The 72,089-nt window shown below is 34.9% G+C and overlaps 1 protein-coding gene and 1 long non-coding RNA gene across 2 annotated transcripts; one reads left to right on the top strand and one right to left on the bottom strand.

The window, feature by feature from the left end:
* Positions 1 to 35,725: 35,725 nt before the first annotated feature.
* On the bottom strand, positions 35,726 to 41,954 carry LOC108476806 (cytochrome b-c1 complex subunit 7-2, mitochondrial-like). Its single transcript, XM_017779144.2, has 4 exons — positions 41,668 to 41,954; positions 41,427 to 41,584; positions 40,737 to 40,784; positions 35,726 to 36,048 (listed from the first exon to the last, which is right to left on the bottom strand). The coding sequence occupies exons 1-4, from the start codon at positions 41,759 to 41,761 to the stop codon at positions 35,980 to 35,982; spliced, it is 369 nt and encodes a 122-aa protein (XP_017634633.1). The 5' UTR covers positions 41,762 to 41,954; the 3' UTR covers positions 35,726 to 35,979.
* A 16,102-nt stretch (positions 41,955 to 58,056) lies between these two features.
* Positions 58,057 to 64,928, top strand: LOC128283554 (uncharacterized). Its single transcript, XR_008273925.1, has 4 exons — positions 58,057 to 58,233; positions 59,150 to 59,191; positions 60,063 to 60,097; positions 64,912 to 64,928. It is a non-coding gene; the product is annotated as an uncharacterized LOC128283554 (long non-coding RNA).
* Positions 64,929 to 72,089: the final 7,161 nt, after the last annotated feature.

Below are 72,089 nucleotides of genomic sequence, written 5' to 3'. Positions count from 1 at the left end.
AATGCCTCAAATATCTTATTGTATAAATATGAAATGTGGATGTATGGCTTGGTATGAGATTGAACCGAAAGGTCCGAGGAATTATGGTATAGTTCCGATATGGATGAAGTACCTAGCCTTGTTTCATTGTTTAACTTTGTGATGAATTTAGCTAATGGATAATTGTAAAGTGCTTATGACTTACTGAGTTATAAACTCACTCGGTGTTTTCTTGTCACCCATTTTAGGTCTCGTGGACTCGTATTGTTGCGTGCTCGGAACCGTCGTTGAAGTCATCACACCGGCTGAAATATTTTGGTATTGTCTTCGTTGTTGAAGAACATTTGGCATGTATAGGCTATTATATTTTGTTGAACTGTGGGTTGTAAACTTTAAGCCATGTGAAAATGGCCTATGTGGTCGTTTAGTGGGATGCTAGAACCTATAGCCACGAGTCTTAGAAACTTTAATTTTGATAAGGTGGCCATAATTTGTGTCATGTTTGATGGATGATTAAGGCCAAGGAAAGATTCATGAAATTGGCATAGTCTACTGCAGTAACTGTTGCAGACAGCAGCAGTGAGGTGAGATTGAAAAATCACTAAAAATAGTAGAAGTAGAATTAAATAGTGAATAAATTATTCAATTGAACCCTGATGAATCTAGTTTAATATGGATGGAACAAAACGACCATATGAGCAGTATATTGAGAGATATTAAAGTTCTCGTGAGACAGGGCCAGAACGGTTTCTGGGTCCCCTGTTGTGACTTTGAAAATTTACTATAAATTATCCAGAAAGAATTAGAAGTCATGCCTTATATGTGCAGATTCCATTTTGAGTCTAGTTTCATTAGAAACAAACGGCACCAGTATTAAATCCCTGTACAGAGAGATATTCAAGTTTTAACGCGCGAAGGTCAGTGTAGTCGACTCCTGTAACATTGGTGACTTTAACTAATAAACTGTACCAATTGGCCCAACCAAAAATTCTAGAAATAAATCCATGGATAGATATATGAGTCTAAATTCAGGAAAAATTTACAGAATCAGTTTCCGAGTTTTGAAACTCGAGATATGATTTTTATGGCGACAGTGACGCAGTTTCCCAGCCTGTCTGGAAATGCCAAATTGGTTGGTACCTTGAGAAGATTTGGCCCATTAACCCCTCGTGTCCGACACCGGCGACGGTCACGGGTTCGGGGTGTTACAAGAAAAGGTGTCATCTTTTTCTCACCTTCTTCATCACTGAAAATACCTGAAAAAATAAGGGTTTAGAAGCTTGAAAAATTGCAGCCACTCTTTACCTTCACAAGTAAGTGATTTTGATAGTTTTTCTTGATGATTTTTGTATTTTTGGACCCTTGTAGCATGAGCTTTCAAATGAGGAGACTATTTTGCTAAATGGTTGAAAGTTTAGGGTTTTTCCGTGATAGTAAACATGTTTTTTTCTGAAATTTTATGGAACAATATGAGTTATGGTTGTGTAATAAACAAGTTTTGTAAAGTAGTTTTCAAGGAAACCTTAACTAGGGATCATTTTGCATAAGTTGAAAATGAGATGATAGATGTGAGAAATAATGGAAATTTTGGGTTGCTATAAGAGTAAAAAGGGTTCGAATAGGCTTAATATATGAAGAAATTTGATACAAATCGATTTTCGGACCTAGGGGTAAAATGGTCATTTTGCAAAAGTATAGGGGCAAAATGGCCATTTTGCCCAATTATAAATTGTTGAGTACCTAGATCATTAAAATGATTAAATTTGTGAATTTTTATCATTATAAAGCAAGAATTGCAAAATTTGAGCCTAGACCGGTGAAAAGCAAAGCAAGTAGACTAAGCCAAACGAGTTGCCTACATTTTGTATATCCAGGTAAGTTGTATGTAATTAATACAATTACATTGTTATTATATGTATTTTAATTGATATAGCATAAATTTTTTGTTTGTGGAAATGATCATGTATGATGAATCTTGGGATAGTAGAACTTCCGAGTGAACCTTAGGAACAAATCAGATATTCATGCCATGACATTCGGGTTAATTCTGTGCTAGTGTAAGACATGTCTAGGACATGCATTGGCCACATTACGAGAGCCAGTGTAAGACCATGTCTGGGACATGGCATCGACATTGAAACGAGAGCTAGTGTAAGACATGTCTGGGACATGCATTGGCTACAAGATGTGTCAGTGTAAGACCATGTCTGGGACATGGCATCAGCACGGATATGTTAAAGTCAGTGTAAGACCATGTCTGGGACATGGCATCGACTTGACGTGTGAGCTAATGTAAGACCATGTTTGGGACATGGCATCAGCATTATACCCTATGTTTAAGGCTTAATGAATATCCGATAGCATTCTGAATAGTTCAACGGGGAGAGTCATAGGTTAAGTTAAACAAGGAAAGTATAACCATGTTGTGAGTTGTACAGGTACCTATTTGCAAATGTATCAGATGTGAGCTCAATATATGCTATTTGAAATGTATTGGCTAGTGATGAGTAAGTTGTGCTTATGCCTACTTAAGTACTATGAGTATGATGATGGATGGTAAAGTTGTCGTTATATTTATTACATGCAACTTACTAAGCTTTATGCTTACCCTATTCCTTTCCATTTTCTTATAGTGTCGCCTAAATAGCTCGAGGACCAACGGACGTCGGAGCCAACAATTACACTATCAGCCAAAGCACTCGGTATAGTTAGATTACTTGTTTTGAGTATGGCATGTATAGGGCTTAGGCTTTAATGTTTTGTGTCATTGGGAATTGGCCAAATGTTTTGGCTTGGGCTAAAACCCTTTATTTTGTATAAAGCCTTGAATGAGGGCTAATATTCATTTTGTTATATATAGATAAAAGATGTTATTTTCATGGATGAGTATATTGCATATGTGAAATCTTGTCTATTGTGGCTGTCTTAGTTATGTGGATCATTCTTGTATTGGTATTGATTGAATTTGTGTAAGTTATGTGAGTAAGGGTGACAAAGAGGCTTGGTAGATAGCCTTATTTTTGCCCACACAGGTAGACACACGAGCGTGTGTCTAGGCTGTGTGTGACACACGGTATGCCCCACTGGCGTGCAATCAAGTTGTGTGTCCCCTGCACGTAAAATTTTCAAGTCAGTATGCATGGTAGTAAACACACGGGCAAAAACACGGCCGTGTGTCTCAGCCGTGTGAAGGACACGGCCTAGCACACGGGCGTGTGCCTTGGCCATGTGACCCTTAAGAATTGCTGACGTCAGAAACAGAATGTCCAGGTTTTTGCACATGGACTAAGACACGGGTGTGTCATGGCTACGGGCGTGTGCCAGGCCGTGTGAAAATCCCTATAGGTTCGAAATTGAAATTAATTCCACACGGGTAAAGGACACGAGCGTATCCCTGTATGCTTAAGCCATGTGAGCCACACGGGCCAACAGCACGACCATGTCGAATTGGTTACACGGACGTGTTGCCTCTCCCACACAGGCATGTGCCCCTATGTCTAGTGTTATTTTTCAGAGTTCGTTAAAGGACCCGAATTGGTCCTGATTGGTTTTTAAATGAACGTTTCGAGTCTCATAGGCCATATTGAAGAAGTTTAGACAAAGTTTTAAATTTGAACAGGTCTTGATGGTTCAGAAACGTAAGAATCCATGTGTTCAAAGTAGGTAATGCCTCGTTTTCCGTCTTGGCGTAGGGTATGGGTGTGGGGTGTTACAAAGATAGTCCGCTAGGATAGTAAACACAGATAGAGTTCGTTGGGATAGTAAACACGAGGTGAGTTTGATAGGACGTGAAAATAAAGAAACCACCAAGATGGTAAGTGCGAAGTACGATACACAGGATAGCAAGTGGAAACTCGAGAAGTCCACAAAAAAGGGGTTAGCAAAATAAGAAAAGGAAGGGTTTATCAAAGGATAGACATGAATGCTGATAAGGAAGGTAGACAAGGACCTAATAAGAATCCAAGAAATAATTGGGGACTTGGGGTCGGCCTGTACGTGGGCAGAGCTAATGAGAAGCCTCCAAAGATTACATTCAAGAGACACCAGGTGGTGAGCAATGAAGTTGTACATTAGAAAAAAGACAAATCCCGTTGGAAGGATAGGAGTTCCACTCCCAAGATAAGGATTCTGTCCAACGGACAGTATACCTGTCAAGACTAATTCTCTTTGAAAAAAGATTATCGCGGGTCCATCACCACGATGTTAGCACCTAGGGAGGAAACAAGCAAGTGAGTTGGTAGGCTCGTATAGTTTCATGGATGATAACCTATTAGTTCAGTGAGTTAGACTGGCCTTCAATTATGGGGCTGGTGATTTCTTAGGAAAGGTCCAGGTTATGGGTTGGTTAATGGAATTAAACCCACCATTGCGAATAGTAAGGTGGAATGAGAATGGGTTCGCCAGAGTGACAAGGCTTGTTGGGAGTTAGCGCAATACGAAAATTTCAACAAGTCCTTCAAGACTAGTGTATGGGAAGAGGGAGTCCACCAAGGGCTGGTCCAACTATGGAAGTCCCTAGGGAAGGTATGTCCTATGAACCCTTAGGTGGAAAGATGACAAAGCTAATACAGAGGTACTATATGGGAAAACAGATGTACAACCAATTAAGCTAGAAGTCAGCAAACACCCTGTATATAGGGTGTATGAACCGAAGGAAAGACTAAAAGTAAGGATAAGACCCATTAATATGGCGAGGTATCTAGATTATGGTTAAGTGGAGAGTTCGATCAATGGAAGGTTTTATAATGAGCTGAGTAGCTCAGAGGATCTAGTGGAGTTCATCACCCTAATAAAGAACAATTGCATTGAACGAGCAGGGAGTTAATTTATGTTTAGTTTACTTTACGTTTGTTACCCTCATGTGATTGGATTTAATTATAGTGCAGTAAAAGGACTCACTAAGTTCATTAAACTTACAAGAGATGACTAATGTTTACAGAACTTGCGAGGATGATCGAGGACTCATAGTAGGGAACTAGTCAGTCGATGGTGAGATTGGGGATTGTAGGCAGTTATAGTTATGCACATAGGAAACGGGTACCATTGGAGGCTTCACCTCAGAATCAGTTATGTAGTAGCTAGATAACATCACAAAAATCTAGATTTTCAAGATCGTTAGCCCTTGTTTAATTTTAAGAGTTATATTGTAAACAAATAGCCTGATAAGGGACAGAAACTGTAAGGATCTACACATTTAGTGGCTTAAGGTCTTTGTTGTAAGAATTATTATTAGTTTTATTTTAGTTTATTTTAACGCAATTAATTCGGCCAAAAATTAAGGATAGGTGAACCTGATCCATTGTGACACTCCTTACTCAAATCCCGTGAGTGGGTCAGGTTAAGGGTGTTACAGAACCCGTATTTGACTATGGAACATTGTATATGCATCCATTTGAGTTCGATTTTCACCAATAATGATATATAAATATTCAATGTATAGGTTAGCATGTTTTAACTTTAAAATTTGTGATATATGAATGTATGATCATTTGTTTGTGTTGCTTTGACAACGAATGTCGCGCTTTACATCTAATCATCTTCAAAATTGGATGTATGGTATTGCAATCAATAATATTCTTTTACGGAAAAAACCACATCAGTGGTTGCTTCTTGTTTCCATAATTTTCTTTTCGATGCAACGTAGTAACCCTCTAAGAAATCTAATTTGTTTCTGGACACTTCTTATCTTTTTTTTTCTTCAGTTTGGTTTCCATGAAGAGATAATCATAAACTTATTAATTAAATTTAGTTCTTTTAATGTTTCCATAAGGAAGATAATCATAGATTTATGAATTTGATTTAGTTCTTTAAAGGCATTAACCATGGACGGTTAATCTAAACTAGTTCCAATACAATAAAATTGTATTAAAGAAAGAACAAAAAGAGAAACAATAACTTGGTTGTAAGGGTGTATTCGATTCTGTTCGATTTGATTCAATTTTTGGACAAATTGAATAAAACCACTCCATTCGTTTTTTCACATTTGAAATCGAAGTTGTATAGAATAAAAATTGAAATATCCAAAACAAATAATTACGGTTCGGTTCAACGGTTTTTATCAAATTTGGGCTTTGTCAAAAAACAATATCACCTTGTTTTGGGCCCAAAAAATCTAATAGAGCAATTAATTTTTTTTTACAACCATAATACATGCTTTAGATTCATTTATTCATATTTACAAAGTGAATTAAATAATTAAATTAATATCGCAATAATCACTAAGAATATTTTAAAAATACTTTTAGTTAAGTTATTAAGTTGATAAATCATTCAAAGTTGTTAAAAGAAAAGCTAATACATAAATCATAAGTATACCTAATGTTTTTCTATGTCATTTTCTAATTAGTTTAATTAGTTATAATGGTGATTATAATATGTCATATAATAGATAAATTCATAATTACCAAACATATATAATTGTGAAAAGTTGTTTTCTTTTATAAATAAAATATTAGAAATTTTAATAAACTATTTTCTTAAAATTAGAATTATACTTATAATTATAATTAGTATTAAGAAATGATTCATTACTTTAATATAAAACTACACTTTTATAACCTTCTTTACTAAATATTTTCATAACTTTATATTTTTGTATGATCATATCTAGTTGTTAATAATAATAATAATAATAATAACAATAATAATAATAATAATAATAATAATAATAATAATAGGGTTAAATGAATTAATCTATCTATCTATCTATATATATATATATATATATATATATTAAAATGGTCATTTATTATTCTATTAGGACTATTCCTTTAAACACAGATTTTTTTTTTCATTCGATTTGATTTATATAAAAACAAGTTTAATGTGAAAAAACCAAACCTGAATCAAATTGTGCAATTTGGATGATAACATAAACCCAAAATCTAACCAAATAATACAAAACCCGGACCGAATATATCGGTTCAAATAGGTTTTTCAATTTCTTTACTCAGTCTTCGGAGGAAAGGAGCTTTGCATTCAAAAGGTCTCCCATACCCTCTAGCAAGAAAGGGAAAAGTCATCAAACCAGTAGAAACGTACCTTTTGGGTTAACACAAGGAATGGCGTTGACAAGGGGATTAAAATCCTAAGAAGATGAGCCAATCAAAGCTCGAGAAACCTTAATCACGAAGTGTGGCTTTTTCATGTCTCAAACTCCGTAATAAGATTTGGCCTAATTCAACAAGATTATTACACGTTTCAAGTTACTTTTGGTATTAACTTTGAATTAGCAAACTCTTCTAGGACACTTCCTCTCAGAATAGACTTTATTTTGTATTTAATTGCGGGGAAAAAGCTGGAGCAGAAATTTAAAAACCATGGGAAACATCAGAATTATATTCGTGGGACAATGGTGTTATAAGATTGTGAAACTTAAGCAGCCCAAAAGATTTTAACATCAACTTGAAGTAGGGAAAACGATTAGGAGACAGTAGATTTTCTCCAACAATGAAAGTTAAATGGCCAACACCAACGGAAGTTAGAAGAAAGCCCTTTTGAAAAATTAGAGTTCATTGAAGAATTGCTCGCATTCCAGCATTGTAAGGCCCAATTTTAACCCGGGGCCCAATAAACAATAGTCCAAAATAATTAAACCAGTCCAAAATTACAGCCCAAATTACTAAACCTAAATAGGCCCAAAATAAAAAAACCCTAACCCAATACTCAAGCCCACAATCTAAACATTTTTCAGCAAAAGAGGAATGAAACCCTAGCAACCAACACCTTTGTGCCGCCAGCAGCCACCACCATCGAGCCACGTCAACCTCCGAACCCTCCGCGCCAGCTCCACGTCGCCATACCTGCGAGAAAAGCGCAACAATAGCAAAAATGGATTTAGTTGTTTTTTTTAGTATAAAAACCCAAACAACTATTGTATAAAGGATCCTTTTTTTTTTACGAATATACGAATAGATACAACAGAGAATCAAGAGCAAATTTTGAAAAGGTCTCTTTTATCTTGCATCTCTTATTATTTCGTCCATTTTTTTTATTGTACTTTTTTCCAAAAAATAAAAAAAAAAGAAAATGAAACAAAAACACAAAAAAAAAGAGTTGGAACCTTACTTTTGTTGTGCATATGCCGCCGTGGGGGGCTGAAGACCGTCGTTTTCGATGAAAAACGACATTTTTCGGGCTCGAGAAGTTGAAAAAATCAAAAAATGGGTTTTTTTAGTTTCCGGCCACCGCGGACGACGCCGTCGCCGGCAACCGGCAGCCGTCGCTGTGGTCCGGTGCCAAAGCTTAAAGACCGGCCATGGGAGCTTTGAGAGCAAAAGAGGATGTTCTCTTCTTTTTTTTTTTCTTTTTTTTGAAAGAGGTTTAAAATGATTTTATTGAAGTCCTTTTTGTCTTAAATAGCTAATCAAAACGGCGTAATTTTGATCAACCCCCAAAATGCCCAAAACGACGTCGTTTTGAGCCTTGCCTGTTCGACCGACCCGACTAGCTAGGAGATCCGCGTGTTTTTTAAGTGATGGTCCAATTGCCAGTTTGGTCCCTCCACTTTTTTATGATTTTACAATTAAAATTATTTTTATTTCTAAATTTGCCCCATGGATTTATTGCAATTACAAATTGGACCCCCTGGCAACAGCGCATTTAGGGGAAAGGGATATTTGCCTTTTTGGACCCTCCCTGTTTTACGCATGTTTTAATTTGGTCCTTCCCCTATCTTTAATTTCTAATTTAGCCCCAAAACTTCTATTTCCAATTCAATTTAATCCCTTTTCAATTATTTTGGCTATTTTATTGTTAAATTAATTAATTTGAGTTTTATATTTATTATTCATTTATTAATATTTTTAGTATTATTATTTCCATTATTACTATTATTGTTATTTCAATTTGTTATTAATATTATTAGTATTATTACCACTATTACTATTATTACCATATTATTAAATTAATTAGCTAAATACTTGGTATTTATTCGTTTGTTTATTTACCTATTATTTTTATATATAAATTCTGTAATATCTCGATTTTGGGCCTAGTCGGAACAGTGGTTTTGGGGCCACAAATTCGATGAAGAAAATTTTATTTTTATTATATTTTTATGGTCTACGATTTTACGGAATAATTTTGCAAAAACGTCGTTCAAAAATTTTGACGTTCGGGCACTCAATTTAGTCAAAAGGACTAAATTGTAAAAGTTGCAAAATGTGTATTCTGGTTTACAAAGGTACTAAGTACTTGTGAGTAATGGTTTTTGAAAATGGGGGTCCTTAAATGGTAAATAGCCTATTTTGTAATTAGTGGACAAAGATGGACATGGCATGGTATGTTTTTATTTATTTTTCATTAAGGGTATTTTAGTAAATTGGTAAATAAAGCTAAAATAATTAAGAAAAAGATGCCATCTTCTTCATTTTTCTCATGCCATAACCGTATATGGAGATGGAAGACATGGCTAGGGTTTTTAAAACTTCCAAGCTTGATTGTAAGTCCATCTTTTCCCCATTTTTAAAGTTCTTTACATTTCTGAAATCCCGGTAAATTGTTCTACTTATTTCTACCATTAATTTGAGCTAAGGTCCATGTCTAAAAATTTACCCATGAATAATATGCATGTATTTTGATGTCTAATGATAGAAAATGAAGGTTGGGTGTTAGATAAACGACTTTTGCTAAGCGATTTTACGTGAAAACGAGTAAAATGACATAATCGGTAATAATACCTAATGTTCATAAATACATGTTAGAGTGAGAATTGGATGTTGCTATAGAAGAGAAAAATGATCAGCATGTCATAAAACATAAGAAAATAGGGTGAAGTTTAATTTACAAGATTTGGGGCAAAAGTGTAAATATGTGAAAGTTTAGGGGCAAATTGTAATTTTTCAAAAATATGATTTTGGGTTTATTTGAATAATATGAGTCCTAATTAGGCTATATTTGAAATGATAGAGCAAGGAAAATCGAAATTCGGGCTAAAATCGGCAAAATACCAAGTTGTGGACAAAATGGTAAAAATGACCATTTTCGCATACGAGGTAAGTTCATATGATTTTAATAATGCAATGTGTATTTTAATGTTAATGTTATGATATTATATGAATTGTAAGTATACATATATGTGAATAATTTGATATTATGTAAATGATGTAACATTACTATATGTTGTTGATGTCTTTATAATGGTATGATGATTATTATTTACGAATTGTTGCATGCTATGATTATTTTTGAATTATTATACAAATTATGTGAAATACTTAAAAAATATGAGTTGCCACCGGAGTACCAATATTGACATCATGAGAAAGATGGCAAAGGCGTATGATCGAGGAAAGAGCCCGTTTGAACCTTAGGAATAGGTTAGGATACAAGTGACATGTCACTAGGAAATTGAGATCCGAACTCGTTGAGTTGTGGTCCTAGTTCGTGAGAATTATGAGGCATCTGAACTCGTTGAGTTGCGTTCCAAGATTATTATGGGTGAGATTATGGTAGCTTTGCTACATAAACCGCAGGCTATTGAGTTTGTCTAGCTGCGGGCTTCCGTGTATCTGATTATATTCCGAGTGTTCAACGGGTAATTTGACGGAGTATTCAATAATGGTCCGAATGAGACAAGTCATTAGTGAGTATGTTCTTAAGTTAAATTACAAGTTGTACAAATAAGTACACTAAGCTTATGTGTGATGCCTTGATATATGATGTATATAGTATTGGTGAATACTATGAAAATGACATGATGAGGAATAAGTCTTGATACTTGATGACTGTGACAGCCTTAAAACGACCCTAGTCGGAATGTGGTTTCGGGACCACAAAAACCGAGGCATAAAAATAATTTGATATTTATTTTGATGCCTATAATATGTGTTAACTCATGTGTGACATTTTTGATGCTTTAATTTAGAGTTATAAATGTGAATTTCACTAGAAAGGACCTAGTAGAAAACTTTGAAAGTATGATGGGGGAATGTGTGATGACTAATTAAAGCATGCATGCAAAACAATGGCCTTGCATGTCAAATACCCTCTTTTACAAGTGATGGCCGCCATGACAAAGAAATATGGGCAAAACATGTCATAGACATGTTTTGTTGGTGAATCATGGGTGAAAAAAATAAATTAATGAGCATGGGTAATAAAGAAATGGAAAAAGAAAAAAATGGTCTCATGCATGCCCCATTGTCGTGTATTGAGGAAGAGAAAAGAAAAAAATTTGTTCATCCATTTTTCATTCTCTTTTGACCGAAAATACTAGAGGGGAAGGGAGGAATTTTGCTTCATGCTTGGTTTGGAAGAGGACTAGGAAGAGGTTTGGCTATACTTGCATCAAGATTGAGGTATGTTTGAGGTTGTGCCATGAGATTCATGCATGTTTTTAGTTGATAGCTTGATGCTCTTGTTAGCCCATGGTTCAAACCTTTGTTATATCATGGGGATTGTAACACCCCGAACCCGAGACCATCGTCGGTGTCGGACACGAGGGGTTAGCAAGCCAAGTTCACTTGTTTTGCCCATCCATTGGACATTTCCAGTCAGGCTGGAAAAACTACGTCACTGTCGCCTTAAAAATCATATCTCGAGTTTCAAAACTCGGAAACTGGTTTCGTAAATTTTCCCTGAATTTAGACTCATATATCCATCCATGGATTTATTTCTAGAATTTTTGGTCGGGCCAATTGGTACAGTTTATTAGTTAAAGTCACCCATGTTACAGGGATCGACTGCTCTGACCTTCGCGCGGTATAACTTGAATATCTCTCTGTACAGGGCTTTAATGCTGGTGCCTTTTGTTTCTAATGAAACTAGACTCAAAATGGAATCTGCACATATAAGGTATGTCTCCTAATTATTTCTGGATAATTTATAGTAAATTTTTAAAGTTGCGACAGGGAACCCAGAAACCGTTCTGGCCCTGTCTTACAATAGCTTTAATATCTCTTAACATGTAACTCCTATGACCATTTCGTTTCTTCCATATGAAAATAGACTCATCAATGTTCATTTACATAGCTGATTCACTATTTAATACCATTCCTACAAATTTTGGTGATTTTCACATTCACGTTACTGCAGCTGGCAGCATCTGTTTTTAAGGTAGGTCTTACCTATTTTGTAGTCTCCATGAACCAACTAGTCTTGCCTCACATAGGTCCACATATGATCATTTTAACCATGCCAATGGCTGATCATGTGACCAACATTCCCATTTCCAATTCATAGTCACATCATGACACCATATATATATATATACAAACCGCAAATAGTTTAAGTTGATACTTCACTATTACGAGCCATTTTCGCATGGCCGTACATATATACATCATAACATATTTAAACCAACAAGGGTAGTCCTATACATGCCATTTCAAGTTCAACCAAGAATTTATACCAAAATGGGGGCTTGATAGTGTGGATGACTTCGACTTCAACGATCCCGAATCCGATTGCTATCGAGCGAAATCTAGAAAACGAGAGCCAAAGTAGCGGAGTAAGCATTTTTATGCTTAGTAAGTCTCAAGGAATATAATCAACTCTAATTACAGCAATACATTCACATAGTTAAATGCATCATTTCATTAATGCACATTCACATAATCATACTTACTTCACCATCCCAACTCTTATGTTCATACACAAATAACGGCTTCATTAAGGCCGATAACTCGTTCCATCATAGGAGCGGATATTCACACGCTCTTACTCCTAGCGCATAAAGCACACACCGCACTTACCTTGTCATTGGGAAATTTCACAAGTGCATTAGCTGAAATTTTCCAGCAAGCTTATAATTTTCAAATCACATACCTTGAGTTTAACCGGATGTCGCTACTCGATCAATCGCCTTGGGACATAGCCCGGTTATGGTAACCCGCACCAAGGCCTACGGACTTAACCCGGATATCACGATTTGCACAAATGCCTTGGGTCTTAGCCCGGATAGAATGACTTCATACGAATGCCTTGGTCTTAGCCGGATGTAGCCACTAGCACAATTGCCTTCGGTCTTAACCCGGTTATAATTTCCAGCATAATTGTCTTGGGCTTAGCCCGGATATCATTCAATTTCTCATGCACACATACATCAATAATCATTGGACATACATATTTATTTTCGTTACTAAGGCTCAAACACAATTATAATCACTAACATAATCGCCTTCGGGACTTAGCCCGGTATCATTCAATACTCATACACACATAAATCAATAATCAATACATCCATATTTCATTCCACATAATTCAAGTAAGGTCACTTCTTGAGGACTTACCTCGGATGTTGTCGAACGGCTTTTACGGCTATTCGATTACTTTTTCCTTCCCCTTGTCCAATTGTGGCCCTCTTAGCTCTTGAGCTAATTCAAACAAATTCAATTTATCAAAACCTCATTGTGCTAGCTTATGGCGAATATGACAAGGAATTTAAATGGTCATATGGCCACCCTTTAGCTTGAATACACAATGGTCATGCACATTTTATACTACATCAAGCAATTCAATACAATTTATTCGAGCATCAAGGAAAAGCTAAGGCCTTCAATAGGCTACCCAAGGCCGAATATACTTGTCCATGTTGAGGCCAATTATGCACTTAATACCACACAAAAACAGCATGCATTTTACTAGTTAATGCTTTGCATATTGTAGCTCAAAACTTACAATATAGCATCAAGCACTCATATGTGTGCTAGGCCGAATGTGCTTACAATTTCACAATTATTCTTCAACATCTTCTTCTTTAAACAAACTTATTCATCACTTCCTTCATAACCAAAACATCATGTGCAAACATATATATACATATATGAGCATGGCGAATTTCAAGGTGTCCATAGCCATCCAAAACACAAATTTTAACTAACATGCAAGAAGCATGAACCATGCTCATGAATGCATCATGGCGAATATGACAATCATGCTCCTTTTCAACTTCAATCATGATAAAACAAAAGAAAGCTCAAAATCTTACTCAAGAGTAGACAATCCATCATTGCATGCATCATCATCAAGCTTCACACTTAGCATGCAATGGCTTTATCACCATAACAACTTTGGCCAAATACCATTTCCATGGCTTAACAAAGATTTGAGCCATGGCTAACATGCACATCAAGTTAGCAACCAAAACATGCATGAAACTCCTAACACAACCTCATACATACCTTAATCTTGATGCAAACTTAGCCAAATCTCCTTCTAGATCTCTTCCAAACCAAGCATGAAGCAAAAATCCTCCTTCTTCCTTAGTTTTGGCTCAAAGAAAGGATGAACAAAATTTTTTCTTTCCTTCTCTACAACTCACGGCAATGGGGGATTACCACACTCACACACATTTTTTTTTCATTTTTTATCACCCATACACCTTTGTTTATTATTTCACCCTAATGCACCAACAAAACATGTTTCATGACATGTTTAGCCCATCCTCCTTGTCATGGCCGGCCACCACCTATAAAGGGGGAATTTGACATGCAAGTCCATTATTTTGCATGCATGCTTTAATTAGTCATCACACATTTCCTATCATACTTTCAAAGTTCATTACTAAGTCCTTTCTTGTGGAATTCACCCTTATAACACTAAATCAATCATCATAAAATGTCATACATGAGCACACACATATTATAGGCATCAAAATAAATTTTTAATTATTTTTATGCCTCGGTTTTGTGGTCCCGAGACCACCTTCCGACTAGGGTCAATTTTGGGTGTCACAACTCTCCCCACTTAAGAAATTTTCGTCCCAAAATCTTACCGTAAATAGGTTTGGATATCGCTCTTTCATAGAGTTCTCGGTCTCCCAAGTAGCTTCTTCTATCCCGTGCTTGAGCCATAACACTTTTACTAGCGGAACCCGCTTGTTTCACAACTCTTTCACTTCTCGTGATAGGATACGAATCGGTTCTTCCTCATAACTCATATTAGCTTGAATTTCAATTTCTGATGGACTAATCACGTGCGATGGATCGGATCTATAGCGTCAAAGCATCAAAACGTGAAAGACATCGTGAACCTTTTCGAGTTCAGGGGGCAAAATCAAACGATATGCCACCGGATCGACTCGCTTTCGGATATCTCATATGGCCCAACGAACCTCGGGCTCAACTTGCCCTTACGGTAGAATCGAGTATCTTTTTCCAAGGCGATACCTTGAGAAACACTTTATCACCCACCGATACTCGATATCCTTACGCTTCAGTCCACGTCGACTTCTAACGATCGGAGGCTATCTTCAGACTTTCACGGATTACTTTCACTTTCTGCTCAGATCCCTAATCAAATCCACCGAAAATCTTGCTTTCACCGAGATCAGTCCAAAACGATGGTGTACGGCATTTACTGACCGTACAAGGCCTCGTAGGGTGCCATCTTAATACTTGATTGAAAGTCGTTGTTGTAAGCGAATTCAATCAACGGCAAATACCGCTTCCCATAAACCACTAAACTCGAGGACGCAACATCTTAACATATCCTCAAGTATCTCAATTATCCGCCGGATTGACCATCGGTTTGCGGGTGAAAGGCGGTCTGAAATGCAACTTGGTACCCAAAGCTTCTTGCAACTTTTTCCAAAATCGCGAGGTAAATCTTGGATCTCTATCCGACACGATGGAAATAGGCACCCGTGTAATCTCACAATCGAGAAACGTACAATTCAAATAATTTGTCAATTGAAAAATCCGTGCGTCACGGGGACAAAGTGGGCCGACTTAGTCAATCGATCTACCACGACCCAAACCGCATCCTTCTTACTTGCGACAATGGCGGTCCGGATACAAAGTCCATTGTGACTCGATCCCATTTCCACTCGGGTATCGTGATTGGTGAAGTAATCTGAAGGCACCGATGTTCCGCTTTCACTTGTTGACATATTAAACATCTCAAACAAAGTCGGAGATGTCTCGCTTCATACCATGCCACCAAAACCGACGTTTCAAATCATTGTACATCTTCGTACTCCCGGGTGGATTGCCATTCGGCTACAATGGGCTTCATTCAGAATTATCGAAATGAGTTCAATTCTTTGGAACACACGACGACTTTTGAACCTCAAACAATCGTTATCATCGATTTGAAACTCAATCCTTGTTTGGAACACACTCGGCCCTTTTGCGACCAACTCGTCGTCGACTTTCGTGCTTCTCGAATTTGATGTATCAATAGTGGTTTGGCTTTCAATTCAGCTACTAACACACTATCGGATCGAATGCACAAGTGCACGTTCATCGCTCGTAAGCGAATAATGATTTACGACTCAAGGCATCCGCAACCACATTCGCCTTTCCGGGTGATAGTCAATGACCAGCTCGTAATCTTTTAACAGCTCGAGCCAACGTCTTTGTCGCAGATTTAAGTCTCTTTGGATCATCAAATATTTGAGACTTTTGTGATCCGAGTATACATGGCACCTTTCACCAAATAAGTAATGTCACCAAATCTTTAAGGCGAATACGATGGCGGCCAATTCGAGATCATGAGTCGGATAATTTTTCTCATGTGGCTTTAATTGCCTCGACGCATAGGCCACAACTCGACCTTCTTGCATTAATACGCAACCTAACCCAAGTAGAGAGGCGTCGCTATAGATGACAAGCTTTTGCGGACTCGGGTTGCACTAGAATTGGGGCTTCATCAAATAAGTTTTCATTGATCGAAACTTTTTGGCATTTCTCGTCCATTCAAACTTAACATCCTTTTGGAGTAAGCCGTCATCGGCGTGGCTATCGTTGAGAAGCCTTTACAAATTGTCGGTAATAACCAAAGAAGCCCCAAAAGCTTGAACCTCGAATATTTCTGAGGCTTCCAATTAAGTATGGCTGAAATTTTATTCGGGTTGACTCGAATACTCGATGCAGATACCACATGACCCAAGAAGCTAACCTCTCTAACCGAACTCACACTTGTGAACTTAGCATATAATTGCTTATCCCGTAAAATTTGCAAAGACTAACCGCAGGTGTTCAAAGATGTTCGGTCTCATTTCTTGAATAGACCAAGATGTCATCAATGAACACGACTACGAATCGATCCAAATATGGTCTAAAGATCCGATTCATTAAATCCATAAATACCGCAGGGCATTAGTGAGCCCAAACGGCATCACTAGGAACTCATAGTGACCATATCTCGCTCAAGGCGGTCTTGGGTACGTCCGAATCTCGGATTCGCAATTGATAATAGCCCGATCTCAAATCTATTTTCGAGAACACCGAGGCTCCCTTTAGTTGATCGAACAAGTCATCGATACGTGTAACGGATATTTGTTCTTTATTATCGCTTTATTAAGTCGACGATAATCGATGCACACCGCATGGTTCCATCCTTCTTTTCACGAACAACACCGTGCACCCAAGGCGAAAAACTCGGGCGAGCAAAACCTCTATCCACCAATTCTTGCAATCGAGCTTCCAACTCCTTTAATTCCGTTGGTGCCATACGATACGGAGCTATCGAAATTGGAGTGGTACCAGGTACCAATTCGATGCCAAATTCTATTTCCCGAACAGGTGGTAAACCCGGCAATTCTTCAGGGAAAACATCCGGGTATTCACAAACCACGGGCACAGATTCGGGTTTTTTTTTCTGATTCCTTGTCATCGAGCACGTACGCAAGGTACGCTTCGCACTCTTTTCTTACATATTTTCGGGCCAACATTGCTGATATTACGGTGGCAACCCCTTTAAGTCTGAGACTTAACCCGAATTATCTCGTTATTCGCACCTCAAATCGATAGTCTTGCTTTTACAATTTACGACCGCATCGTGCATGGTCAACCCATTCAAACCAAGAATAACGTCAATTCATCGAACGGCAAAAGCATCAAGTCCGCCGGAAACAAGAACCTCGAACACTAAGGGACTTTTCTTGCACACTTTGTTGACAAGCACGTAATGACCCAAGGGTTTGACACCGAATTACAAACTCGAGAGACTCAATAGGCAAAGTCTTCTTGGATGCTAAGGTTTCACATATATAAGATTGAGTAGAACCAGGGTCAATCAAAGCAATCACATTAGTATTGAAAAGAGTGAAAGCACCGTAATGACATCCGGAGAGGCAAGATCCTCGGCGTGCGCGTATGGCATAAGTCCTTGCAGAGCACGAGCCTCGGATCTGATGGTAGCATCTCTAGATCCTCTCGACCGCCATCGACATTGCCCATATTTCTAGGTGGCCTACCTCGGCGGTGGTAGCACCCGAGTTTCCACTCGACTCACATTCTGCTCAAGCATCCTCGGGCAATCCTTCCTAAAGTGGTCGGCCGATCCACACTTATAGCAGGAGCGATCACGAAACCAACAGCTCCCAATGCCATTTGCCACAATGTTGACACTCCGCCCTCTCTCGGCGATCATTTCCACCATCAGCGATCAAGTGACTCGTGTGGTCACAGGGGTCGATCGCGTCCTCGCCTAGAAAAGCCCAAAGCGCTCTAGACCGGTTCACATCATCTCGAAATCTCTTGATTGCTGTTGAAGAGACTTTCCGAGGACCTCTTCGAATTCTCCAATTCCCACATCAGCTTTTTGTTTCTCCTTTCTAAGATCTTCGACTTTACAAGCTCGCTCAACAAGTACTACGATCTCTCGATTTCGAGAATGCCAACGAACATCCTTATATCATCATTCAGCCCATCCTCGGCGTTTACACATAATAGCTTCGGACGAAATGCATTCTCGTGTATCGGCTAAGCCTCACAAATTTTCGTTCATAGTCGGTAACCGACATAGAACCTTGCTTAAGATCAAGAAATTCCTTCGCTTTTGGTCGATGACTCTCTGATGATATACTTTCACTTTTTTTTTTTTTTTTTTTTTCTAACTTGGTTTGAAAGAATTCCCAAGTCACTTGCTCTCTAGGTACCACGAAGTCGAGTACTCCACCAATAGTAGGTGGAATCACGTAGCAAGGAGATGGTACACTTTAAGCACTCATCGGTGTACAAGATAGCTCATCGAGCACCGGATAGTGTTGTCCAACCAAAATTCAGCTCGTTCGGCATCATCATCATCCGTAGCTTTAAATTCAGTGGCCCCATGTTTTCGAATCCTATCGACTGGGGGCTTAATTGACCTTATTTGGTCAGTTACCGGAGGTATTGTAGGTGCGGGGGTTGCATTTGTCGGGAATGGAGGTTGTGGGACAGTAGTGTTAGTTCGAATGTATTGATTAAACCATTCGTTCATCACACTATAAAAGGCTTGCCTAGCCTCATCATTCGGATTGCTGGCCATAGGTTTGAGAGTCCGCCGGCGCTGTCCCTTGTCGGGAGCAGCGCGCACACTCTCCACATCATCAGCTATTTCTCGGTTGGGATCGGGATCCATTGCTATAAACAAACTCAAAGTCAAATTGTCAGAAATCACCACACTATCGATTCATCATTTAATGGCATGTATAGCTAGACCCCAAACACCTCACGGTAGTCCTAGAATCGACTAAACCGTGGCTCTGATACCAATAAAATTGTAACACCCCGAACCCGAGACCATCGTCGGTGTCGGACACGAGGGGTTAGCAAGCCAAGTTCACTTGTTTTGCCCATCCATTGGACATTTCCAGTCAGGCTGGAAAAACTGCGTCACTGTCGCCTTAAAATCATATCTCGAGTTTCAAAACTCGGAAACTGGTTTCGTAAATTTTCCCTGAATTTAGACTCATATATCCATCCATGGATTTATTTCTAGAATTTTTGGTCGGGCCAATTGGTACAGTTTATTAGTTAAAGTCACCCATGTTACAGGGATCGACTGCTCTGACCTTCGCGCGGTATAACTTGAATATCTCTCTGTACAGGGCTTTAATGCTGGTGCCGTTTGTTTCTAATGAAACTAGACTCAAAATGGAATCTGCACATATAAGGTATGTCTCCTAATTATTTCTGGATAATTTATAGTAAATTTTAAAGTTGCAACAGGGAACCCAGAAACCGTTCTGGCCCTGTCTTACAATAGCTTTAATATCTCTTAACATGTAACTCCTATGACCATTTCGTTTCTTCCATATGAAAATAGACTCATCAATGTTCATTTACATAGCTGATTCACTATTTAATACCATTCCTACAAATTTTGGTGATTTTTCACATTCACGTTACTGCAGCTGGCAGCATCTGTTTTTAAGGTAGGTCTTACCTATTTTGTAGTCTCCATGAACCAACTAGTCTTGCCTTACATAGGTCCACATATGATCATTTTAACCATGCCAATGGCTGATCATGTGACCAACATTCCCATTTCCAATTCATAGTCACATCATGACACCATATATATATATATACAAACCGCAAATAGTTTAAGTTGATACTTCACTATTACGAGCCATTTTCGCATGGCCGTACATATACATCATAACATATTTAAACCAACAAGGGTAGTCCTATACATGCCATTTCAAGTTCAACCAAGAATTTATACCAAAATGGGGGCTTGATAGTGTGGATGACTTCGACTTCAACGATCCCGAATCCGATTGCTATCGAGCGAAATCTAGAAAACGAGAGCCAAAGTAGCGGAGTAAGCATTTTTATGCTTAGTAAGTCTCAAGGAATATAATCAACTCTAATTACAGCAATACATTCACATAGTTAAATGCATCATTTCATTAATGCACATTCACATAATCATACTTACTTCACCATCCCAACTCTTATGTTCATACACAAATAACGGCTTCATTAAGGCCGATAACTCGTTCCATCATAGGAGCGGATATTCACACGCTCTTACTCCTAGCGCAAAGCACACACACGCACTTACCTTGTCATTGGGAAATTTCACAAGTGCATTAGCTGAAATTTTCCAGCAAGCTTATAATTTTCAAATCACATACCTTCGAGTTTAACCGGATGTCGCTACTCGATCAATCGCCTTCGGGACATAGCCGGTTATGGTAACCCGCACCAAGGCCTCACGGACTTAACCCGGATATCACGATTTGCACAAATGCCTTCGGTCTTAGCCCGGATAGAATGACTCGCACGAATGCCTTGGTCTTAGCCGGATGTAGCCACTAGCACAATTGCCTTGGGTCTTAACCCGGTTATAATTTCCAGCATAATTGTCTTGGGCTTAGCCGGATATCATTCAATTTCTCATGCACACATACATCAATAATCATTGGACATACATATTTATTTTCGTTACTAAGGCTCAAACACAATTATAATCACTAACATAATCGCCTTCGGGACTTAGCCCGGTATCATTCAATACTCATACACACATAAATCAATAATCAATACATCCATATTTCATTCCACATAATTCAAGTAAGGTCACTTCTTGAGGACTTACCTCGGATGTTGTCGAACGGCTTTTACGGCTATTCGATTACTTTTTCCTTCCCTTGTCCAATTGTGGCCCTCTTAGCTCTTGAGCTAATTCAAACAAATTCAATTTATCAAAACCTCATTGTGCTAGCTTATGGCGAATATGACAAGGAATTTAAATGGTCATATGGCCACCCTTTAGCTTGAATACACAATGGTCATGCACATTTTATACTACATCAAGCAATTCAATACAATTTATTCGAGCATCAAGGAAAAGCTAAGGCCTTCAATAGGCTACCCAAGGCCGAATATACTTGTCCATGTTGAGGCCAATTATGCACTTAATACCACACAAAAACAGCATGCATTTTACTAGTTAATGCTTTGCATATTGTAGCTCAAAACTTACAATATAGCATCAAGCACTCATATGTGTGCTAGGCCAATGTGCTTACAATTTCACAATTATTCTTCAACATCTTCTTCTTTAAACAAACTTATTCATCACTTCCTTCATAACCAAAACATCATGTGCAAACATATATATACATATATGAGCATGGCCAATTTCAAGGTGTCCATAGCCATCCAAAACACAAATTTTAACTAACATGCAAGAAGCATGAACCATGCTCATGAATGCATCATGGCGAATATGACAATCATGCTCCTTTTCAACTTCAATCATGATAAAACAAAAGAAAGCTCAAAATCTTACTCAAGAGTAGACAATCCATCATTGCATGCATCATCATCAAGCTTCACACTTAGCATGCAATGGCTTTATCACCATAACAACTTTGGCCAAATACCATTTCCATGGCTTAACAAAGATTTGAGCCATGGCTAACATGCACATCAAGTTAGCAACCAAAACATGCATGAAACTCCTAACACAACCTCATACATACCTTAATCTTGATGCAAACTTAGCCAAATCTCCTTCTAGATCTCTTCCAAACCAAGCATGAAGCAAAAATCCTCCTTCTTCCTTAGTTTTGGCTCAAAGAAAGGATGAACAAAATTTTTTCTTTCCTTCTCTACAACTCACGGCAATGGGGGATTACCACACTCACACACATTTTTTTTCATTTTTATCACCCATACACCTTTGTTTATTATTTCACCCTAATGCACCAACAAAACATGTTTCATGACATGTTTAGCCCATCCTCCCTTGTCATGGCCGGCCACCACCTATAAAGGGGAATTTGACATGCAAGTCCATTATTTTGCATGCATGCTTTAATTAGTCATCACACATTTCCCTATCATACTTTCAAAGTTCATTACTAAGTCCTTTCTTGTGGAATTCACCCTTATAACACTAAATCAATCATCATAAAATGTCATACATGAGCACACACATATTATAGGCATCAAAATAAATTTTTAATTATTTTTATGCCTCGGTTTTGTGGTCCCGAGACCACCTTCCGACTAGGGTCAATTTTGGGCTGTCACAGGGATGGTATTTGGCCAAGGTGGATTTTGTGTTAATGCCATTGCATGTTAAATATGAAGCTTGCTAATGATATATGTGATGGTGGATTGATGGCTCTTGGACTTTCTTTTTAGTATTTTTGAGTAAGACATTAAGTTCTTTGTTTAATCATGACCAAAATTATGGTGTTGTGATGTATTCGGCCATGGTACATCCAAAAGTGTGATTTATGCTCATCGCATGGAAAGTAAGATTTGTGTTTTGAAATTATGTTCATGTTTAGTTACAATCAACTTGAGATTCGGCTCTAGCATATATATATGTATATATGTTGTACATGATGTATTGGTATGACATATATACTATTTCAAAGTGTATATTTGCTTGTGATGATGTTTCGGTTATGAAGTAAATGAGAGATGTGTATTGAGCTACGATATGTAATGCGTTAGTTAGTAAAATGTATGTTGTTTTGTGTGGTATTAAGTGTATAATTGGCATCAACATGGACATGCATATTCGCCACATGAGGGAAATTGGTGTGCATGCATTCGGTTAGAGGCAAGCATATTGATGCCTATTCTTGGCTTAGAAAATTGACTAAGAGGAATATTAACTAATGTGTTGAGTTCGATTCATGATTTCGTACACATGCGACTTTGATGCCTAATGAGTATATATATTGGCTAAGTACCTTGTATTCCTCTTTCGATGCTCAAATGATTAAATCGATTTATTTGTTAAATTAAGCTCAAAAGCAAAGGGGAACTAGATCCGACAAAGGGAAGGAAAAAGTGGTCGAATAGCCATTGAAATCGTTCGACAACATCCAAGGTAAGTCTTCGAGTAATGACCCTACTTGAATTATATTGAAATCATGCTCCTTGTGTGTGGCTATTGAGCCGAAATTGTAAAGGTTTGATAAATATTTTGTGTTTGAGCCTTAGTAACGAAAATGAAATATGGATGTGTCGTGATTATTGATATATGTGTACATGAGCATTTGAATGATACCGGCTAAGTCCCAAGGCATTTATGCTAGTGATTATATCCGGCTAAGACCAAGGCATTCGTATGAAGTTGTTATATCCGGGCTAAGACCCGAAGGCAATTGTGCAAGTTACCAAATCCGGGTTAAGACCCGAAGGCAATTGTGCTTGTGGTTATATCCGGTTGAATCCCGAAGGTACGTGACTCGGAAATGAGCAATCTTGCTGTAAAAATTTCAGTTTATACACTTGTGAAAATTCCAGCAATGAGGTATGTTCAGATGTGCTTGAATTAGTTGAGCCCTTACAAGTAAGTACTCGCTCAGGTTGATAAACGAGCTACCGCCTTTGGCTAAGTTGTTCTTTTGTGTATAAACATAAGGGTCAGTAATGTGAAGTAAGTATGATTATGAGAATGTGTATTAATAAAGTGATTCATTTAGTTATGTAAATGTAATACTGTAGTCAAAGCTGATTTCATTATTTGAGACTTACTAAGCATTAAAATGCTTACCCGCTGCTTTGGCTCTCTGTTTTATAGATTTTGCTCGTTAGCTATCGGATTCGGGATCATCGAAGTCGAAGTCATCCTCACTATCAAAGCCCCCATTTTGGTACAATTTTGGTTGAACTTTGAAATGGCATGTATAGGACTACCCTTTTGTTGAAGGTCATGTACCTTTCGGTTTTGTGTAAACTTGGATAGCCATGCGAAAATGGCTTATATACGTTTTTAGCATAGTACCATAATCGTTTGTATGTTGATCATTATGAGGTATGGAATTGTTTTGAAACGATTAGCCATTGGAATGGTTAATCATGATCACACTTTGTGCTAAGTATACAAAAAGGGCCAATTGAATCATGGAAATCATGAAATAGGTAAAGCCTACCTTAAAGGCAGATGCTGACAGCAGCAGTGATGTGGATGTGAAAAATCACTAAAAATAGTATAAATGGTATTAAATAGTTAATAAATTATGTAAATGAACTTTGATGAATTTACTTTCATATGGAAGAAACGAAACGGTCATATGAGTTATATGTTAAGAGATATTAAAGTTCTCGTGAAACAGGGCCAGAACGGTTTCTGGATCCCCTGTTCCGACTTTGGAAATTCATTTTAAATTAACCAGAGATAATTAGGAGTCATGCCATATATGTATAGATTCCTCTCTGAGTCTAGTTTCTATAGAAATAAACGACATCAGTATTAAAGCCCTGTACCAGGAGATATTTAATTCGTAACGCACGAAGGTCAGTGTAGTCGAACCCTGGAATAGGGGAGACTTTAACTAATAAACTGTACTAATTGGCTCGACCAAAAATTCTAGAAAAAAATATGTAGATGGACATATGAGTATAGTTTCAGGGAAAAATTATGAAACAAATTTTTGAGCTTTGAAACTCAAGATATGATTTTTAAGGCGACAGTGACACAGTGACCAGCTAGTCTGGAAATTTCTAAATGGACTGTGAAAATAGTTAAGTCTGTGTGCACCTTGTGTCCAATTCCGGTAACGGACTCGGGTACGGGGTGTTACAATGACATTGGTATCAGAGCTACGGTTTAGTCGATTCTAGGACTACCGTAATACGTTTGGGTCTAGCTATACATGCCATTATGTGATTAATTGATAGTGTGGTGATTTACATTTGAATTTGTGTGTTTATAGTAATGGACCGATCCCAACCGAAAGCGATAGCTGATGATGTGGAGAGTGTGGCGCTGCTCTCCCAAGACAAGGGACAGCGGCGGACTCTCAACCTGTTGCTAGCAATCCGAATGATGAGGCTAGGCAAGCTTTATAGCGTGATGAATGATTGGTTCAACCAATACATTCGAACTAACACTACTGTTCCACAACCTCCATTCCCGACTAATACGACCCCGCACCTACAATGCCTCCGTAATCGACCAAATAAGGTCGAATAAGCCCCAGCTTGATGTAATCCGAAAATATGGGGCTACTGAATTTAAAGCTACGGATAGCGACGATGCCGAGCAAGCTGAATTTTGGTTGGACAACACTATCCGGCACTCGATGAGCTATCTTGTACACCCGATGAATGCCTAAAGTGTACTATCTCCTTGCTACGTGATTCGCCTACTATTGGTGGTGTACTCGACTTCACAGCCCCGAGAGCAAGTAACTGGGAGTTTTTCCAAACCGAGTTTCGGAAAAGTATATCATCGAGATTTATGGATCAAAACGGAAGGAATTTCGAACTTAAACAAGGTTCCATGTCGGTTATCGACTATGAACGAAAATTTGTGAGGCTTAGCCAGACGCAGCGAAATGCATTTCTTCGTAAGTCGTGATGTGTAAACGCTCAAGATGGACTGAATGATGATATAAAGTCGTATGTTGGCATTTTGGAAATCCGAGAGTTTGTGGCTCTTGTCGAGCGAAGCGCAAAGCCGAGGAGCTCAAGATGGAGAAAAGAAAAGTGAAGTGGGAGCAAGGGAGTTTCAGAAGAGGTCTTCGGGAAGCCCTTCCCACATCATCAAAGAAATTTAGAGATGGCTTAGGCCGGTCTAGAGACATTTCGGCTTTTCTAGACGAGATCGCGATCGACCCCCTGTGACCACACGAGTCACTTCGATCGCCAGTGGTGGAAATGATCGTCGAGAGAGAACGGAGTGCCGGTATTGTGGCAAATGGCATTCTGGAAGTTGTAGATTCCGTGACCGCCTCTCGTTATAAGTGCGGATCAGTTGACCACTTCATTAAAGATTGCCCAAGGTTGTCTCGAATGTAATGTAGATCGAGTGGGAAACCGGCGCTACCACCGCCGAGGTAGACCATCTAGAAATACGGGCAATGCTAGTGGTGGTCGAGAGGATCTAGAGATGCTACGACCAGATCCGAGGCTCGCGCTCTGCTAGGGCTTATGCTATACGCCGCACGCCGAGGATGCTTCCTCGCCGATGTTATTACGGTACTTTCACTCTCTTTGATACTAATGTGGTTGCTTTGATTGACCCCGGTTCTACTCATTCTTATATATGCGAAACGTTAGCATCCAAAGAAGACTTTACCTATTGGGTCTCATCGAGTTCGTAATTCGGTGTCAAATCCTTGGGTCGTTACGTGCTTGTCGACAAAGTGTGTAAGAAATGTCCCTAATAATTCGAGGTTCTGCTTTCCAATGGACTTGATGCTTTTGCCGCTCGATGAATTTGATGTTATTCTTGGGTTGGATTGGTTGACCGTGCATGATGCGGTTGTGAATTGCAAAAGCAAGACTATTGATTTGAGGTGCGCAAAATAACGAGATGATCCAAGTTGAATCTACGGACTTGAAGGGGTTGCCAGCTGTAATATCATCAATGTTGGCCTAGAAGTATGTAAGAAAGGGTACGAAGCATACCTTGCGTATGTACTTGATGATAAGGAGTTAGAAATAAAACCCTAATCATGCTTGGTGGTTTGTGAATACCCGGATGTTTTTCCCAAGAATTACCGGGTTTGCCACTGTTCGGAGATAGAGTTTGGTATTGAGCTTGTACCGGACCACACCGATTTCGATAGCTCCGTATCGTATGGCACCAACGAATTAAAGGAGTTGAAAGCTCGATTGCAAGAGTTGGTGGATAGAGGTTTTGCTCGCCTGAAGTTTTTCACCTTGGGGTGCACCAAGTGTTGTTTGTGAAAAGAAAGACGGAACCAAGAGGTTGTGCATCGACTATCGTCACCTTAATAAGGTGACAATAAAGAACAAATATCCATTACCGCAGATCAATGATTTGTTCGATCAACTCAAGGAGCCTCGGTGTTCTCAAAATAGATTTGAGATCGGGCTATTATCGCCATGAATCCGAGATTCGGATATACCCAAAACGCCTTCGAACAAGATATGGTCACTACGAGTTCTTAGTGATGCCGCTTGGGCTCACTAATGCCCTCGCGGTATTTATGGATTTGATGAATCGGATCTTCGAACCGTATTTGCATCGGTTCGTAGTTGTGTTCATTGACGACATCTTGGTCTATTTAAGAGATGAGACCGAACATGCGAGCACCGAGATTAGTGTTGCAAATTTTACGGATAAGCAACTATATGCTAAGTTCAAGAAGTGTGAGTTCGTTAAGCGAGATTAGCTTCTTGGGCCATGTGGTATCTGCGACGGGTATTCAAGTCGAACCGAGTAAAATTTCAGCCATACTTAACTGGAAGCCTCCGAGAAATATTATCGAGGTTCGAGTTTTTGGGACTTGCTTACTACTTACCGACAGCTTTGTAAAAGGATTCTCGATGATAGCCACACCCATGATGAAACCGCTTGAAAGATGTCAAGTTTGAATGGACGGAAAAGTGTCGAAAAGTTTCGATCAATTGAAAACTCATTTGATGAAGCTCCAGATTAGTGCAGCCGAATCGCAAAGAGTTTGTCATCTATAGTGACGCCCCTACTTGGGTTAGGTTGCATATTAATGCAAGAAGGTCGAGTTGTGGCCTATGCGTCGAGACAATTAAAGCCACATGAGAAAAATTATCCCACCCATGATCTCGAATTGGTCGCCATCGTATTCGCTTTAAAGATATGGCGACATTACTTATTTGGTGAGAAGTGCCATGTGTATTCGGATCACAAAAGTCTCAAATATTTGATGACTCAAAGAGACTTAAATCTGCGACAAAGACGTTGGCTCGAGTTGTTAAAGGATTATGAGCTGGTCATTGACTATCACCCGAAAGGCGAATGTGGTTGCGACGCCTTAAGCCGAAAATCACCGCTTGCTTTACGAGCGATGAATGTACACTTGTCTATTCTACCCGACAATGTGTTAGTAGCCAATTAAAGGCCAAACCATTATTGACTCATCAAATTCGTGAAGCTCGTAAAGTCGACGATGAGTTAGTTGCAAAACGGCCGAGTGTGTTCGAACAAGGAATCGAGTTTCAAATTGATGATGACGATTGTTTGAGGTTCGAAGCCGTCTGTGTTCCAAAGAATTGAACTTATTTCGATAATTCGAATGAAGCCCATTGTAGCCGAATGGTAATCCACCCGGGAGTACGAAGATGTACAACGATTTGAAACGCCGGTTTTGGTGGCATGGTATGAAACGAGACATCTCCGACTTTGTTTCGAGATGTTTAATATGTCAACAAGTGAAAGCGAACATCAAGTGCCTTCGGATTACTTCACCGATTACGATACCCGAGTGGAAATGGGATCAAGTCACAATGGACTTTGTGTCCGGACCGCCATTGTCGCAAGTAAGAAGGATGCGATTTGGGTTGTTGTTGATAGACTAACTAAGTCACTCACTTTATCCCCGTATGCACGGATTTTTCATTGATAAACTAGCTGAATTGTACGCTTCTCGATTGTGAGATTACACGGGTACCGATTGCCAGGTCGGATAGAGATCCGAGGTTCACCTCACGATTTTGGAAGAAATTGCAAGAAGCTTTGGGTACCAAGTTGCATTTCAAGACCGCCTTTCACCCTCAAACCGATGGTCAATCCGAGCGGATAATTCAGATACTTGAGGATATGTTGAGATGTTGCATCCTCGAATTCAGTGGTTCATGGGAACGGTATCTACCTTTGATTGAATTCACTTACAACAATAGTTTTCAATCAAGTATTAAGATGGCGCCTTACGAGGCTTTGTACAGCGTAAATGCCGTACACCATTGTTTTGGACCAAGCTCGGTGAAAACAAAATTTTCGAGTGGATTTGATTAAAGATGTTGAATGAAGGTAAAGGTAATCCGTGAAAGTCTGAAGGCGCCCACGATCGTCGAAATCGTGACGCGATTTGAAACGAAAGGACATTCAAGATCGTGGGAGATAAAGTGTTTCTTAAAGTTTCGCCTTGGAAAAGATACTCGATTCTACCGTAAGGGCAAGTTGAGCCCGAGATTCATTGGACCGCATTGAAATCTCCGAACGAGTTGGCCCGATTATGTATCGCTTGATTTTGCCCCTAAACTCGAAAAGATTCACAACGCCTTCCATGTTTCAATGCTTCGACGCTATAGATCCGATCCATCGCACGTAATTAGTCCATCGAGGTTGAAATTCAAGCCGATATGAGTTATGAAGAAGAACCGATTAGTATCCTAGCTCGTGAAGTAAAAGAGTTATGAAACAAAAGGGTTCCGCTAGTGAAAGTATTATGGCTCAAACACGGAATAGAAGAAGCTACTTGGGAACCCGAGAACTCTATGAAAGAGCGATACCCAAATCTATTTACCGGTAAGATTTTCGGGGACGAAAATTTCTTAAGTGGGGGAAAGTTGTGACAGCCTTAAAACGACCCTAGTCGGAATGTGGTTTCGGGACCACAAAAATCGAGGCATAAAAATAATTTGATATTTATTTTGATGCCTATAATATGTGTTAACTCATGTGTGACATTTTTGATGCTTTAATTTAGAGTTATAAATGTGAATTTCACTAGAAAGGACCTAGTAGAAAACTTTGAAAGTGTGATGGGGGAATGTGTGATGACTAATTAAAGCATGCATGCAAAACAATGGCCTTGCATGTCAAATACCCTCTTTTTACAAGTGATGGCCGCCATGACAAAGAATATGGGCAAAACATGTCATAGACATGTTTTGTTGGTGAATCATGGGTGAAAAAATAAATTAATGAGCATGGGTAATAAAGAAATGGAAAAAGAAAAAAATGGTCTCATGCATGGCCCATTGCCGTGTATTGAGGAAGAGAAAAGAAAAAAATTTGTTCATCCATTTTTCATTCCATCTTGACCGAAAATACTAGAGGGGAAGGGAGGAATTTTGCTTCATGCTTGGTTTGGAAGAGGATTAAGAAGAGGTTTGGCTATACTTGCATCAAGATTGAGGTATGTTTGAGGTTGTGCCATGAGATTCATGCATGTTTTTAGTTGATAGCTTGATGCTCTTGTTAGCCCATGGTTCAAACCTTTGTTATATCATGGGGATGGTATTTGGCCAAGGTGGATTTTGTGTTAATGCCATTGCATGTTAAATATGAAGCTTGCTAATGATATATGTGATGATGGATTGATGGCTCTTGGACTTTCTTTTTTAGTATTTTTGAGTAAGACATTAAGTTCTTTGTTTAATCATGACCAAAATTATGGTGTTGTGATGTATTCGGCCATGGTACATCCAAAAGTGTGATTTATGCTCATTGCATGGAAAGTAAGATTTGTGTTTTGAAATTATGTTCATGTTTAGTTACAATTAACTTGAGATTCGGCTCTAGCATATATATATATGTATATATGTTGTACATGATGTATTGGTATGACATATATACTATTTCAAGGTGTATATTTGCTTGTGATGATGTTTCGGTTATGAAGTAAATGAGAGATGTGTATTGAGCTACGATATGTAATGCGTTAGTTAGTAAAATGTATGCTGTTTTTGTGTGGTATTAAGTGTATAATTGGCCTCAACATGGACATGCATATTCGCCACATGAGGGAAATTGGTGTGCATGCATTTGGTTAGAGGCAAGCATATTGATGCCTATTCTTGGCTTAGAAAATTCGCTAAGAGGAATATTAACTAATGTGTTGAGTTCGATTCATGATTTCGTACACATGCGACTGATGCCTAATGAGTATATATATTGGCTAAGTACCTTGTATTCCTCTTCGATGCTCAAATGATTAAATCGATTTATTTGTTAAATTAAGCTCAAGAGCAAAGGGAACTAGATCCGACAAAGGGAAGGAAAAACGGTCGAATAGCCATTGAAATCGCTCGACAACATCCAAGGTAAGTCTTGAGTAATGACCCTACTTGAATTATATTGAAATCATGCTCCTTGTGTGTGGCTATTGAGCCGAAATTGTAAAGGTTTGATAAATATTTTGTGTTTGAGCCTTAGTAATGAAAATGAAATATGGATGTGTCGTGATTATTGATATATGTGTACATGAGCATTTGAATGATACCCGGGCTAAGTCCCGAAGGCATTTATGCTAGTGATTATATCCGGGCTAAGACCCGAAGGCATTCGTGCAGTTGTTATATCCGGGCTAAGACCCGAAGGCAATTGTGCAAGTTACCAAATCCGGGTTAAGACCCGAAGGCAATTGTGCTTGTGGTTATATCCGGTTGAATCCCGAATTACGTGACTCGGAAATGAGCAATCTTGCTGTAAAAATTTCAGTTTATACACTTGTGAAAATTCCAGCAATGAGATATGTTCGTATGTGCTTGAATTAGTTGAGCCCTTACAAGTAAGTACTCGCTCAGTTGATAAACGAGCTACCGGCCTTTGGCTAAGTTGTTCTTTTGTGTATAAACATAAGGGTCGGTAATGTGAAGTAAGTATGATTATGAGAATGTGTATTAATAAAGTGATTCATTTAGTTATGTAAATGTAATACTTTAGTCAAAGCTGATTTCATTATTTGAGACTTACTAAGCATTAAAATGCTTACCCCATTGCTTTGGCTCTCTGTTTTATAGATTTTGCTCGTTAGCTATCGGATTCGGGATCATCGAAATCGAAGTCATGCACACTATCAAAGCCCCCATTTTGGTACAATTTTGGTTGAACTTTGAAATGGCATGTATAGGACTACCCTTTTGTTGAAGGTCATGTACCTTTCGGTTTTGTGTAAACTTGGATAGCCATGCGAAAATGGCTTATATACGTTTTTAGCATAGTACCATAATCGTCTGTATGTTGATCATTATGAGGTATGGAATTGTTTTGAAGCGATTAGCCATTGGAATGGTTAATCATGATCACACTTTGTGCTAAGTATACAAAAAGGGCCAATTGAATCATGGAAATCATGAAATAGGTAAAGCCTACCTTAAAGGCAGATGCTGACAGCAGCAGTGATGTGGATGTGAAAAATCACTAAAAATAGTAGGAATGGTATTAAATAGTGAATAAATTATGTAAATTAACTTTGATGAATCTACTTTCATATGGAAGAAACGAAACGGTCATATGAGTTATATGTTAAGAGATATTAAAGTTCTCGTGAAACAGGGCCAGAACGGTTTCTGGATCCCCTGTTCCGACTTTGGAAATTCATTGTAAATTAACCAGAGATAATTAGGAGTCATGTCATATATTTATAGATTCCTCTATGAGTCTAGTTTCTATAGAAACAAACGGCATCAGTATTAAAGCCCTGTACAAGGAGATATTCAATTCGTAACGCATGAAGGTCAGTGTAGTCGAACCCTGGAATAGGGGAGACTTTAACTAATAAACTGTACTAATTGGCTTGACGAAAAATTCTAGAAAAAAATATGTATATGGACATATGAGTCTAGTTTCAGGGAAAAATTATGAAACAAATTTTTGAGCTTTGAAACTCAAGATATGATTTTTAAGGCGACAGTGATGCAGTGACCAGCTAGTCTAGAAATTTCTAAATGGACTGTGAAAATAGTTAAGTCTGTGTGCACCTTGTGTCCAATTCCGGTAACGGACTCGGGTACGGGGTGTTACAATGACATTGAGATTATGGATCTATGCCTATGAAGCATAATTATGTGTTCTTTCCATGATGGATGAAATGATATTGTATGGATTTAGTGAATAACAGTTGTGATTGAGTAAATTTAGCCTTGGCAGTTTTGGGTTTCTGCAGTGATGCAACTTTGGAAATTCACCATAAATTGTCGAAATTGAGTTAGGGGCTGAATAAAATATGAGATTAAAGCTCAATGAGTCTAGTTTCACATAGAGGAAACGGATGTTATGAGATATTTAAATTGTTGTGAGACAGAATCTGAATGACTTTGAGATCCCCTGTTCCTATTTGCAAAATTCACTAAAAATTGTGAAAAAATAATTAGGAGTTATAATTTACATGTATAGATTCCTTATTGAGTCTATTTTAAAGAGAAATAAACGGCATAGCTCTTTGAATTCTGTACAGAGATAAAATTGATTCGTAGTGAACAGAGGTCAGAGTAGCCAAACACTGAAATAGGGGAAACTTTAATGAATAAACTGTACTAATTGGCTAAGTAAAAAATTCTGAAAATTTTATGGGAGAAAGGTATATGAGTCTAGTTTCAAGGAAAATTAACAGAACTTAATTTGGAGTTTCGTAGGTCCAGATATAAATGATTTAGTAATTGTAACTTGATAAAACAGCTTAACCTGAACAAGTGTAATTGTACAATTATAGTGTTTTATCTTGAAAAGCATGTTAGTAATTGCTTATTAATTTTATATGGACTTACTAAGCATAAATCTTACCCCTCCTCTCCATTTCTTTAGTATTGGTAGGTCGGCTCGGGGTTAGAGATTGTCAGAGGTAGAATCACACTATCAAGCTATCACTTTTGGGAGAATTAATTCAAATATTAGAAATATCAAGTGAGTGGCATGTATAGGAAGCTAGTTTTATGACATGTATTATTATTATGATTTGGCCTAACCTATTGATCTACGTTGAGTTATCGTATATGGCCATGGGATGTGGCCCATATTCACTATGGTTTGTAAGCTTAATTAATCATGTCATGTTCTATGTTTTTGGTGTGATGAGGTAGTTAGCTTTGTTTGTTGTGCATGATTGGTGATACATTAGGGAAGTTGAATGCATACTTATGGATCATGAATTAAATATAAATAAGTAATAATGCCTTGAACATGAATGTTTAATGGACAAATTGGTAACCACAGTAAGATGGTATTAAATGAGAATAAGATTTGACATATCTAGTTCTAGTTAATGTAAGAATGTACATTACATACATGATGGTAGGCAAATGATACGTTGGTATTAAAATAGATGATATTGAATGTTATTGAACTCATGTATATGCTAATATCTTGTGTTGAGGTTGATAGTCATGGATGTTGGTTAAAGTGAAATATGTTTAAAATGAAAGACTTGTTGCGTGAAATTTTCCAGGTTTTCGTAAGTTCTCAGTTTAGTCCCGAAACCATTCCAAAGTATGTTTTGGGCTTCGTAGACCCAAATAAGGGACGTTATGCATGTGTCTGAACAGTTTTGAATTAAATGAAATTTTAGGGCCAGTTTTCGTTTGTGTGCATGTTTAAGTCCGGTAATGCCTCATATCCGGTCCCAGCGTCAGACACGGGTAGGGGGTGTTACAAATTCATTTTATTTTCATTTTTTTCTGTTTTATTTGTTTATTTGAAGTTTTTACATAATATTTGTTTTCAACTCTTATACATATTGTTTATTTTAATGTATTTATTGTTAATTTTGAACTTTTTCTTCATGTAATTTATTTCGTTTTTTTATATATGTATATACATTACTTATTTTTAGATTTTGTCATATATTATTATTATTATATTTTTTGAAAAAATCATTTTGTATATTATTGATTTTAGATTCTTTTCTCACATTATTTTTTGAACTCATTTATTATCATTTTCAAATTGTTTTACACACTATTTTGATTTGCTTTATATTTTTAAGTTGTTATATATGTCTTTTAATTCATTTGTCTTTGACTATCATGTTAGTTTGTAAATAATGTATATTAGGTGACCCTCACAAATTATTTTATTAGTGTATTCGATCTTGCTTATGTGACAATTGCATTTGTATATCATGGTTTCAAAGTAAAGAATACACCTCTTTAAAGCAAAACACTTGATATTATTATTCAAAAGTTTTCGAAAATAAGGCAATATTTCATGTTTGGAAACTCGAGAAATCGTGCCTTAACGTGCTAAGTTTTGATTTACTGCTTGACCAAATAACTGAATACCCAATGCATGAATTTTGAAAATGATAAGATGATCTTAGTTTCTAGTGTTTGAATTGTTGTATTCTAACGTACTGGATGTAATATTTCATTCCTTCGGAACAAGAGAGTCTTAAAATCCAATTCGAATATAAAAACATTTTTTAATGGAATCGTATTTTAAAATCTTTTTAAATTTTCGACATTAAAACATTAATTAATCAATTAAGTACAAATTTTTTAGCGTTACGAGAGTAATAACCCTTCCTCGTACATAATCGACTCCCAAACCTTTTTTTCCGAATTTCGTAAACTCAAAATCGTTGTTTTAATAAATCAAAATATTTTATTAAAATGATCAATCTTAAAATAATCTGATCACACATCAAAAAAGATCGGTGACGAATCTATTTTTATTTTTAAGTAAATTCTCATTTTTTAAGATAAAAATGATTGCGACAAGCATAAAGTAAAATGCAGTTCACAGTTATTACATTTAGTAGGACATTTCAGACAGATTGATTCCCTCAAAAGCTAACACAGATTCACTGTGTAACCAACCAACTAGGAAAGGCAAAACTCATGTTCAGTTGTGCTAACGAAGCAAGATTTGACATAAAAAACCAAGTTGAATTTCAACAACAGTTACTACACTCTAAAAACCTCAAGGAATGGTTCGTTGATACAGAGGCAAAGCTCCCAAAGCTTCCCGCTCTGCTCTCTCCTTCTTCACCTGCCAAATAAATCCAAAAAATTAATATTAAATCTCAAGCCTTGCTTCTATCAAACACCAATAACCATATACTAGATTAAAAATTCTATTAATCATATCCTATAAAAAAGGAAATTGGGTCGGCAGCATATGATTAACAACCAGTATAGCATGAAAATTGACGAGTACCATTAGCAAAGCAAACTAGAAGTTCTCAACCGCATAAAATCCCTCTCGGTAAACATTGCAACACTCCAAGTAAACTTCATACAAACAAGTTAATTTAGGAAAACAGAATTTAATAACTACAAATCTACCATTGTGACATGAATATAAAGAAGCAGAAGCATCCATCTTAATTTCATTAACATAATTTTTTTCCCGTCTATTAAAAGTTGCTTTAAGGACAATAGATAACAGTTAAAATCATCATCAGTTTCAGCCATACGGTCTTTTGTTGATGACATGGCACAATCCACACATTTAACATAATTTTTCTTCTTTAGAAGAATTAATAGTTTTTTAAGAAGGCTAAAAAAGTTCACTCAACCAAAAAACCTATCATTTTTTATACAGCGCCTAAACTACTCATAAACCCAATCTTTAAAGTGGGGTATGTTATGCACTTGAGCTACAATGCCTAAACTATTAATATTATTTTATTTAAACTATAATATGACTTAAAAAAAAAATTGAAGCATACCGCAACCAACTATAAATCCATCTTAGCATGTCATGTCACCACTAGAATGCCACGTCATCTAAATTAATGGGAGATTTTAACACCACAATTAATTATCTTTTCCATCAACTTGTAATAAGATTGTAAGGATTAAATTTGCTAAAATTGAAGTAGACGGGCTAAAACAGCGAAATTTAAATGGTAGAAGCAAATCCAAATTTCAACCATCACAATTATTATCCCAGAGGATTTTTTTTTTTTTTTAATATCATTAGATTCCAGAGGATTCAATTACAGTGATTGCAGTGAAATCTTCAGATCCAATACATATAATGACAATTCAATCCAACAAGGCAAATTTCCACATTAGAATAGTCGAGTACCAAAATAAAATCAGAATATAATATAAGGACTACAGTTAATAAGAGAAGTACAATCAATGAAATTTTACTATAAATCAGTGAATCAAGGGACAATTAATAACATCAAGGAAGTTGAATTTTACCAAAACCCTAAAAAGAGATGGATCTCTCCCTGATTAATCCTAAGGTTTTAGCCTTTGCTTTGATGAGCTGAAGTATCAATCCCAAACTCATGGTCGTAACGATTTAGTATGAAAGCCAACAATTTTTTACAATGAAAGAACAGTGGTTAGCAAAGTGGCGAGCAGAAATATGCAAGAAGCTCAAACATATGCAAACAAAGAACAAATATGCATGCAGCTTGTTGATGAAATTTTTGCTGAGAACAAAAAGTGTTCGATCAAAAGAAAGCTCAAGAGAATGGATAACATAGTTGTTGGTAAACAGGTGTGTAACTCTGGGGTTGATACATCATACCGAGGTAGACCCTTTAATTGAATAAAACCATACCATGGCAGCGTCTACTGCTCTCACTTATCCATTAACCCCTTCTAAACTCATATCCAACAACGCATCTTTTTCTTTAAACCCGATCCAAAAAACTCCCAACTATATCGGAAAAGTTTAATGGGTCTAAACTTGCTGGGATATTTTGAAAATTGTGAATGTTGGTAAGAAGTTTGAAGAGATTTATCAAATGGTGTTGATAAATGAGAATAATTTGTGGAGGTCCACATTCCCTATCGGTTTCAATTGTTAGTAATAGGAAGGTATAATGGTGTGGTAGTCATCGTATTTTTATAGGTCTTTCGAATTTCTATTTATAAGTCTTCAATAGTTTTTAGTTTAAAATTCAAATCCACACTTATTTGTACAAATAAGGGTAATAACATCTATAAAAGCTGTTTCCCTTTGAGCTAGACTCCAATTCTTTTTAAGCTAAGAAAAAGTCTCCCACAAAAGCTACAAACATACTCTAAAAAACAGAATGTTATTTTATATTTTAATATAATAAATATATAAGCACAAGCTTTGAAATTTTGAACTGACCAATATACCATTTATTGTTCAATATATTACTGAATTTATCATTTTAAATATTTTTTATTATTTATAAGCTTTATCACATTTATAAATAAGAAATTCAATTTTACTAAAATAATTGGTTACATAAATTTTTGATTAAGTAAATTTATTTAACAAATTAATCAAAAATTTACAATATTTATAAATAAGAATTCCGATTCTATAAAAAACTTTTATTAAATGAATTTATATGTTAATAAGTAAAAATAAATTTTATATTAAATTTTATTTTATATTTATTAGATAAAAAGTACTTTATATTTAAATTATTATGTTTCCATTAACCAAAAAGAAAGAAATATTAATTTTGTTTTAAATAGAAAATTTTAATTATTCATATCATAGTAACTTTATATTTTTCATATATGAAATTTTAGAAATAATACATTTATATAATCTAATGTAATATACTATGATTATATTAATTATATATTATCTATGAAGCCAATCTTTCTATTATTAAGAAAACACAAAATTAAATAGTAAATAATTTAATATACAATATATCAATTTTTCTATAGTTTGTATAAATGGTTTAATAATGATTAGAAAATTTTATTTAAATAGTCAAAATAATTTATAAACATTGATTATGCTAATTTGTTATTATTTTGAATAATGCCGATCTGTATTAGTTATATGAAATAAATCCATATTGTACATAGAATATAGTAAAATTGATTTAATTATGATTTGAATTTTTATTATTATAATATTTGAATTGTTAAATAAGTTAATATGTTTTAATTATATTCAACAATTTAAATAACAAATATTACTTTACAATAATTACAATAATTAAAATACATTACTCAAAAGCACGTTATTGACCATTTTCATATTTTTTAACAATTGACACTCTTTTTGTTTCTTTTCGGGAGGCAGGCCTTCACCCTTGCCTATTTTTTTAGCTCTCAAAAACAAGGGGTTTACACCTCTGTTCATCTCTTTCAAAACAAATGATAACATGCTTTGGTATGAAAGAGGAAAAGACAAAAAAGAAATAATTCAGTTTTACAAGACAAAAAAAAAAAGGAAATCCTTGCTCTAGTTATTTATATCAGATTGAAGCAGGCTTCTAAAACTTTAAGTTCTCCTAAAGGTCAAGTGCATCTTTTGAGTTTATCCAATAAATTATAAATTAAAATCTAGATTATAATACAAGAAATCATTAAATTTCTTTGAAATATATAATATATGCACCTTACCAGGGATTGTGATTATTCCTAGGTAATATAGGACCTTAAACCTACATTGATTTCTGCACCCTTAACAAAAGACCTACAAATTCAACACAAGCACTAATTCCCTACCCTGCTAAAAAAATAGAAAATGTAAACCATAACCTTATGCCGAGTTGTTGCAGTTTACATAACAAAGCACAGTTCAAGAGTCCATGATCCAAAAGAATTCAAGGGAATCAAGTCGATGAAGGATGTTACCAATCATGGTTTTCAAAACATACTAAGTAAGGACACAAGGATTCTACATATCCAGATTGAAATATACTAATTACTAGCCATACCATCTCACAATCACAACATCTCTCAGTTTTACAAAAACTATGTTCCGGTGGGAGAAAGGAAATGAAAAGAAAAACATATAAACATTATTTGGATAAACTTTTAAAATGAAATAAAGGAATGGGGTTAAGCACCCCTCTTTTTTCCTCAAATGTTCCATTGTTTTTTTACTACCAAAATTTCATACCAAGTCTGTTCTTCAAATTTCAAAGGCCATAACAATCTTCCCTAATAATTCATTCATAAACTTTTTCTTTAATTTGTGCCTGGATCTTAATTTTTGTTCTCACTTATTATAACCTCACAAAATCTTCTTTCTTTTTTTTAACAAGATAAAGATGAAGAAACATGTAAAATGGAAAAATTAATACCTATAACAATGGAGGTTTTAAACTTATCAAAACATAAAAATACATATACAAGTTTATAATAAATTTATTTTAGTAAGAAATGTTTCGGTTCTTGAATTTTCTCATTGGAATTAAATTTCAAAAATCATATTGGTCTCTATAAAAGATTCCAATCATACATTTTACTGATTCATAAAAAATACATCTTTTGATTGTTTTTCTTTTTCTAACAATTAAACCTAGTTAAAACATTTAATTTCACTATTCACATAATAATTTAATTAAACATTTCATTTGAAAGGACATAATAAGAACAATACAATACACTCATTCCTTACATTTCCATTCATTAAACAAAGGATCTTCATAATTTGTCCTTCCCATTACTCATTTAAGCACCCAAACAAGGGAATGGAGAATCTTTTCCCTTCTATGAAAACCTCTATATTTCTTTACTTACTTTTTCCTTTTTTTTTTTCTTTGCTAACTTCATTCCAAGCATCGCATAAAGTACCCATGTAGGAGACATATACCTCAAAGTAGACATGGGATATATGTATGACTTTCATGTTAGGAATACTTAGAATAAATAGAATACTCTTGTTCGAGCACTTATAGATGTCATGAAATTCCATGAAATAACCAAAGCCAAGAAAACGAAGCTCAAGGGAATTAGTAAATAGAGCTTTACAGTTCAAGAACTTACAAGAGCAAGGATATCTTGAAGATAGCTCCTAAATGGTGTCTGCATTTGCTGCAAAGGACAAAAAAATCCATTGAATTATAAGACCTCGAAGTATAGTCATGACTCATGAAGTGAAGATACATGTTCACATAAAAAACACTGATTAGCTAAAGCAATTTTTTTCCTCATGCCCTTTCTGCTTACTAAATTAAGAATGGTGAAGCGTACATGGATTAGAATTATAAAAATAATCAAAGATACAAATTGATGTTAACAAATATAGACATTGCTTAACCATAGCATATGAATTATGCAATTTTAGTTCCTTATTCTGCATCCGTTTTGTTTTAGTTTAATGAGATCAAGCTCTGAAGGTAAATGATAATAATAACTATAATTAAGGCTTCTATACTAATGGTGTTACCTGCTGATTACAAGCAAAATAAAGCACAAACTGTATCAACAAATCATAGTAAATAAATCAAGTGAATTTTTCTACCTCAGTTACATCCCAATCCGAGACTAAACGATTACGTACAAATACAAATTCGAGATATTAAAAAAAAAAAACTAAAGAGAGAGATATTGTTAAATCCAATCCGAATATACAGATAAACAGCAAACCACCCCCAAAAAAAAAAAGAAGATGAGAAAAATAATATTCTACAAAATCTGAAGTGAAAATTTAAAATAATATGAAAAAGAGGAAACCTGAAGGTTTTCGGGAAGATACTCGTGCTTCATCGAGAGGTCCATCGCACGCTTAAGGCGTTGGTTACGGGCATCGACGATCTCACGGGGCAGCCGGTTCAAAGCCTCCTTGATATCCAAATCATAGTAAGGGTCGTATAAATCGTCATAGCGAAGGCCTAAACAAATTGTCGTATTAAGTTTAATCGAATTAATTAAAAAAAAAAAGAGATTAGGGTTACATTTACGGGGAAAAGCGTACCGTATTTGCGGAGGCGCTTGGAAAGGGATTTCATGTGCAGAGCTGCCAACCAACTTTTCTTGGGATCCAGAAATGAATGCAAAAAGGACGACATTTTGGCTACTCCCTTCTTTCTCTCTAGCCTAGTTCCCTTCCAAGCCTGTGTCTCCTATTTATTTTGATTTCAAGGAAGAAAAGGCTCCTCATTTATAAGTGATGTGGCACCTAAATTTACGATCCACCTTGTATAAAAACGTCGTATGATGGTAATTAGACATGTTGATCTGCGGGTTGGAGCTGGGTTGATTGATCGCGTTAGAGTGTATGAATATTGAACATATAAATAGGCACAAAATATAAAGAGTTAAGAAGCAGTTTTTATTATAAATGAGATATCTCAATTGTAATATTTATAATGTTATAACCGAATATGAAGTATTTTGATGATCAAACTTAAAAAAATCGGGTGATAAGATGGATCAAATATGATATCATGCAACAAGAAAGCTAGCTAGCTAGCTAATTAGAAAGTACTATATTACCACAAATTCAATAATACCAATTTCACAAATTCAATAATAAGTTAAATGAAGTGATTGAATAACATCCATGTCAATAATTAATTATTAGATTAGGGATCTTGACTGATTAATTTTCTTAATTAGTCTAATTTTATCTCTTGGTTATCATTTTACTTAATTAAACAATTTAGTTCAATTTATATCTTAACATCACTAAACTAAATCGAGATAAACGAATTTATACTTGATAAGATCTCATTTCGATCTCACTTATCTAAATGTTCCTTGGATCATCTTCTAGATTTTTAAGTTTATTCAATTTAATCCAAATTTTATGATCTAGTCCCTAAACCTTAAATCAACTAATTACACTTCAATTAACCAACCACAAATTAATTTAGTTCCTACCCATTATCTGTAATATCCCGAAAATTTTTACAGTAAGATATTATCCTTGATATAGTAAAATAAGAAAATAAAGTGACAAAAAAGGAAAATTCTAAGTTATGTCAACATTAGGAAGTATATTATGATATATTAATTCAAGAAAGGATTAAATTGTAAAAGTGAGAAAGTTTTGTTGCACCAGAGTAAATACTCAAACTTTGAGGGGCTAAAGTGTAAATATGAAAAATTTGAAGGACTAATAGTGCAAATATTTTAAGGGTGGAATGATCTAGAAACTGAGAAAAATGGATGAATTAGGACTAAATTGAATAGAAAAAGAATTATGAGGGACTAAATCGTAATTTTATCAAATTATGTGATGATTTAATGATGAAATTTTTAAAGATCACAAAGGGCAAAATGGTCAATTGGAAGAGAGAGAAATTTAGAAAGTAATGATGATGTTGATGATATTTTATAATTATTAATTAGATAAATATTATTTTATTAATATTTTAATAAGATATTTTATTATTTTATTATTTATTAAGTATAAAAGGAAGGAAAGATGAAGAATTTTCATCATCTTTCCCATGCAAACCAACGTGAGAAGAAGAGAGAAAAAAAGAAAGTTTTGCTTTCTTTACAATTTGGTCATTTCACTAAAAATCTACCATTTTTACCTAGAAATAAAAAGAATTTCCATAGCCATCAAGAGAGAAAGATCACAAGGAGACTATGGGGAGCTAGAATATTAAGTAAGATTCAAGAAATAGAAGCTGGAGAGAGAGAAAATCAAATTAAAGATTGAAATCAATGGGACAAGGTAAGAACATGAAGATTTCAATATATTTTTAAGATTAATATTATTGAAAAAGCATGGAATTGATGTTAATGTAGAGTTTTCTTATATATGGTCTTATGTTCTTGATATGTTAATGTAAAGTTTTGCTTTCTTTACAATTTGGTCATTTCACTAAAAATCTACCAAAATATTTATTTTTACCCAAAATTTATTTAAAACCACAAAATTAAGTTTTCTAAAAATATTTTTTCAGAATATTATTTACCAATTTTTAGATGAAATAAGCTAACTAATTAAGAATATAAATCGCTAATGAACTCAATTAATTCCCAATTTTCACTCAGAACCCTTTAAACTTACTCAAAACTACTAGTCCTATTTTCGGGGCCTGACAAAACATACTTGCAATAGCATAATCATCAGACCATACTTTTCTAGATTTGGATTCATAGATCAATCACCTTTCATAGAAGCTCTCTAGTGAACAATATGCAAACAAGAGTTGGCTTAGAGACTCACTTGACAACCATGGATAGTAGCTTGAACCTTAGATCCAACCTCCAATCACGGATTACAGTAACCACTGCCTTATAAAATAGAAAATCACTATTAAAACTCATTTCAAATAACCTTGCCATCATCTCTAACCCAGATAACCCATATAAAAAGCTTTCTTCATCTTACGATTTATACATTCTTAAAGGTCTAATCTTTCATGACACATGAAGCCACACACAAAGCCATAAAACTTACTTTGACATGGAGAATCATCCATATAATCTAGGATTTCATATTCAACTCAAAGGACTACCTTTTTGCTTCTCAAGCCCTAGATAATAATATTTAAGAAGAAAGAAGAAGAGAACTCCCTTATCCAAATCTTGAATATCTATTAATATAATCGAAGACCCTATTGGAACTTGAAAAGTGTCACATTTTACTATATTGCCTTATCCAAAAGTCCACAACTTTTGAGAAACCTACTTAAGTACCCCTTTATCTTTCAACTATTCCTGTTCACAGTCAGTTTGTAACAACCCGGTTAGTGATTTCGAAACCACAAATCTAAAGTCGTAAAATTATTTTAATATTATTTTTGGTATTTGCATCATGTTATTTGATATATGTGAAAATTTTGTGATTTAATTTTACCGATTGGTTAGCTAATTTGATAAAAAAGACTTAATCGCATAAAATGCAAAATTGGCATTCTATTATTTAAATTACTTATTTGCTATGGTTTCTTAATTGTAAAGTCCTTAAATTGAAATTAGGCCACTATAAATGTGAGTGGACAGTATTAAGCTTATAATATATGGTTTTCAAATTATTTCATTAAGGTTATTTTGGCAAATGATTAATAAATGTTAAATAAATAAAACAGAAGTAAAAATAACATGCATGTTCATCTTGTTTGGCCAAAACTCAAAGAAAAAGAAAGCCATTAATGTTGTTTTAGGTTCGACACTTTGAAGCTTTGATTTAGGTATGTTCTTCGTTCGATTTTTGATAATTTTTACATTTTTGAGATCATTGCTTCGTATTCTAGCAAGCCTGTAACACCCTTTACCCGTACCTGAGACCGGGATAAGACACGAGGCATTACACACAAACATCCAACAAAAATGCTGGTCATAAAATTTCAATTCCATCATTTTGTCCCTTATATGGGCTTACGAGGCCCGAAGCATACATTTGAAGTGGTCCGGGACTGAACCGAGAACGTATGAAAAACTTAAGAAAATTTTTGAGCTCTGGCCTCACACGCCTATATAGAGGCACACCATGTAACACCCGTGCCGAGTCCGCATCGAATCGAACACAAGGTGCACAGACTTAACTTAATTGTTTTCACAAATCCATAAAAAAAATTTTCCAGACTAGCTGGTTACTGCGTCACTGTCGCCTTAAAAATCATATCTTGAGTTTTAAAGCTCGAAAATCAGTTTCGTAATTTTTCCCTGAAACTATACTCATAAGTCCATCAACATATTTTTTTCTAAAATTTTTGGTCGGGCCAATTAGTACAGTTTATTAGTTAAATTCTCCCCTAATCCAGGGTTCGACTACTATGACCTTCACGCATTACAAATTGGATATCTCCCTGTACAGGGCTTCAATACTGACGCCGTTTGTTTCTATAGAAACTAGACTCAGAGAGGAATCTATACATATATGGCATGACTCCTAATTATCTCTGGTTAATTTACAATGAATTTCCAAAGTCGGAATAGGGGATCCAGGAACCGTTCTGGCCCTGTTTCACGAGAACTTAAATATCTCTTAACATATAACTCATATGACCGTTTCGTTTCTTTCATATGAAAGTAGATTCATCAAGGTTCATTTGCATAATTTATTCACTATTTAATACCATTCCTACTATTTTTAGTGATTTTTCACATCCACATCACTGCTGCTGTCAGCATCTGCCTTTAAGGTAGGCTTTACCTATTTCATGATTTCCATGATTCAATTGGCCCTTTTTGCATACATAGCACAAAGTGTGATCATGATTAACCATTCTAATGGCTAATCGTTTCAAAACCATTCCATACCTCATAATGATCAACATACAAACGATTATAGTACTATGCTAAAACGATATAAGCCATTTTCGCATGGCTATCCAAGTTTACACAAAACCGAAAGGTACATGACCTACAACAAAAGGGTAGTCCTATACATGCCATTTCAAAGTTCAACCAAAATTGTACCAAAATGGGGCTTTGATAGTGTGGATGACTTCGACTTGATGATCCCGAATCCGATAGCTAACGAGCAAAATCTATAAAACAAAGAGCCAAAGCAACGGGTAAGCATTTTAATGCTTAGTAAGTCTCAAGTAATGAAATCAGCTTTGACTAAAATATTACATTTACATAACTAAATGAATCGCTTTATTAATACACATTCTCATAATCATACTTACTTCACATTACCGACCCTTATGTTCATACACAAAAGAACAACTTAGCCAAAGGCCGGTAGCTCGTTTATCAACTGAGCGAATACTTACTTGTAAGGACTCAACTAATTCAAGCACATACGAACATACCTCATTGCTGGAATTTTCACAAGTGTATAAACTGAAATTTTTACAGCAAGATTGCTCATTTTCGAGTCACGTACCTTCAGGATTTAACCGGATATAACCACAAGAACAATTGTCTTCGGGTCTTAACCCGGATTTAGTAACTTGCACAATTGCCTTCGGGTCTTAACCCGGATATAACAACTCGCACGAATGCCTTCGGGTCTTAGCCCGGATATAATCACTAGCATAAATGCCTTCGGGACTTAGCCCAGGTATCATTCAAATGCTCATGTACACATATATCAATAATCACGACACATCCATATTTCATTTTCGTTACTAAGGCTCAAACACAAAATATTTATCAAACCTTTACAATTTCGGCTCAATAGCCACACACAAGGAGCATGATTTCAATATAATTCAAGTAGGGTCATTACTTGAAGACTTACCTCGGATGTTGTCGAACGATTTCAATGGCTATTCGATCACTTTTTCCTTTCCCTTATCCAACTGTGGTCCTCTAAGCTCTTGAGCTAATTCACACAAATTTAACTTATTAAAATCTCATTATGATAGCTTATGGCCGAATATGACAAGGAGTTTAAATGGTCATATGGCCATCCTTTAGCTCAAATACACAACGGTCATGCACATTTTTAATCACAACAAGCAATTCAATACAATTCATTCAAACATCAAAGTGAAGCTCAAGGTACTTAGCCCTTATATACATTAGACATTAGAGTCACATGTGCACGAAATCACGAATCGAATTCAACACATTAGTTAGTACTCTCCTTAGCCCAATTTTCCAAGCCAAGAATAGGCATCAATATGCTTGCCTCTAACCGAATGCATGCACACCAACTCCCTCATGTGGCCGAATATGCATGTCCATGTTGAGGCCAATTATACACTTAATACCACACAAAAAAACAGCATACATTTTACTAACTAACGATTACATATTGTAGCTCAATACACATCTCTCATTTACTTCATAACCAAACATCATCACAAGCAAATATACACCTTGAAATAGTATATATGTCATACCAATACATCATGTGCAAACATATATTCATGTAGGTGCAAGGGTCAATCTCAAGTTGCTTATATCCAAATATAAACACATATCCACAGCTCAAATCTTACCTACCATGCAACATGCATGAAACATACTTATGGATATACCATGGCGAATACACCACAACACCATACCGCTTCAATTTGGTCATGGTTAACAAAGAACTTAGCATCTCATTCAAAAATGCTAAAAGAAAATCTAAGAGTCCTCAATCCCCATCGCATGTATCATTATCAAGCTTGATATTTAGCATGCAATGGCATTAACACCACATCCACTTTGGCGAATATCATTCCCATGACATAGCAAAGATTTGAACCATGGGCTAATAAGAACATCAAGCTAGCAACTAAAAACATGCATGAATCTCATGGCACAACCTCAAACCTACCTTAATCTTGATGCAAGTATAGCCAAATCTCTTCCTAATCCCTTCCAAACCAAACATGAAGCAAAAATTCCTTCCTTCCTCTTTAGTATTTTCGGTCAAGAGAGAATGAAATGGATGAACAATTTTTTCTTTTCTTTTCTTCAATACACGGCAATGGGGAGGGAGAAGCCTTCACACACAATTTTTTTTTCATTTTTATTACCCATACCCCTTAGTTTAATGTTTCTCCCTAATGCACCAACAAAACATGTCTATGACATGTTTTGCCCATCCTCCCTTGTCATGGCCGGCCACCTCTTATAAAAAGAGGGATATTTGACATGCAAGGCCATTGTTTTGCATGCATGCTTTAATTAGTCATCACACATTTCCCCATCATACTTTCAAAGTTTTCTACTAGGTCCTTTCTAGTGAAATTCACATTTATAACTCTAAATCAAACATCAAAAATGTCACACACGAATTAACACATATCATAAGCATCAAAATGAACATTAAATTATTTTTATGCCTCGGTTTTGTGGTCCCGAAACCACATTCCGACTAGGGTCAATTTTGGGCTGTCACACACCACATGCCCATGTGCTTGGGACACGTCCGTGCCCCTAGCCTGTGTGGGATCCTAAAATTTATTTAATTTAGTTCAAGGTGCAGTGGTTTTCACACGGCCTAGACACACGCCCGTGTCCTCGGCCTGTGTCCCTCACACGGCATAGAGACGTCCGTGTTCAAAAACATGGACATTCTGTTTATGACATCATCATTCATTTAGGGACACACGGCCAAAGCACACAGCCGTGTGGTCTCATCCATGTGTCACACACGGATGAGATACAAGGCCGTGTCCCTAACCCGTGTAGTTACTACAAAGCATGCACCATAGAAATTTTGGGGTGCAGGGGACACATGGCTGAACGACACGCCCTGTGGCCTGTCCGTGTGTCACACACGGTTTAGACACCTATTCATGTGTCTATTCATGTGGACCATTTGGAGGCTATTTTCAAAGCCATTGGTCACCCAAGAACCCTCATGTACTCCAACATGCTTAACATCCTACTATCTAGCATAGACTATAATCACATACATAATTTGGCATCAAATCAAGAGATAATTATAAGAAAACACTCCAATTAACTATATGGACCAATTCACTTGGCCATATACAAAATAATCATACCAATTAGGGAACCATTACTTTGGGCTAGCCACATGACATGACACATATACAAAATAACAATCACCTATACATGCCATGACTCAAAATAATCAAATGTATTATACCCAAAGTTTAGTTGATAGTGTGACCTGAGATCCGACGTTCTCGATCCTTTGAGCTAGCTTGACGAATCTAAAAGAACTGGAAAAGGGAGGAGTAAGCTACAAAGCTTAGTAAGTACACATACAAATAAAGTAAATCTTAATTAAACCATAGAATATTATTTACACCTTTGTCACTTTTTCATACCTTTCATCAAACATGTGATCTAAATTTTCTTTATAAGCATAATACATAAAAACATATATTGCCATGGATGATCATAGTCGTATAAGTACACAGATTAAACACATACCTTTGCTCCCCTGTACACATATGCATTTTACTTAGCTTAAGTTCGAACCTCGTATACATTACCCGCTGAACATTTGGAATAACGGATAGGATACTTAGATATAAACGCACCGAAGTGCCATAATCATGACATAGCACGCCTCTCAACAGGGCTACATAAGAGCACCTAGACCTAGAATGCATCACATTACCACGCCTCTCAACAGGGCTACATAAGCTCCTGGACCTAGCGTGTACCACATAATTACATGCCTCTCAACGGGGCTATACAAGCTCTTGGACCTAGCATGTATCATGTCATCAAACGAGCTCGTACATACATAGCTATCCTAGTGACATGTCACTTGTATCCTTACCTATTCCTAAGTTCAAACGGGATTTTTGGACTTACGTCTCTTTGTCGAACATTCTCGGAATGTTGGCCTTATAACATATGACCTTATCATATACAAATGCTAACATGGCAACACTTGTAACATAAGAATAAAACATCAAAACATATTATGGCAATAAGGTAACCAAATAATATATCAATTATCCATATGTTATTTAAACATTTAAAACATTAATTAAGGTATTTATTTGTACATGTACTTACCTCGGTACAAAATATTCGAAATAGTGCCTGTGCCTCGTACACTTTGTCCTTGCTTTTAGCAAGACTTGATTCTCGTCTTTCTTGATCTATCATAGAAAATTTAGCTTATTAACTTCATACATTACTCAAATCGACCCTAAATTCATGCTTTGATAAAATTACCCTTTTTACCCTTAAACATTCACTTATTCACAAATTAGTCCTTAGGCTCGTATGAAGAAATGCAAGTGATTTTTCGGTTACCCAAGCCTAGCCGAATACCTCTTGTACTTAAAGCAGCCTATACTTTCCTTCATTTCACACTTTTCTACCCATTTTCATAACTTTTACAAATAAGTCCTTTTTAGGGTTTCCATGCAAAATCTCTTAACAAAAGTTGTTCTCCATTCCTTAAACTATCATATTCTTCCATAATCCACCAAAATACATCTAACTCATCATCGGTAATTTTCTAAAAATAAACCCTAGCATGAAATATGGGTAGAAATGAAGAGAGCAAGTTGCAAGGATGTCAAAAATACAAAGAACATTAAAAACGGGGCTAGGATTAACTTACTATCAAGCTTGAAAGTTGAAGAAACCCTAGCTATGGTACCTTTGAATTTTCGGCAGCAACATGAGAAAGATGAGATGGTTTTTAGCTATTTTTGCCTTTTTAATTCATTTAATATCCAAATGACCAAGAACCGTTAATATTATTAAAAGGTATAACTAGTTATACTATCTTGATCTTTTTTATCAAAATAACCACAAAATTCTGTTTTTAGAATATGTGTTAATCCTTTTAAAAGATCTTTAGGAGTACCTATTTGATTAATTAGTTGTCCTTTTTAGACTTTTCCTACTTCTGATTCTTCCCAACGTCTTAAAAATTGTAAAACGTCTCCTTGAAAAGTTCCTACAAAATAGTTTAAAAATTTTCTTTTGACCAAGAACCGTTGTTATTTACAACTATTGTCATTGATCGTGCCCAATCATCTATGGTTTTTCATAGTCCGATATTGAAATATTAGTCAAATCTAAATATATTCCACCTTGAGCCACATTTCTTTTATTTAAATCATCTATCCTATGTGGTATAGGTATAGTTTGACTTGGTTGTTGATTAGAAGATTCTCCCGTATATTCAGTTTTAACCTCATTAGTTGCTATATTTTCAGTTTGATTACCAAAAATTCTAGTTGTATTTTCAACTGTCTCAAAGTCTTTATTTAAAGCTCTCAGATAATCATCTTTTTGAATATCTGATTCTAATTTTCTTTTACCATAATGATCTGTTTGATCAGTATCCATAGGTTCGGGGACTTCTATATTTTCATCCTCATCTGTTGAAGTATTTTCTTCATCAGATTTATAACTAGTTACATTTAAATCTTCTTGATTATCAGAATTACTAGAACTACTACTTTCTGTAGTATCATAACTTAACATATAGTGATAATTAAACTGACAACCAGGCAGTCAAATAAGACACATATTTTTTTAGTAGTATGAAGTTAATAATGTTATTGCTGATTATCTTAGCAGGCCTTATGGATAGAGGTAAAAAACCTCTAGAACAAGTCGGGGAATGGACTACTGTCCATAAAAAACCCAACAAAGGAAAGTAGATAAATCCTAATCAAGGATTTACTCCCAATCAGGGATTCACTCCTATATTGACAGGATTCTATCCTAATCAAGGATATTATGTTCCTTATCCAATGGTAAGACAACCAACTGGATCTCCTTCATTATATGCATCAAGAATGGTAAACGAATACCCTTCAAAAAGAGTAATTCAATCTCCTTGGTCTCAAGATCCGAATTCAAAGATATCAAGCCGCTTATTCGAAGTTATAAAGGAGCGTAAAATTTGTTGAAACAACAACAAATTCCGTAAATAAAAGATTTTATAATCCGTGATTACCAAATGAAATTTATAAATATATTAATGAAATATGGAAAACCCATATTTTAGAACAAAGAGCAAATTTTAAACGAGCTCTTACAAAGTTTTCACAATTTCTAGTTGAAAAACAACTAAAGAAAATGAAGCACATGAATTATTATTAAAAGTCGTTTTATATAGAGATTGGCAAGAACTCGAAATAGAGTATACAAATATCAATGAGATAAATAATCTTATTGATATATTTCAATACTTTATTCATAAAGGAACAAATAGTCCCATTATGAATAAAATGTTTAGAATATGTTTATATAATAAAGCTAGGAAAATACTACCAATGAATTTTTGAAAAATCAATAAAATTATCTGCAACCAGCAGACTCAATATAAAAAAGTCTTTTCTGAATACTTTTTACAATCATATGTTTATCTAAATGATATAGGAGAAGAAATTCCTACTACAAAATTCAGATTAGATCATGAACCATTTGATATAAACACTGTTGAATGGGGTTTCGTTAAGGAAATTGTAGTACAAAACTTTTCTTTTCACTTATTAAAAGATTTTCCTGCTATTATAAAAGCTATATTATCACTTTTAGTATATCAAGATGATTTTTATTACTATTTTTATATCCAAATAAGTAGTCTTATTGGAATTGCTGAAAAAGAGCGATTCTATCAACCATATCAAATATGGATTATTCAACGAATGTTTGATAGTCCTTATTTATCAGCAGCCAAAGAAGATAAAAAACACTTGACCAAAACCATTGACAAGTGTTACAATAATCCAAAATATTTTCAAATCCAAGCCGGAATTGATTTAATGTCAACAGCACGACATGTACTTCAAGATCAAACATACAAACTATCTACCGATGGAAGAAGAATAGTAGTGACAAAAACAAAGATGATTCGTAAATCAAGAGATGAAGAATCCATACAACCGCTAAAGAAAATAGTAGATATGGAAATAGATGATTTCCCTTCAGAAATAATTGAAGAAATCAAAAACACGTGGGAGACTTGGAATTCACCAAGACTATCACCAGAATCTTTACACTTGGATGAAATAGAAACGTGGAACCTGGACAACATCCAAGAAGGATAAAGACAAAACAAAGACCACGTGGAAAGTCAAGAAGACTTTCAAGTTGATTTTCAAGATTGGCGGTAAACAAGAATTCAAGGCATCCATGTATGGACAAAGATATGACAAAGACAACTGACAACATACGTGGAGGCAACAATAAATTCATCCTTATCAGAAACACTGTGCGGGATTGAAGAAAATCAAATAGAGTTTAGAAATTTTACTATAAATAGCAATGTAAAGAGTCTAAACGGGGATCGAAAAATAATTTAGAAATCTTTCCTTTTACTTTGAGTATTCTCTCAGTAAACAACCTTTCCTTGGTATAACTACCCCACCATGGGATGAGATATGTATAAAAAATATGTGTCTTATTTAGATAAACATAGTAAAGAATCGGGATAGCAAAAGAAAATATAGATTCTATAGGAAATAGAATTAATTTTGCAAGAGAAAGAATAACTCTACATTGTCTACAAACTAAAGCGGCTAAACAAGTAAAAAACAAATTAACTTATAGTCATTGTACAAAAATTCTAGAAAATGAATGGGAATTTGGATGTAAAATAACACGCCCTAATACATATAAAAAACATAGAAAGAAAAATAGAAAATATAAATTTATTAGATGGAAACCAGAAATAAAAATATACTGGTAATAATAAGAAAAAGAAAAATTTGTTAGAAGAAAACTTCTAAAAATCTAAAAAGCAGATATGTAAATGTTTTATTTGTGATGAAGAAGGCCATATAGCACCAAACTGTCCTAATAAAGGAAAAAGTGCTAAAAAGATGATTAAAAGTCTTGAAGAACAAGATTTAGAAATTTGTTATGAAGAGGAAATAAATCTCAAGAAATATTATATGAGTTAATATCGTAAATGATTCGATTCGATGAAGAATATATATTTATGTTTAATGTAGGAAGTAGTTCTAAAATCAATTAGAAGAAATTCCTAAGTCCGAACAACAAGACATAAAATTAGGAAATTTAATTGGAGAAGAAAAGACTTTTCGATGAAATGATAGAAAAATAAATAAAAATCACATTTCTAAAGAAGAAATATATAAAATATCTAAGTTTAAAATATGGAGTCAAAGACATATAGAAAAGATTAGTGGCAACACAATGCTAAGGATACTAGAGGAGGATTAACAAATCCCATTATTTACAAAAGAAAAATAAAGAGGATTAAAAGAAATACCCTCAAGTTAGATATATACATTTAGGAATAATTATGATAACAATTAGAGCTTTATTTAGAAAAGGACATGATATACCCATAATAGCGGTTTTATTAGATAAAAGATTTGAAAACCCGATAAAAGCACTTATTGGTGGTATTCAGGTCTAATTTACACACCGGAGTAATAGGATTTAAAGTTAAACCAAACTATTTTATATCTATTACAGATCCCCTAATAGAAGAATGCTTATGTTTAAGAATTGCATAAAAATTCTGAAATTAGCGATTTAGCGTAAGATTTAGCAATAAGTTGGACTTCTATTAATGAATATACCAACACGGCATAAGTAGAAATTAAAGAAATCAATAATAAAATAATTGAGTTATTTGAACCCAATAAATTTACTACAGAAATACAACCAAAACTATTACATTTAAAAGATCTGTCAATTCCAAAAGATTGGATGATTGATAGAATAAGTGGTGCTAGTACTTCAAAACCCGTAAGTACTATAGAATATATGTCATCGGAGATAGACTATATTTTAAAAATAATGCTATAACAAATACAAATGATAATTTAGTTTTACCTTCTAATTCTCAAATAGAAGAAGAAGAAGATAATATTAGTACAAATTCAACAACACCGATAGGGATAAAAACAGTTCAAATACCTATTTTCCCTACTGAACCTAGCGTAAACTATAGAAATACTAGAATGGAAGAAATACAATCTACTACTATTATTCAACAAATGAAAATAGGAAAAATGATATTATTACATTTTCAAATTTCCAACCTAGGAAATATTATACATATATAGAAATTACACTTCAATTTAGAGACTATAAAACATATTCTTTGCATGCTTTATTAGATACCGAGCTACCACAAGTAGTTGTAGAGAAAATGCCATTCTGTAGAAAATTAAATTTCATTGAAGTATTTTCATATCCAATTAAAATATACCAATCATTAAAATATTCCAATAAAAGATGATTAAAAGTCTTGAAGAACAAGATTTAGAAATTTGTTATGAAGAGGAAATAAATCTCAAGAAATATTATATGAGTTAATATCGAAATGATTCGATTCGGATGAAGAATATATATTTATGTTTAATGTAGGAAGTAGTTCTAAAAATCAATTAGAAGAAATTCCTAAGTCTGAACAACAAGACATAAAATTAGGAAATTTAATTGGAGAAGAAAAGACTTTTCGATGAAATGATAGAAAAATAAATAAAAATCACATTTTAAAGAAGAAATATATAAAATATCTAAGTTTAAAATATGGAGTCAAAGACATATAGAAAAGATTAGTGGCAACACAATGCTAAGGATACTAGAGGAGGATTAATGAAATCCCATTATTTACAAAAGAAAAATAAAGAGGATTAAAAGAAATACCTCAAGTTAGATATATACATTTAGGAATAATTATGATAACAATTAGAGCTTTATTTAGAAAAGGACATGATATACCCATAATAGCGGTTTTATTAGATAAAAGATTTGAAAACCCGATAAAAGCACTTATTGGTGGTATTCAGTCTAATTTACACACTGGAGTAATAGGATTTAAAGTTAAACCAAACTATTTTATATCTATTACAGATCCCTTAATAGAAGAATGCTTATGTTTAAGAATTCAGACAAAAAATTCTGAATTAAAATTGAATTATGGTTTCTTTACCATCAATTCCTATAGCTCTAATTGGATTTTTCATTAATTCCCATTTTTCTACTGGAATGGCATTTTCTCTACAACTACTTGTGATAGCTCCGGTATCTAATAAAGCATGCAAAGAATATGTTTTATAGTCTCTAAATTGAAGTGTAATTTCTATATATGTATAATATTTCCTAGGTTGGAAATTTGAAAATGTAATAATATCATTTTTCCTATTTTCATTTGTTGAATAATAGTAGTAGATTGTATTTCTTCCATTCTAGTATTTCTAGAGTTTCGCTAGGTTCAGAGGGAAAATAGGTATTTGAACTGTTTTTATCCCTATCGGTGTTGTTGAATTTGTACTAATATTATCTTTTTCTTCTTCTATTTGAGAATTAGAAGGTAAAACTAAATTATCATTTGTATTTGTTATAGCATTATTTTTAAAATATAGTCTATCTCCGATGACATATATTCTATAGTACTTACGGTTTTGAAGTACTAGCACCACTTATTCTATCAATCATCCAATCTTTTGGAATTGATGATCTTTTAAATGTAATAATTTTGGTTGTATTTCAGAGTAAATTTATTGGGTTCAAATAACTCAATTATTTTATTATTGATTTCTTTAATTTCTACTTCCGTGTTGGTATATTCATTAATAGAAGTCCAACTTATTGCTAAATCTTCCGCTAAATCGCTAATTTCGAATTTTTGTCCAATTCTTAAACATAAGCATTCTTCTATTAGGGAATCTGTAATAGATATAAAATAGTTTGGTTTAACTTTAAATCCTATTACTCCAAAGTGTAAATTAGACCTAATACCACCAATAAGTGCTTTTATCGGTTTTCAAATCTTTTATCTAATAAAACCGCTATTATGGGTATATCATGTCCTTTTCTAAATAAAGCTCTAATTGTTATCATAATTATTCCTAAATGTATATATCTAACTTGAGGGTATTTCTTTTAATCCTCTTTATTTTTTCTTTGTAAATAATGGGATTTCGTTAATCCTCCTCTAGTATCCTTAGCGTAATCGTGTTGCCACTAATCTTTTCTATATGTCTTTGACTCCATATTTTAAACTTAGATATTTTATATATTTCTTCTTTAGAAATGTGATTTTATTTATTTTTCAATCATTTCATCGTAAAAGTCTTTTCTTCTCCAATTAAATTTCCTAATTTTATGTCTTGTTGTTCCGACTTAGGAATTTCTTCTAATTGATTTTAGAACTACTTCCTACATTAAACATAAATATATATTCTTCATCCGAATCGTAATCTGCTTCGATATTAACTCATATAATATTTCTTCAGATTTATTTCTCTTCATAACAAATTTCTAAATCTTGTTCTTCAAGACTTTTAATCATCTTTTAGCACTTTTTCCTTTATTAGGACAAATTGGTGCTATATGGCCTTCTTCATCACAAATAAAACATTTACATATCTGTTTTTAGATTTTTAGAAGTTTTTCTTCTAACAAATTTTGTCTTTTTCTTATTATTACCAATATATTTTTTATTTCTTGGTTTCCATCTAATAAATTTATATTTTCTATTTTTCTTTCTATGTTTTTTATATGTATTAGGACGTGTTGTTTTACATCCAAATTCCCATTCATTTTCTAGAATTTTTGTACAATGACTATAAGTTAATTTGTTTTTTACTTGTTTAGCCGCTTTAGTTTGTAGACAATGTAGAGTTATTCTTTCTCTTGCAAAATTAATTCTATTTCCTTGTAACGCCCCAATTTTCAGGAATCCTGTGAATGTTGGCATAGGTTTAATTATGTTAGTGGGCCTCTAGAAAGCCCAAGCTTAAGATAGAACTCGGCAATTTTAGTTAATTTTTGTTCCATAAGAAAAAGGGGGTGAAATTATGAAATAGGACCTATGTGAAAATGTTTGAAAATGCTATAGGCTAAATTGAAGTGGCCAAATAAATAGGAGTGCAAAATAGAGGATTTGCATGACAAACCTCCCATTTTACATGAAGTGGCCAGCCATCATGTTGTTGTAGACAAAATGTGCACTTGATATCCATAATTTATGGTACAAATTGATAATAGGTTAGGTAAATGTTCCATGATAATGAGTTAGGTAAATGTTTCATGATAATGGGTTAGGTAAATGTCTCATGATAAGAATTTCATGTCTTTTGTATTAAAGAATTAAATGGATGAAATATGAAGTTTTATTAAAAGAAAAAGGGGTGAAAAGAACAAAGTTTTGTCCATCTTTGTTCATCATAGCTGAAAGTTAGAGAAGAGAAAGGAGAGGAGAAAGCTCTTGAGTATTTGGTCATTAAGAGGAGGAAAATTGAAGGTAAGTTCTTGGTACCTTGCTTCTATTTTGAGGTTCATGAGTTCTTCTTGATTCTACCTTAACTCTTGAAGTATATTTTGATTTTTAGTTGTGTTGTGAGCATTTAGTCATGAATTAAAATGAAGGAAATGGTTGTTGTTTCATGTTCTTTTGATGAAAAATGGAAGATAGGTGAAGTTGAGCCAAACAAATGAGCATGCATGTGCCTTAGATGTTAAAGGGAAAGATCAGCTAACATGTTGTGCTTTAAAATAATGAAATGGAGATTATACTTAAGTAAAATCATAGATATGTGATGATTGATTGGTGATATACATGTTTAAATAACAAGCATGCAAGTTAGGTGTGAAAGAGTGATTTGGTAATAAATCTGCTTGGGACAGCAGCAGTAATGTGACTTTGAAAAATCACCATAAATTGTGGGAGAAGAATTAGAAGCTGAATAAATTATGTAATTAAAGCTTATTGAGTCTAGTTTCAAATGGAATAAACTAGAACATATTTTGAATTCTGTAGAATGATAAATTTGATTCGTAATGAAGAGTGGTCAAATTAGTCAAACAGTGAAACATGGGAAACTTTGAGAAAACTCTGGTATTGATTGGCTAAACCAAAAATTCTGAAAATTTTATGGACAGAAGATATATGAGTCTATTTTCAAGGAAAATTAACGGAACTTAATTTGGAGTTTCGTAGCTCCAGTTATAAATGATTTAGTGACTGTTGCTCAGGAAGACAGCTTGCAGTGAAATTATGATTATGTGGTAAACATTGACAAAAATTTGTTAATGAGTTGCTTATTGATTTCTTATAAGCTTACTATGATCTGTAGGTGTAGTTGGCCGAATATTGTAAGGGGTTAATACGTAGTTTGTATTTGAATAGTTAGATTAACGTGTTAGTAATCCAATTGTAGGCGGTTCGTGCGTGGATCTCGTCAGCATATCGTCGCAAACAGGTGTGTAACTAACACCCTCTTTCTTAGTCTGGATCGGGAAAAGTCGAAAAGCCGAAATGTCGAAAACCGGTATTTTGTAGATTTACGAGTGTGCGAATGCTCGTGAGGTAAATCGATTAATGTTTTTGGTAAACTGCAAAATTTGGACTGCAAAGTGCATGATTTCTGTGTTCTCGATATTTTTGGGCTTAATGGGCCAAAATTGGAATGATGGGCCAACGGCCCAATTCGTAAGAACTCTCGATGCGTGATTCTCGTAGTACGTGAAAGGTAGGAATATGCATGAAAAACCCTAAAATAGATAAATTTCAAATACCTTTAAAAGTGGAAAATTTATAGTTTTACCCCTAGGAGATAAATTACCAAATACCCCTAGGGTTAAATTGACCTAAATGCATGTTTGATCGTTGTTATTTATCGCATGCCATGTTGTTATTATCGATGCATGGACCGGGATATTGATGGAGGAAGTACTGAAAGTGGCTTGTCCACGATCGGAGGCTTTGCCTCAATTTATGATAACTGAGCAAAGAAGGTCGCAATCGTGGAGTGTTGGGTGGGTGGGTTGAGCTATTCCCACATGGAGTGTATGGCTGGTACGGTGGAGTGTAGTGGTTGGTGGGTTGAGTAGTCTCCCCAAATGGGCTTGCATATGTTTACCGATGTTGCATGTATTTTGAAATGGGCCTATGGGCCATACTGTTATCTCAATAAGGGGCTAAGGCCCGCTTATTGTAATCAAAAGGCTCGCCCAAGACCATCATACTGAATGGGCTTAGGCCCAATGGGCTTGAGTGACTTGGACTTTGAATGGGTTTTCCTTACACACCGAGTTTCCCCAAACTCACCCCTTTTATTTTCATCCACGCAGGTAATCCCCAACCATAGTGGGCTTGGAGCTATGAGGTAATCCCCAAACTCACCCCGTTCTGAAAGTTTGATTTTCTTCTGGTGAACTGGACATCCTTTTAATTACGTTTGAGGTTTTGGGCTTTTAAATGTAATAAGGCTGCTTATTTATTTTTGGTTGTTTTTAATATGTATTACTAAGATAGGTAATACTTATTTTAACTGTTGAAATTGGATAGCTTTAGGGCGCGTTTTCAAAAACAACAGTTGATTTCAAAATAACACGACAATAAGCAAAGCTTTCGCAATGAAAGTATTTTCCAAAATTAATCACTTTTCCTAAAAATAACTTAATCGAACCGGTTTCCTAGAAATATCCATGACATTAAGGTGTGGCAATGGCGGTATACATGTCTAGGATTGGATCCAAGGAGCTTGGTATTTAGCAATCCGATGGACTCACCACCTCTTTTCCGGTTTCCTACTTGGTGCACAGCTTCCATTCACTTTAACCCTTAATGAATTAATCTTTTGAACATCAAGTACGATTTTCTGGACTTAGAATGGAATTTTTTTTTAACGTTTTTGATGTGGCATGCCGGATCCGGCCATAACTTCTGGGCCGGGTTTGGGGTGCTACATTTAGTGGTATCAGAGCCTAGGTTGCAACAACTCGGTTGTGGAATGGGTTTACAAAAACAAAGATTTTCGAAAACAAAAATTTTATAAAGATTGCGAAAAACGCGATTTTCAAAATTTAGATCTTTAGAAGGTGGTATTCCGAATCTCCGACCCAAGCCTGTAAGTATTACTCTGAACTCTTCTGAATATTTTTCTAAATTATCTGTCTGTACTGAAATCCTGCTAGGATACTCTAGATAGGGTGATACTGAAACCATAGGAAAATCTGATAAGAGACTGAAACTGTAGCTAGACTTCGATTCTACGAAAACAAACTTTGAATTACTGTCTGATTCATAAAACATCTATAATAAACACTGGAATATTGAATTGATGCATAAAAATTTGTAATCAAGATAAATCGATATGAGTACGAGAGCTACTCGGGGAAGAGGCCGTGGTCGAGGCCTAGGTAGTACTCAAGCTGGAACTTCATCTTCTGAACACATACCCACTAGAGTAGCACGACCATCACCGACAGATGAGAATGAGACATATGATAGGGCCGCCGAGGATGATGCCCTGTCACAGGCAATGCTTCGTGTTCTGAAAAGGGTTGCCAGAGCAAGTTCGGGCAACGAAATTCAGGGATCTATTTCTGAATGACTTCGGGACTAACGGAATTGAGATCTTTAAGGGCGTGTCTGGTATAGCCCCGAATGTGGCGGAATATTGGTTGGAGGCCACAGAACGGATTATGGACGACTTGGACTACTCTGAGGAGATTGTGAGTGGGGTATCTGTACTAAGTCCCTTGGGTCACTCGGTTAGGGTAGACAAACTGTATAGGAATGTACCCTTAGAAACTCAAGGCAAGGGTTTTTCCTGGAGATCTGATGGAGTTACCGTTCGGAGAGTTTGACCTCATTCTGGGAATGGATTGGCTTGTTAAGCATAAGGCGACTCTGGATTGTACTGCTAAATGAATAGTGCTAAGAACTACAAAGGATGAGGAGGTTATGGTGATAGGTGAGAGAATGTATTATTTGTCCAATGTGGTGTCGGCATTAAGAGCCAAAAGTTGATTCGGAAGGTTGTGAGGCCTAATTGGCATTTGTAAGTCGATTGGAAGAGGAGGGACCGACGAAGGATAAGGTTAGGACGTAAATGAGTTCCACGATGTTTTTCCGGAGGAGTTTCCAGGATTGCCTCCGAACCGAGAAGTGGAGTTTAGAATCGACTTATTGCCTGGAACGGTACCTGTGTCTATCGCACCGTATAGAATGGCACCGAAGGAGTTGGTGGAGCTAAAGGCACAAATTCAAGAGTTGTTGGATAGGGGCTTCATTAGGCCAAGCGTGTCTCCATGGGGAGCACCAGTGCTATTCATGACAAAGAAGGGTGGTACGATGCGGATGTGCATTGATTATCGCCAGTTGAACAAACTGACAATTAAGAATATGTATCCACTGCCAAGGATTGACGATCTGTTTGACCAGCTTAGAGGATCTTCTGTATTTTCCAAGATCGACCTTCGATCTGGATATCATCAGTTAAGCGTCAAGGAGGTAGATATCTATAAGATAGCATTTAGGACTCGGTATGGTCATTATGAGTTTCTGGTTATGCCATTTGGACTAACGAATGCTCCTGCAGCGTTTATGGATCTGATGAATCGTGTGTTCCAACCATTTTTGGATCAGTTCGTAGTCATCTTTATTGACGATATCCTGGTATATTCTGAAACTAAAATGAAACATGATGAGCATCTCCGATAGTCTTTGTAAGTATTAAGGAGAAGGAACTCTTTGCGAAGTTCAAGAAGTGTGAATTTTGGTTGAAGGGGTAACCTTCTTAGGACATGTGGTCTCTGCCAAGGGATTAAGGTGGACCCTCGAAAGATTGAAGCAATTTTGGAGTGGAAGCCACCTAGGATGGTGTCGAAATACAAAGTTTCCTAGGATCGGTAGGATACTACGAAAGGTTTGTGGAAGGTTTTTCTATGATCGCAACACCTCGACAAAACTCATAAGAAAAGGAGTACCGCTTGTATAGACCGAGAAGCGCAGGAAGCTTTTGAGAAGTTGAAGAAAGTTCGACTAAAGCACTGTGTTGATTCAAATGAGTCCGGAAGGATTTTAGTGTGTATAGTGACGCATCACACGTGGGTTTGGGCTGCGTGTTAATGCAATAGGGTAAGGTGGTTGCATATGCATCACGATAGCTTAAGCCTCATGAGGGAAACTATTTGACTCATGATTTAGAGTTGGCAGCAGTGATATTTGCACTTAAGATTTGGAGACATTACTTGTGCGGAGAAAGGTGTATTATATACACCACCATAAGAGTCTCAAGTATTTGTTGACTCGAAGGAGCTGAACCTTAGGCAAAGGAGATGGATTGAGTTGCTTAAGGATTATGACTGCTCGATCGAGTATCACCTGTGCAAGGCTAATGTGGTAGCCGATGCTCTAAGTCGTAGAATCAGATTCGATCTGAGAGCAATGTTTGCTCGTCTGAGTCTCAGATGAGGATGGAAGTTTGTTGGTGAGTTGCAAGTGAGGCCAACTGGGTGGATCAGATTAAGGAAAAACAGTTGAACGATGAGTCTTTGGTCACTTGTTTTCAACAAGTTAAGGAAGGGAAACTTCGAGTTTGGGAGCCGAAGAGACGATGCAACAAAGAATACCCTCATCTGTTTGATTAGGTAAATTTCGAGGACGAAATTTCTTTAAGGAGGGTAGAGTTGTAACGCCCAATTTTCGGAATCTCGTGAATGTTGGCATAGGTTTAATTATGTTAGTGGGCCTCTAGAAAGCCCAAGCTTAAGATAGAACTCGGCAATTTTAGTTAATTTTTGTTCCATAAGAAAAAAGAGGGTGAAATTATGAAATAGGACCTATGTGAAAATGTTTGAAAATGCTATAGGCTAAATTGAAGTGGCCAAATAAATAGGAGTGCAAAATAGGAGGATTTGCATGACAAACCTCCCATTTTACATGAAGTGGCCAGCCATCATGTTGTTGTAGACAAAATGTGCACTTGATATCCATAATTTATGGTACAAATTGATAATAGGTTAGGTAAATGTTCCATGATAATGGGTTAGGTAAATGTTTCATGATAATGGGTTAGGTAAATGTCTCATGATAAGAATTTCATGTCTTTTGTATTAAAGAATTAAATGGATGAAATATGAAGTTTTATTAAAAGAAAAAGGGGTGAAAAGAACAAAGTTTTGTCCATCTTTGTTCATCATAGCTGAAAGTTAGAGAAGAGAAAGGAGAGGAGAAAGCTCTTGAGTATTTGGTCATTAGGAGGAGGAAAATTGAAGGTAAGTTCTTGGTACCTTGCTTCTATTTTGAGGTTCATGAGTTCTTCTTGATTCTACCTTAACTCTTGAAGTATATTTTGATTTTTAGTTGTGTTGTGAGCATTTATTCATGAATTAAAATGAAGGAAATGGTTGTTGTTTCATGTTCTTTTGATGAAAAATGGAAGATAGGTGAAGTTGAGCCAAACAAATGAGCATGCATGTGCCTTAGATGTTAAAGGGAAAAATCAGCTAACATGTTGTGCTTTAAAATGATGAAATGGAGATTATACTTAAGTAAAATCATAGATATGTGATGATTGATTGGTGATATACATGTTTAAATAACAAGCATGCAAGTTAGGTGTGAAAGAGTGATTTGGTAATAAATCTGCTTGGGACAGCAGCAGTAACGTGACTTTGAAAAATCACCATAAATTTTGGGAGAAGAATTAGAAGCTAAATAAATTATGTAATTAAAGCTTATTGAGTCTAGTTTCAAATGGAATAAACTAGAACATATTTTGAATTCTGTAGAATGATAAATTTGATTCGTAATGAAGAGTGGTCAGATTAGTCAAACAGTGAAACATGGGAAACTTTGAGAAAAATCTGGTATTGATTGGCTAAACCAAAAATTCTGAAAATTTTATGGACAGAAGATATATGAGTCTATTTTCAAGGAAAATTAACGGAACTTGATTTGGAGTTTCGTAGCTCCAGTTATAAATGATTTAGTGACTGTTGCTCAGGAAGACAACTTGCAGTGAAATTATGATTATGTGGTAAACATTGACAAAAATTTGTTAATGAGTTGCTTATTGATTTCTTATAAGCTTACTATGATCTGTAGGTGTAGTTGGCCGAATATTGTAAGGGGTTAATACGTAGTTTGTATTTGAATAGTTAGATTAACGTGTTAGTAATCCAATTGTAGGCGGTTCGTGTGTGGATCTCACAAGATATCGTCGCAAAATGTGTGTAACTAACACCCTCTTTCTTAGTCTGGATCGGCAAAAGTCGAAAAGTCGAAATGCGAAAACCGTATTTTGTAGATTTACGAGTGTGCGAATGCTCGTGAGGTAAATCGATTAATGTTTTGGTAAACGCAAAATTTGAACCGCAAAGTGCATGATTTCGTGCCTCGATATTTTTGGGCTTAATGGGCCAAATTGGAATGATGGGCCAACTGCCCAATTCGTAAGAACCCCAGACGTGATTCGTAGTACGTGAAAGGTAGGAATATGCATGAAAAACCCTAAAATAGATAAATTACTGAAATACCTTTAAAAGTGGAAAATTTACGCTTTACCCCTAGGAGATAAATTACCAAATACCCCTAGGGTTAAATTGACCTAAATGCATGTTTGATCGTTGTTATTTACTGCATGCCATGTTGTTATTATCTCGATGCATGGACCGGGATATTGATGGAGGAAGTACTAAAAGTGGCTTGTCCACATCTCGGAGGCTTTGCCTCAATTTATCGATAATCGAGCGCAGAAGGTCAGAATCAGTAGAGTGTTGGGCTGGGTGGGTTGAGCTATTCCCCACATGGAGTGTATGGCTGGTACGGGTGGAGTGTAGTGGTTGGTGGGTTGAGTAGTCTCCCCAAATGGGCTTGCATATGTTTACTGATGTTGCATGTATTTTGAAATGGGCCTATGGGCCATACTGTTATCTGAATAAGGGCTAAGGCCCGCTTTATTGTAATCAAAAGGGCTCGCCCAGACCATCATTACTGAATGGGCTTAGGCCCAATGGGCTTGAGCTGACTTGGACTTTGAATGGGTTTTCCTTACACACTGAGTTTCCCCAAACTCACCCCTTTTATTTTCATCCACGCAGGTAATCCCCAACCATAGTGGGCTTGGAGCTGTGAGGGAATTCGGAGTGGCCACCCGTTCTGAAAGTTTGATTTTCTTCTGGTGAACTGGACATCCTTTTAATTACGTTTGAGGTTTTGGGCTTTTAACTGTAATAAGGCCGCTTATTTATTTTTGGTGGTTTTAATATGTATTACTAAGATAGGTAATACTTATTTTAACTGTTGAAATTGGATAGCTTTAGGGCGCGTTTTCAAAAACAACAGTTGATTTCAAAATAACACGACAACAAGCAAAGCTTCCGCAATGAAAGTATTTTCCAAAATTAATCACTTTTCCTAAAAATGACTTAATCGAACCGGTTTCCTAGAAATATCCATGACATTAAGGTGTGGCAATGGCGGTATGCATGTCTAGGATTGGATCCGAAGGGAGCTTGGTACTTAAGCAGTCCGATGGACTCACCACCTCTTTTCCAGTTTCCTACCTGGTGCACAGCTTCCATTCACTTTAACCCTTAATGAATTAATCTTTTGAACATCAAGTACGATTTTCTGGACTTAGAATGAAATTTTTTTTAACGTTTTTGATGTGGCATGCCGGATCCGGCCATAACTTCTGGGCCGGGTTTGGGGTGCTACATTCCTATAGAATCTATATTTTCTTTTGCTATCCCTGATTCTTTACTATGTTTATCTAAATAAGACACATATTTTTTTATACATACCTTCTAATTCTCAAATAGAAGAAGAAGAAGATAATATTAGTACAAATTCAACAACACCGATAGGGATAAAAACAGTTCAAATACCTATTTTCCCTACTGAACCTAGCAAAAACTCTAGAAATACTAGAATGGAAGAAATACAATCTACTACTATTATTCAACAAATGAAAATAGGAAAAAATGATATTATTACATTTTCAAATTTCCAACCTAGGAAATATTATACATATATAGAAATTACACTTCAATTTAGAGACTATAAAACATATTCTTTGCATGCTTTATTAGATACCGGAGCTACCACAAGTAGTTGTAGAGAAAATGCCATTCCTGTAGAAAAATGGGAATTAATGAAAAATCCAATTAGAGCTATAGGAATTGATGGTAAAGAAACCATAATTCAATTTTAATTCAGAATTTTTTGTCTGAATTCTTAAACATAAGCATTCTTCTATTAGGGGATCTGTAATAGATATAAAATAGTTTGGTTTAACTTTAAATCCTATTACTCCAGTGTGTAAATTAGGCTGAATACCACCAATAAGTGCTTTTATCGGGTTTTCAAATCTTTTATCTAATAAAACCGCTATTATGGGTATATCATGTCCTTTTCTAAATAAAGCCCTAATTGTTATCATAATTATTCCTAAATGTATATATCTAACTTGAGGGTATTTCTTTTTAATCCTCTTTATTTTTTCTTTTGTAAATAATGGGATTTCTGTTAATCCTCCTCTAGTATCCTTAGAGACTGTGTTGTCACTAATCTTTTCTATATGTCTTTGACTCCATATTTTAAACTTAGATATTTTATATATTTCTTCTTTAGAAATGTGATTTTTATTTATTTTTTCTATCATTTCATCAGAAAAGTCTTTTTCTTCTCCAATTAAATTTCCTAATTTTATGTCTTGTTGTTCAGATTTAGGAATTTCTTCTAATTGATTTTTAGAACTACTTCCTACATTAAACATAAATATATATTCTTCATCTGAATCAGAATCTGTTTCTGATATTAACTCATATAATATTTCTTCAGGATTTATTTCCTCTTCATAACAAATTTCTAAATCTTGTTCTTCAAGACTTTTAATCATCTTTTTATTGGAATATTTTAATGATTGGTATATTTTAATTGGATATGAAAATACTTCAACAGAAATTTAATTTTTCTACAGGAATGGCATTTTCTCTACAACTACTTGTGGTAGCTCCGGTATCTAATAAAGCATGCAAAGAATATGTTTTATAGTCTCTAAATTGAAGTGTAATTTCTATATATGTATAATATTTCCTAGGTTGGAAATTTGAAAATGTAATAATATCATTTTTTCCTATTTTCATTTGTTGAATAATAGTAGTAGATTGTATTTCTTCCATTCTAGTATTTCTAGAGTTTCTGCTAGGTTCAGTAGGGAAAATAGGTATTTGAACTGTTTTTATCCCTATCGGTGTTGTTGAATTTGTACTAATATTATCTTCTTCTTCTTCTATTTGAGAATTAGAAGGTAAAACTAAATTATCATTTGTATTTGTTATAGCATTATTTTTAAAATATAGTCTATCTCCTGATGACATATATTCTATAGTACTTACGGGTTTTGAAGTACTAGCACCACTTATTCTATCAATCATCCAATCTTTTGGAATTGACAGATCTTTTAAATGTAATAATTTTGGTTGTATTTCTGTAGTAAATTTATTGGGTTCAAATAACTCAATTATTTTATTATTGATTTCTTTAATTTCTACTTCTGCCGTGTTGGTATATTCATTAATAGAAGTCCAACTTATTGCTAAATCTTCGCTAAATCGCTAATTTCAGAATTTTTGTCCAATTCTTAAACATAAGCATTCTTCTATTAGGGATCTGTAATAGATATAAAATAGTTTGGTTTAACTTTAAATCCTATTACTCCAAAGTGTAAATTAGACCTGAATACCACCAATAAGTGCTTTTATCGGGTTTTAAATCTTTTATCTAATAAAACCGCTATTATGGGTATATCATGTCCTTTTCTAAATAAAGCTCTAATTGTTATCATAATTATTCCTAAATGTATATATCTAACTTGAGGGTATTTCTTTTTAATCCTCTTTATTTTTTCTTTTGTAAATAATGGGATTTCTGTTAATCCTCCTCTAGTATCCTTAGCGACTGTGTTGCCACTAATCTTTTCTATATGTCTTTGACTCCATATTTTAAACTTAGATATTTTATATATTTCTTCTTTAGAAATGTGATTTTTATTTATTTTTTCTATCATTTCATCAGAAAAGTCTTTTTCTTCTCCAATTAAATTTCCTAATTTTATGTCTTGTTGTTCAGACTTAGGAATTTCTTCTAATTGATTTTTAAAACTACTTCCTACATTAAACATAAATATATATTCTTCATCTGAATCAGAATCTGTTTCTGATATTAACTCATATAATATTTCTTCAGGATTTATTTCCTCTTCATAACAAATTTCTAAATCTTGTTCTTCAAGACTTTTAATCATCTTTTTAGCACTTTTTCCTTTATTAGGACAGTTTGGTGCTATATGGCCTTCTTCATCACAAATAAAACATTTACATATCTGTTTTTTAGATTTTTTAGAAGTTTTTCTTCTAACAAATTTTTTCTTTTTCTTATTATTACCAGATATTTTTATTTCTGGTTTCCATCTAATAAATTTATATTTTCTATTTTTCTTTCTATGTTTTTTATATGTATTAGGACGTGTTGTTTTACATCCAAATTCCCATTCATTTTCTAGAATTTTGTACAATGACTATAAGTTAATTTGTTTTTACTTGTTTAGCCGCTTTAGTTTGTAGACAATGTAGAGTTATTCTTTCTCTTGCAAAATTAATTCTATTTCCTATAGAATCTATATTTTCTTTTGCTATCCCCGATTCTTTACTATGTTTATTTAAATAAGACACATATTTTTTATACATATCTCATCCCATGGTGGGGTAGTTTATGAAAATATTGGTTTTTCCAAAATTCTATATTTTCGTTTTTTAATTTTGATATTCATGAAGAAATTTTTAGAAAATTCTTCTAGATATCTAATATCACATAATTTAATTTTTGATAAGGTATAACTAGCTATACTATCTTGATCTTTTTTATCAAAATAACCACAAAATTCTGTTTTTAGAATATTTGTTAATCCTTTTAAAAGATCTTTAAGAGTACCTATTTGATTAATTAGTTGTCCTTTTTGGACTTTTCCTACTTCTGATTCTTCCCAACGTCTTAAAAATTGTAAAACGTCTCCTTGAAAAGTTCCTACAAAATAGTTTAAAAATTTTTCTTTTGACCAAGAACCGTTGTTATTTACAACTATTGTCATTGACTGTGCCCAATCATCTATGGTTTTTTCATAGTCTGATATTGAAATATTAGTCAAATCTAAATATATTCCACCTTGAGCCACATTTCTTTTATTTAAATCATCTACCTATGTGGTATAGGTATAGTTTGACTTGGTTGTTGATTAGAAGATTCTCCCGTATATTCGGTTTTAACCTCATTAGTTGTTATATTTTCAGTTTGATTACCAAAAATTCTAGTTGTATTTTCAACTGTCTCAAAGTCTTTATTTAAAGCTCTCAGATAATCATCTTTTTGAATATCTGATTCTAATTTTCTTTTACCATAATGATCTGTTTGATCAGTATCCATAGGTTCGGGGACTTCTATATTTTCATCCTCATCTGTTGAAGTATTTTCTTCATCAGATTTATAACTAGTTACATTTAAATCTTCTTGATTATCAGAATTACTAGAACTACTACTTTCTGTAGTATCATAACTTAACATATAGTGATAATTAAACTGAGTAAATAGATCTTTATGTTTTTCATAAAGTTCTTCTATTAATTTTAAATATTCTATTCTTTCATTTTTATCAGTACTTTTAGTAAATTTGACTTTCCAATGTTCTATTAATTCTTTATAATATCTTGTTTACCGCCAATCTTGAAAATCAACTTGAAAGTCTTCTTGACTTTCCACGTGGTCTTTGTTTTGTCTTTATCCTTCTTGGATGTTGTCCAGGTTCCACGTTTCTATTTCATCCAAGTGTAAAGATTCTGGTGATAGTCTTGGTGAATTCCAAGTCTCCCACGTGTTTTTGATTTCTTCAATTATTTCTGAAGGGAAATCATCTATTTCCATATCTGCTATTTTCTTTAGCAGTTGTATGGATTCTGCATCTCTTGATTTCTGAATCATGCTGTTTTTGTCAGCTACTATTCTTCTTCCATCGGTAGATAGTTTGTATGTTTGATCTTGAAGTACATGTCGTGCTGTTGACATTAAATCAATTTCGCTTGGATTTGAAAATATTTTGGATTATTGTAACACTTGTCAATGGTTTTGGTCAAGTGTTTTTATCTTCTTTGGTCACGATAAATAAGGACTATCAAACATTCGTTGAATAATCCATATTTGATATGGTTGATAGAATCGCTCTTTTCAAAGAATTCCAATAAGACTACTTATTTGGATATAAAATAGTAATAAAAATCATCTTGATATACTAAAAGTGATAATATAGCTTTTATAATAGCAGGAAAATCTTTTAATAAGTGAAAAGAAAAGTTTTGTACTACAATTTCCTTAACTAAACCCCATTCAATAGTGTTTATATCAAATGGTTCATGATCTAAACTGAATTTTATAGTAGGAATTTTTCTCCTATATCATTTAGATAAACATATGATTGTAAAAAGTATTCGAAAAGACTTTTTATATTGAGTCTCATTGTTGCGATAATTTTATTGATTTTTCAAAAATTTCTTTGGTAGTATTTTCCTAGCTTTATTATATAAACATATTCTAAACATTTTATTCATAATGGGACTATTTGTTCCTTTATGAATAAAGTATTGAAATATATCAATAAGATTGTTTATCTCATTGATATTTGTATACTCTATTTCGAGTTCTTGCCAATCTCTATATAAAACAGCTTTTAATAATAATTCATGTGCTTCATTTTCTTTAGTTGTTTTTTCAACTAGAAATTGTGAAAACTTTGTAAGAGCTCGTCTAAAATTTGCTCTTTGTTCTAAAATATGGGTTTTCCATATTTCATTAATATATTTATAAATTTCATTTGGTAATCCTGGATTATAAAAATCTTTTATTTCTGGAATTTGTTGTTGTTTCAACAAATTTTCTGCTCCTTTTATAACTTCAGAATAACTGGCTTGATATGCTGAATTCGGATCTTGAGACCAAGGAGATTGAATTACCATTGGAAAGAATTCTTTCCAGTTGATTTACATAATCCAAATGTAAGACTTAGATATTTTATTATCTATTAATTTTTTCAAAAAATTCTGAAATTAGCGATTTAGCAGAAGATTTAGCAATAAGTTGGACTTCTATTAATGAATATACCAACACGGCAGAAGTAGAAATTAAAGAAATCAATAATAAAATAATTGAGTTATTTGAACCCAATAAATTTACTACAGAAATACAACCAAAATTATTACATTTAAAGGATCTGTCAATTCCAAAAGATTGGATGATTGATAGAATAAGTGGTGCTAGTA

The sequence above is a fragment of the Gossypium arboreum genome, chromosome 2 (genome assembly GCF_025698485.1).
Source record: "Gossypium arboreum isolate Shixiya-1 chromosome 2, ASM2569848v2, whole genome shotgun sequence".
Classification (NCBI taxonomy): Eukaryota; Viridiplantae; Streptophyta; class Magnoliopsida; order Malvales; family Malvaceae; genus Gossypium; species Gossypium arboreum.
This window is presented reverse-complemented; position numbering and strand designations above follow the sequence as displayed.

Coding starts and splice junctions, on each gene's coding strand:
- LOC108476806 (XM_017779144.2), bottom strand. CDS start 41,761: ATGTCGTCCTTTTTGCATTCATTTCTGGATCCCAAGAAAAGTTGGTTG. Junction 41,585..41,667: donor CAAGCGCCTCCGCAAATACG/GTACGCTTTTCC, acceptor CAATTTGTTTAG/GCCTTCGCTATGACGATTTA. Junction 40,785..41,426: donor ATCTTCCCGAAAACCTTCAG/GTTTCCTCTTTT, acceptor TGTCCTTTGCAG/CAAATGCAGACACCATTTAG.